Source organism: Rana temporaria, chromosome 8, assembly GCF_905171775.1.
Source record: "Rana temporaria chromosome 8, aRanTem1.1, whole genome shotgun sequence".
Lineage (NCBI taxonomy): Eukaryota > Metazoa > Chordata > Amphibia > Anura > Ranidae > Rana > Rana temporaria.
The window spans coordinates 32730438-32783982 of record NC_053496.1 but is presented as its reverse complement, the minus strand read 5'-3'; the positions used below and the strand labels follow the sequence as shown (position 1 = coordinate 32783982).

At 44.1% G+C, this 53545-nt stretch overlaps 1 protein-coding gene and 1 pseudogene across 1 annotated transcript; both read left to right on the top strand.

The window, feature by feature from the left end:
* Positions 1–572: 572 nt before the first annotated feature.
* LOC120946809 (pancreatic triacylglycerol lipase-like) lies at positions 573–32104 on the top strand. Its single transcript, XM_040361526.1, has 13 exons — positions 573–637; positions 4187–4232; positions 6332–6486; positions 8805–8930; positions 12393–12527; positions 13739–13847; positions 15113–15232; positions 17587–17706; positions 20149–20267; positions 22321–22450; positions 25137–25245; positions 29128–29295; positions 32002–32104. The coding sequence occupies exons 2-13, from the start codon at positions 4187–4189 to the stop codon at positions 32063–32065; spliced, it is 1401 nt and encodes a 466-aa protein (XP_040217460.1). The 5' UTR covers positions 573–637; the 3' UTR covers positions 32066–32104.
* A 7625-nt stretch (positions 32105–39729) lies between these two features.
* Positions 39730–53545, top strand: part of LOC120946808 — a 17496-nt pseudogene continuing 3680 nt past the window's right edge.

The window sequence follows — 53545 nt, the reverse complement described above, 5'->3', positions numbered from 1 at the left end:
CTGCATTGCTAAAGAAGCTGAAGGTAAAGGTGATGGACTGGCCAAGCATGTCTCCAGACCTAAACCCGATTGAGCATCTGTGGGGCATCCTCAAACGGTAGGTGGAGGAGCGCAAGGTCTCTAACATCCACCAGCTCTGTGATGTTGTCATGGAGGAGTGGAAGAGGAATCCAGTGCCAACCTGTGAAGCTCTGGTGAACTTCATGCCCAAGAGGGTTAAGGCAGTGCTGGAAAAAAATGGTGGGCCCAATTTGGACATTTTCACTTCGGGGTGTACTCACTTTTGTTGCCAGCAGTTTAGACAATAATGGCTGTGTGTTGAGTTATTTTGAGGGGACAGCAAATGTACACTGTTATACAAGCTGCACACTCACTACTTTACATTGTAGCAAAGTGTCATTTCTTCAGTGTTGTCACATGAAAAGATAGAATAAAATATTTACAAAAATGTGAGGGGCGTACTCACTTTTGTGAGATCCTGTACGTCTGTTGTAGTCAAACATTTGGTGTTCTGTTTTTTTTTTTTATGTTTATCTCTCTGATGTAACATTTCTCCTCCCCCCCATGGACGTATATATAGTTTCAGAGACATCTGTTGAGTGCCATTTCCAGAGCAGCAGCTGTGGAATTGTACAAGGTAAGTGCTGATCACCAATATCGGAATAATGAAAGTGCCGATGTACAATTACCTCTGAGAGAAGCTGAAATATCAATTGTGATTCTCTGCACTGGAGCACAAATGTGCCCATGGAAGACTGATAGGGATGAGCACCTGATTTGGTGAAATTGATTTAGCTGCAACGTTTACAATGTTTCTGTTGTGAAAATGTAGCCAAATTAGCTTCCCTTAATTTCACTCATTGAACTGCTTAGGAAAAATGTGTTTAATAAAAAAGATTTAGGGTAGTTTATTATATTAGTGTAATTTGTGTTTTTTTTATCTTATACAATACAAAAATAGCTGTTTTTTTTTTTATTGGATGTGGTTCATGGGGGGCATATTTAGGATAGTTATTATTTTGTTTTTGTATTTTTGTGTGTATTTTTTCACTATTTTCCTATGGTCACTTTTATTCATTTTTTTTTTTTTGATTTGTATATTTATTTGACTTTTATGAGCTGTCTGTTTTTTACTTTTTGCAAAAAGCAAACTATTTAGGCTAATGAGGAGCACTTTTTTTTGCCACCTTTAACCACTTAAGCCCCGGACCAATATGCAGCTAAATGCCCAGAGGTGTTTTTACCATTTGGCACTGTGCTGCTTTAACTGGTAATTGCGCGGTCATGCAATGTTGTACCGAAACAAAATTTGCGTCCTTTTCTTCCCACAAATATAGCTTTCATTTGGTGGTATTTGATCACCTCTGTGGTTTGTATTTTTTGTGCTATAAACAAAAAAAAGAGCGACAATTTTGAAAAAAAGCAGTGGGGTGGATTCAGTAAGCAATTGCGTCTGCGTATCCATAGTTACGCAGCGCAATTACTTAGTTGCGCCGGCGTATCGACTTTTCTGTATTCAGAAAGCTTGATACGCCGACTGCAGCCTAAGGCCTAGTACACACGAGAGGATTTATCCGCGGATACGGTCCACCGGACCGCTTCCGCGGATAAATCCTCTCGAGGATTTCCGAGGATTTTGATCCGATGGAGTGTACTCACCATGGGATCGAAATCCGTGCCGAAATCCCATCGCGATGACGTGTCGCGCCGTCGCCGCGATGATGACGCGGCGACATGCGCGACGCTGTCATATAAGGAATTCCACGCATGCGTCGAATCATTACGACGCATGCGGGGGATTCATTCGGACAGATTGATCCGGTGAGTCTGTACAGACCAGCGGATCAATCCGTTGGGATGGATTCAAGCGGATAGATTTTAAAGCATGTCTTAAAATTTTTATCCGCTGGAAATCCATCCCAGGGGATAAAAATCCACGGAAACAGATCTGCTGGATTGTACACACCAGGGGATCTATCCGCTGGAGCCGGTCCGCGGATCAATTCCAGCGGATGGATCCTCTCGTGTGTACGGGGCCTTAGATATGACTGGCATAAGGCTCTTATGCCGTCGTATCGTAGGCTGCATTCTTACGATGGCCGCTAGGTGGCGTTCCCGTAGGGGTCAGCGTAGAGTATGCAAATTGCATACTCACGCCGATTCACAACTGTATGCGCGCCCTGCGTTCGCATTTTACGTCGTTTGCGTTCGTCGGTTTTTGCGTAAGGCTGCTCCTGCTATTAGCAGGGGCAGCCAATGCTAAGTATACCCGTCGTTCCCGCTTCGCGATTTTTAAACATTACGTCGTTTGCGTAAGTGAATCGTGAATGGCGCTGGACGCCATTTACGTTCACGTTGAAGCAAATGACGTCCTTGCAACGTCAATTACCGCAATGCACGTCGGGAAAGTTTCCCGACGGAGCATTCTAACTACGTTATGCGCGGGAACGCGCCTAATTTAAATGATCCACGCCCCCAAGGGATCATTTAAATTACGCATGCTTACGCTGGGCAGTTTTCCGGAGCGCACACGCTAATTTCGGAGCTACTGCTTCGTGAATGAAGCGTAGCGCAGGTAATTTACGGAGGCGTAGCGTAAAAACGGTACGCTGCGCCTCCGTAGTAGTGCGCGCCCCTACCTGAATCCATCCCAATATTTTTTACTTTTTTGCTATAATAAAAACTCCCCCCCCCCAAAAAACAAAAAACATCTTCCTCATATTAGGCTGATACTTGTTCTACATACCGTGTTTCCCCCAAAATAAGACCTACCCCAAAAATAAGACCTAGCAATATTTTCCAGGAGAGCTGCAATATAAGCCCTACCCCGAAAATAAGCCCTAGTTTAAAATACTTGTAAAATCCTATAATCCACTCTATTTCTGGAGTATATAATGTACAATGTGTGTGTTTCTGTAATATAATTTTGCCAAATACCTTCGGTACGGCTCCCCCTCTGCAGTGCTCGGAGTGGGGAAAAGAGCTCCGGCACGTCACAGAAGTACAGATTGGCGCTATAATGAAGGTATTTGGCACGTTTATATTACAGAAACACACACATTGTACATTATATAATACTGTAATAGAGTAGATCATATGATTTTACAAGCCTTTTAACTTGACTCACACTGGGGATTCCTGACAGGCAGGGAGGGAGAGTGGGAGAGAAGACATCACATTATATGGTAAGACCTACCCCGAAAATAAGCCCTACTGTGTCTTTTGTTGCCAAAATTAATATAAGACCCGGGCTTATTTTCGGGGAAACACGGTATTTTTGGTAAATAAAATAGCAATAAGTGTATATTAATTGGTTTGTGCAAAAGTTATAGCGTACAAAATGGAGAATAGATTTATGGCATTTTTATTCTTTTTTAAAAAAAATTTTTTACTAGCAATGGCAGTGATCTGCGATTTTTTTTTACTTTTTGCTATAATAAATTTCCCATAAGAAAAACCCCCCAAAAAATTCTTCCTCAGTTTAAGCTAATATGTATTCTTCTACATATTTTTGGTTGGTAAAAAAAAAAAATAAGTGTATATTGATTGGTTTGCGCAAAAGTTATAGCGTTTACAAAATAGGGGATAGTTTTATGGCATTTTTATTGTTATTTTTTTTACTAGTAATGGCGGCGATCTGCGATTTTTATCATGCCTGTGACATTTTGGCGGACACATCGCACACTTTTGACACATTTTTGGGACCGTTCACATTTATACAGCGATCCGTGCTATAAAAATGCACTGATTGCTGTGTAAATGTCACTGGCAGGGAAGTGGGTTAACACTAGGGGTCGATCAAGGGTTTGAATTTGTATCCTAGGGAGTGATTCTAGCCGTAGGGGGAGGGGACCCACAAGGGGAGGAGACCGATTGGTGTTCCTCTGCACTGGGAACACACCATCAGTCTCCTCTCCCTGACAGGACGTGGATCTGTTTACACACACAGATCCACATCCCTGCTGTGTGACAGGCAATTGCGGGTGCCAGGCGGACATCGCGGCCTCTGGGCACGCGCATTGGCTCCCGAGTGATGCAGCGGGCGAGCGCCCCCTAGAGGCTCGGGGAGCCAAAGACGTCATATGACGGCGGCACGGAGGGACAAAGGTTTTTTATTTATGTATTTTTTTGCTTGGGTTTTACAGCAACAAGTAAATCTATATTTTTATTTTGTATTTACTTTTAGATGATCGGAATACTACCCATCCTGTTCCTGGTGGGAGCCGTCAAAGGTAAGAAATGCTGGTGGGCAGTGAGAGGAGATATCTATCACTGGAGTGTTCATTTATGATTATAGCTCTGACATATTTAATAGTGTGGTACAGAGAACACTGAGCCAGTCACGTCATCCTCTTCACCAAAAGAGTCACCCTACTATTGTTATACATGATATACATATACTATATTGTCAAAAAGTATTAGGACGCCTGCCTTTACACGCACATGAACTTCCCAGTCATCCCAGTCTTAGTCTGTAGGGTTCAATATTGAGTTGGCCCACCCTTTGCAGCTATAACAGCTTCATCTCTTCTAGGAAGGCTGTCCACAAGTTTAGGAGTGTGTCTATGGGAATGTTTGATCATTCTTCCAGAAGAACATTTGTGAGGTCAAGCACTGATGTTAGAGGAGAAGGCCTGGCTTGTAGTCTCCGCTCTAATTAATCCAAAAGGTGTTCTAGTGGGTTGAGGTCAGGACCACTCGTTACAAGGGATCAAATGCACTGTCACTGTACTAAAGACTCTTGCAGGGAAGGGGTTAACATCAGGGAGCGATCAAAATGTTAAATGTGTTCCTATTGTGGTGGGATGTGCTTTATGCTAATCGTGGTGGGATGTGCTTTAACTGGGGGTAGATAAAGATCTGTGTTCCTGCTTAGCAGAAACACAGGATTAGCACATTCCCCTCTCTCGGACCTCCGTTCTGCTTGTGTCCCAAATGATCGGTGGGTCCTGGCGGACATCGTTACCGCCGTACCCGCTGATTGTCTCCCTCTGTGTCCGATCACAACGGGAGCGGGTTGCCGGCGATGCGCTCGTTAGTGTTGCCACCTTTTCCTCAAGCCAAACATGAACAGTTTAGTGACACATGGCCATTTTATTTTTTCAGTGACTTGACTATAGGATTATAAAATACACCTTTGGATGTGGCCAAATTGCTTTTGCTGACATCATCGCCCCCCCCCCCCCTACCCTAGTGTTGACGAACCTGCCCCCAGACAGCCACCCGCAGCTCCAGACAGATTTTCTTGTGACTATCTTGGTTACTTGGGGAGCCATAGCCTGGTCTGAATAATGTGTCTGGGTTTCAGGCAGACTGAAACCTAGACACTGATGAAGATGAGACCCCTGACACAATTCTCAGGGTGAACCCCATTCTGCCGTTTGACCCAAATCATGAAAGCCTGCAGAAAACAGAACTGCTTCTTTCGGTGTTCCAGCCAGAGAGACTGGGTGGAGCCTGTACTGCTCCTTTTATTAACAACATGACATCACACACATGCACATACTGATAGGTCAGTTCATATAAGGGTTGTTTCTTCTTACACGCCCCTGTGACGTCTGTTCTTGGCATACTGCACACGTTTCAAAGTCTTTAATTAACACAAACAGCCTCTTGTAAAGTTCCTTATGAAATGTCCAGAAACAGGGTCCCATTCTCAATCGTCCAGGGTTTTTCTCTTCAAAGTCATATTAGACATAGGTGAAACAAGGAGGAGGAGGGGTGGTTTGGAAGTGACGAGCTTGAGGAAGAATGACATCTGTTTTTGATTTTAATAGTTTAAGATGTACTTGTAACTTTAAAACATTATATCTGTCATTTCACTAAGGATAAAAATACTATTGTAATATATATCTTCACACATGCATATGTATATATCTTATATAGATAAAGAAATAAAAATAAATAAAAACAATAGAAGAATATAAAAGAAATAGAAGAATATAAGAAAAGAAAAACAACATTTCAGTGGTTCTAATCATAACACAAAATATTAATTTTAGTACTTCCATCACAACACATGTTTCAAAACCCGGACAATCCGGGTGAATCCTGAACAGGTGGGAACCCTAGCACACGTGTGCCCAAGACCCGGAAGTGCCAGATCACGTACTAGGCAATTAACATTTCTAGATGTTCCTATACCAAAGCAAATATTCACTTTATGACTTCATCCCTATTTTATGTGGCAGACAGCAACCAATGGTGAGCACTGTCAGGGCAATGAAATATAGAAATGATTGGTTGCACATTGCTTTACATAATAATCCTGTATGATGCCCCAGACATTAGACTTATTTGGCTCTTTGGTGATGACATTCCTTGTTTGCAGGTGGAGAGGTCTGTTACTCCAGAATCGGATGTTTTACGGACAATGTCCCCTGGTCTGGCACAGTGGAGAGATTGTCTGCCCAGTTACCCTGGTCTCCAGAGAAGATTAATCCCCGATTTCTGCTTTATACCAAGGCCAACAACAACAACTTTCAGGTGAGGACAGACGGGGCACATCTGGGATTAGCATGGGTTGTATATCGGTGTGCTGTAGATGTGTTGGTTGGCAGCTTTGCGGAAAAAAGTCAAATGTGCCCTACCTCTAGTTTGTGTGGTCCTACCACCTCTCTGACCACCTCTCTGACCTGCAAGTCCTGCTCATCTTTTACAACCTTAGGGTGCAGCACTTCTACATGTTTCACGTGAGTCCTTTATCTCTTTGTAGCACTTTTTGGGAGAAGAATGGAATGTTTAGCATTTACTATCACAATAGGGGGTGAATGTGGTGCTTCACAATGCCCACAAGCAAAATGGAAACTGCTAGGAAGGGAAAATATAAGTTGTTCTTTAACACGCAAACGGACAGGTTTTATTAACCACTTAACCCCCTAACCATATTGCTGGTCAAAGACCAGAGCACTTTTTGCGATTTGGCACTGCGTCGCTTTAACTGACAATTGCACGGTCGTGCGACGTGGTTCCCAAACAAAATTGGCATCCTTTTTTCCCCACAAATAGAGCTTTCTTTTGGTGGTATTTGATCACCACTGCGGCTTTTAGTTTTTGTGCTATAAACAAAAATAGAGCGACAATTTTGAAAATAAATAATATTTTTTACTTTTTGCTATAATAAATATCCCCCAAAAATGTATAAAAAAACAGTTTTTTTCCTCAGTTTAGGCCGATACGTATTCTTCTACATATTTTTCGTAAAAAAAAATCGCAATAAGCGTTTATTGATTGGTTTTCGCAAAAGTTATAGCGTTTACAAAATAGGGAGTATTTTTATGGCATTTTTATTAATATTTTTTTTACTAGTAATTTTTTCGGTACTGCGACATTATGGCGGACACTTCGGACACTTTTAACACATTTTTGGGACCATTGGCATTTTTATAGCGATCAGTGCTATAAAAATGCATTGGATTACTATAAAAATGCCACTGGCAGTGAAGGGGTTAACACTAGGGGGCGGGGAAGGGGTTAAGTATGTTCCCTGGGTGGACTCACTAGGGGAAATGACTGATCGCTGTTCATACATTGTATGAACAGAAGATCAGCATTTCTCCCCCTGACAGGACCGGGAGCTGTGTGTTTACACACACAGCTCCCGGTCCTCGCTCTGTAACGAGCGATCGCGTGTGCCCGGCGGTGATCGCACCCGCCAGGCACGCGCACGGGAGTCGGGGCGAGCACGCACGCGCCCCTAGTGTCCTGTGTGAGAGCCGACGTATAGCTATGGGCTCTCGCGCAGGGGAGCCGACGGCTGGTCGGCAAGCAATTAAAAGACACCGAAAACGTGAGTATACATTTGTATTGCAAAACCCCATGGAATACACACAAAAAAAAAACGATCGGCCGTGGAACCCCCGCTTTAATTGCAATTCATCTGATTACTATTCATAACATTCTGGTGTATATACAAATTGCCATCTCAAAAACGGAGGCAGCAGACTTTGTGAAAATGAATATGATGTGAATGTACAATGTATATGTAAAGTGCTGCAAAAAACTGAAGGTGATATAGAAGTACCTACAATAAATAAATAAATAAATAAATAAATAAATTAGTGTCATTCTAAAAACTTTTGGCCAGGGCTGTAGGGTGGGATCCTTGGATGGGCATGCAGGCCTTTGGCACCAGCTCCATGAGAAGCAACCTGCAGCTTTATGCCAACACCTTACACTGTTATGCCGCGTACAAACGATTGGAATTTCCGACAAGAAAAGTGCAATGTGAGCTTTTTGACTTTTTCTGTCGGAATTTCCAACAGCAAAAATTTGAGAGCTGGTTCTCAAATTTTCGGACGGGAAAAGTTCTTGTCGTAAATTCCGGTCGTCTGTATGCAATTCCGACGCGCAAAAAAAACACGCATGTATGGAAGCATTGAACTTCATTTTTTTCGGCTCGTCGTAGTGTTTTACGTCATCGCGTTCTTGACGGTCGGAAATTTGTGTGACTGTGTGTATGCAACACAAGTTTGAGCCAATGTTCCATCGGAAAAAAATCCATGGTTTTCTTGTTGGAATAATATAACAAATACATAAACATTATGTGCACATTCATTTACTAGAATATATATACAAATTATATATACAAAATATACAAAGTATTGGAATCTAACTGTGTCCAAAACTTTTGTGGTCATTAGAAAAAAATGTTCATGGCTCAGTTGCATGTCACATGGGTCCTCACTTGGCAGTGTGCAGCTACCAGTATCGGTGGACCTGCTCTATAACCCATCTGCAATGCTAAAATAAAAATTCTGTTTCTCAACAGTTAAAATTCACTGTCAGTTTTTTTTTGTTAACAGGAAATTAGCGCAGTGAACCCTTCCACTATTTCTGCCTCAAACTTTAGGACAAACAGGAAGACCCGATTCATCATTCATGGCTTCATCGATAAAGGAGAAGAGAGCTGGCTGAGTAACATGTGCAAGGTGAGTGGATGGTATCAGTAGAGCAGTGGATGGTATCAGTAGAGCAGTGGATGGTATCAGTAGATGGTGTCAGTAGAGCAGTGGATGGTATCAGTAGATGGTGTCAGTAGGGCAGTGGATGGTATCAGTAGAGCAGTGGATGGTGTCAGTAGGGCAGTGGATGGTATCAGTAGAGCAGTGGATGGTGTCAGTAGAGCAGTGGATGGTGTCAGTAGGGCAGTGGATGGTGTCAGTAGAGCAGTGGATGGTGTCAGTAGAGCAGTGGATGGTGTCAGTAGAGCAGTGGATGGTATCAGTAGAGCAGTGGATGGTGTCAGTAGAGCAGTGGATGGTATCAGTAGACCAGTGGATTGTGTCAGTAGAGCAGTGGATGGTATCAGTAGAGCAGGGAATGGTGTCAGTAGAGCAGTGGATGGTGTCAGTAGAGCAGTGGATGGTATCAGTAGAGCAGTGGATGGTGTCAGTAGAGCAGTGGATGGTGTCAGTAGAGCAGTGGGTGGTGTCAGTAGAGCAGTGGATGGTGTCAGTAGAGCAGTGGATGGTGTCAGTAGGGCAGTGGATGGTGTCAGTAGAGCAGTGGATGGTGTCAGTAGAGCAGTGGATGGTGTCAGTAGAGCAGTGGATGGTGTCAGTAGAGCAGTGGATGGTATCAGTAGAGCAGTGGATGGTGTCAGTAGAGCAGTGGATGGTATCAGTAGACCAGTGGATTGTGTCAGTAGAGCAGTGGATGGTATCAGTAGAGCAGGGAATGGTGTCAGTAGAGCAGTGGATGGTGTCAGTAGAGCAGTGGATGGTATCAGTAGAGCAGTGGCTGGTGTCAGTAGAGCAGTGGATGGTGTCAGTAGAGCAGTGGGTGGTGTCAGTAGAGCAGTGGATGGTGTCAGTAGAGCAGTGGATGGTGTCAGTAAAGCGGTGGATGGTGTCAGTAGAGCGGTGGATGGTGTCAGTAGAGTGGTGGATGGTGTCAGTAGAGTGGTGGATGGCATCAGTAGAGCAGTGGATGGTATCAGTAGAGCAGTGGATGGTATCAGTAGATGGTGTCAGTAGAGCAGTGGATGGTATCAATAGAGCAGTGGATGGTATCAGTAGAGCAGTGGATGGTGTCAGTAGAGCAGTGGATGGTGTCAGTAGAGCAGTGGATGTATCAGTAGAGCAGTGGATGGTGTCAGTAGAGCAGTGGATGGTATCAGTAGAGCAGTGGATGGTGTCAGTAGAGCAGTGGATGGTGTCAGTAGGGCAGTGGATGGTGTCAGTAGAGCAGTGGATGGTGTCAGTAGAGCAGTGGATGGTGTCAGTAGAGCAGTGGATGGTATCAGTAGAGCAGTGGATGGTGTCAGTAGAGCAGTGGATGGTATCAGTAGAGCAGTGGATTGTGTCAGTAGAGCAGTGGATGGTATCAGTAGAGCAGGGAATGGTGTCAGTAGAGCAGTGGATGGTGTCAGTAGAGCAGTGGATGGTATCAGTAGAGCAGTGGCTGGTGTCAGTAGAGCAGTGGATGGTGTCAGTAGAGCAGTGGGTGGTGTCAGTAGAGCAGTGGATGGTGTCAGTAGAGCAGTGGATGGTGTCAGTAGAGCAGTGGATGGTATCAGTAGACCAGTGGATTGTGTCAGTAGAGCAGTGGATGGTATCAGTAGAGCAGGGAATGGTGTCAGTAGAGCAGTGGATGGTGTCAGTAGAGCAGTGGATGGTATCAGTAGAGCAGTGGCTGGTGTCAGTAGAGCAGTGGATGGTGTCAGTAGAGCAGTGGGTGGTGTCAGTAGAGCAGTGGATGGTGTCAGTAGAGCAGTGGATGGTGTCAGTAGGGCAGTGGATGGTGTCAGTAGAGCAGTGGATGGTGTCAGTAGAGCAGTGGATGGTGTCAGTAGAGCAGTGGATGGTGTCAGTAGAGCAGTGGATGGTATCAGTAGAGCAGTGGATGGTGTCAGTAGAGCAGTGGATGGTATCAGTAGACCAGTGGATTGTGTCAGTAGAGCAGTGGATGGTATCAGTAGAGCAGGGAATGGTGTCAGTAGAGCAGTGGATGGTGTCAGTAGAGCAGTGGATGGTATCAGTAGAGCAGTGGCTGGTGTCAGTAGAGCAGTGGATGGTGTCAGTAGAGCAGTGGATGGTGTCAGTAAAGCGGTGGATGGTGTCAGTAGAGCGGTGGATGGTGTCAGTAGAGTGGTGGATGGTGTCAGTAGAGTGGTGGATGGCATCAGTAGAGCAGTGGATGGTATCAGTAGAGCAGTGGATGGTATCAGTAGATGGTGTCAGTAGAGCAGTGGATGGTATCAATAGAGCAGTGGATGGTATCAGTAGAGCAGTGGATGGTGTCAGTAGAGCAGTGGATGGTGTCAGTAGAGCAGTGGATGTATCAGTAGAGCAGTGGATGGTGTCAGTAGAGCAGTGGATGGTATCAGTAGAGCAGTGGATGGTGTCAGTAGAGCAGTGGATGGTATCAATAGAGCAGTGGATGGTGTCAGTAGAGCAGTGGATGGTATCAGTAGAGCAGTGGATGGTGTCAGTAGAGCAGTGGATGGTATCAGTAGAGCAGTGGATGGTGTCAGTAGAGCAGTGGATGGTGTCAGTAGAGCGGTGGATGGTGTCAGTAGAGTGGTGGATGGCATCAGTAGAGCAGTGGATGGTATCAGTAGAGCAGTGGATGGTATCAGTAGATGGTGTCAGTAGAGCAGTGGATGGTATCAGTAGAGCAGTGGATGGTATCAGTAGAGCAGTGGATGGTATCAGTAGACCAGTGGATTGTGTCAGTAGAGCAGTGGATGGTATCAGTAGATGGTGTCAGTAGAGCAGTGGATGGTATCAGTAGAGCAGTGGATGGTATCAGTAGAGCAGTGGATGGTGTCAGTAGAGCAGTGGATGGTGTCAGTAGAGCAGTGGATGGTGTCAGTAGAGCAGTGGATGGTGTCAGTAGAGCAGTGGATGGTGTCAGTAGAGCGGTGGATGGTGTCAGTAGAGTGGTGGATGGTATCAGTAGATGGTGTCAGTAGAGCAGTGGATGGTGTCAGTAGAGCAGTGGATGGTGTCAGTAGAGCAGTGGATGTATCAGTAGAGCAGTGGATGGTGTCCGTAGGGATGAAATTGATGTCAGTAGTTTTTTGTTATTCTTTTATTTTGTTATTATTTTTTACATTTTTTTATATATAATATTAAAAAAATACAAAGCAGATAAAACTTAGTAGAATGATTAGCTTCCTTCTGAGCCCACCTCACTAGCATCATTAGCCTTTTCCTCCCCAGCCTGACTGTCCCTGGCCCACCCCTTTCATACATTGGATTCCAGTTCTTTCAATCCCTTTCCACTGTCTACTACGATCAACAGTCCTCCGCTACTAACATTGCAAATAAAGTACACATGAATTCCAAATCAATAAAAATATTACCTGATTCTATAGTAACTACTTCTAATCTCCCATTTATCAATGTTCATGACAATCTGACGTCTCTTATCATTATTGTCTCCAGACAATGCTGCAAGTGGAAGATGTGAATTGTATCTGTGTGGATTGGGTGGGAGGATCCCGCACCCTCTACAGCATAGCAGCTAATAATATCCGAGTTGTGGGGGCCGAAGTGGCCTATTTTGTGGACATTCTCCAGGTAGGTAAAAATTAAGGACATGACTGCAAACAAGTATTAAAATAGAAAGATGAATACATTTCATGAATGTTAATATGTTGTTTTCATAATGCTGATTTAATTGATTTCACATATCGCAGATTATTATTACAGTGCTGTAATTTCCCCATAGTAGTTTGTGTCTCTGCCCCTCCCACAATGGTGAGATTTCCCTGCAGTAGTTTGTGTCTCTGCCCCTCCCACAATGCAGAGATTTTCCAGAAGAAATTTGTGTCTCTGCTCCTCCCACAATGGTGAGATTTCCTGCAGTAGTTTGTGTCTCTGCCCCTCCCACAATGGCCTGCAGTAGTTTGTGTCTCTGCCCCTCCCAGAATGGTGAGATTCCCCTGCAGTAATTTGTGTCTCTGCCCCTCCCACAATGGTGAGACTTCCCTGCAGTAGTATGTGTCTCTGCCCCTCCCACAAAAGTGAGATTTCCTGCAGTAGTTTGTGTCTCTGCCCCTCCCACAATGGTGAAATTTCCTGCAGTAGTATGTGTCTCTGTCCCTCCCACAATGGGGAGATTTCGCTGCAGTAGTTTGTGTCTCTGCCCCTCCCAGAATGGTGAGATTCCTCTGCAGTAATTTGTGTCTCTGCCCCTCCCACAATGGTGAGATTACCCTGCAGTAGTTTGTTTCTCTGCCCCTCCCACAAAAGTGAGATTTCCTGCAGTAGTTTGTGTCTCTGCCCCTCCCACAATAGTGAGATTTCCCTGCAGTAGTTTGCGTCTCTGCCCCTCCCACAAAAGTGAGATTTCCTGCAGTAGTTTGTGTCTCTGCCCCTCCCACAATGGTGAAATTTCCTGCAGCAGTTTGTGTCTTCCCCTCCCACAATGATGAGATTACCCTGCAGTAGTTTGTTTCTCTGCCCCTCCCACAATGATGAAATTTCCTGCAGTAGTTTGTGTCTCTGCCCCTCCCACAATGGTGAGATTTCCCTGCAGTAGTTGTGTGAAGTTTCATTGAAGAATATCAAGGAACAGGAGGTGAGTGGAGGTGGGTCAGAGCCCAAAGTTGTATGTTCTCTATAAGATTTTCATATTAAAGTTTCGAAAAGGATTAAGGCTCAAAGAGTTCTTAGGCAGCAGCCTATGGCCTCCTGCACACGTTCCATTACAAAGACATAGCTGATCTTCTTTTTTACCTCTCATACTGTCAAATGTATAATTCTCGCCATTGTGTATCGGTCTATAGAAAAACTTTGGCTACGCTCCCGCAAACGTGCACGTCATCGGACACAGTCTGGGCTCCCATGCTGCAGGAGAAGCTGGCAAGAGGAAGAGAGGAATCGGCAGGATTACTGGTGGGTGTCAACCAATGAAAGACCTTCGATTTAGTGCAGTTCAATGACCAAGTGCCATACAATCCCAGCACTCAGCCAGCAGGGTGTGCTCTAAATTACAACCATTATGGTGACACGTGGTACCCCTAAACTGCTCCAAGGCACCTCTCCCTGGCAATGCTGGCATCATCGTCTTCACTCACTCTGCACTGTTCAGTCACTCACTGCGGACACTGAGTGAGTGACTGAACAGAGCAGAGTGAGTGAAGACGATGATGCCGAAGACATAGGGCTGGATTCAGATACAATGGTGTATCTATCCGCCCGGCGTAACGTATCTCAGATACGTTACTCCGCTGTAACTTTGGGCCAAGTTCTGTATTCAGAAAGAACTTGCGCCCTTAGTTACAGCTTAACGTATGTGTTGTGACGTAAGCCCGCCTAATTCAAATGTGGATGTTGGGGGCGTGTTGTATTTAAATTTGACTTACCCCTGCGTTTTTTTACATTTTTTTTTAACGGCGCATGCGCCGTCCGTAAAATATTCCAGTGTGCATTGCGCCAAAGTACGCCGCAAGGACGTATTGGAATCGACGTGAACGTAAATGACGTCCAGCCCTATTCGCGAACGACTTACGCAAACGACGTAAAATTTTCAAAATTTGACGCGGGAACGACGCCCATACTTAACATAGGATACGCCACACATACCCCTCATATAGCTGGGGTAACTTTACGCCGGAAAAAGCCTAACGCAAACGGCGTAAAAAAAAATCGCCGGGCGGTCGTTCGTTTCTGAATCGGCGTAAATACTAATTTGCATATTCCTTGCGTAACTATACGGAAGCGCCACCTAGCGGCCAGCGATAATATGCAGCCTAAGATACGACGGTGTAAGACACTTACACCTGTCGGATCTTAGGGATATCTATGCGTAACTGATTCTCTGAATCAGGCGCATAGATACGACCTCCCGCACTCAGAGATACGACGGCGAATCAGGAGATACGCCGTCGTATCTTGTTTCTGAATCTGGCCCAAAGTGTTCAGTGTTACCGTGGCACTGGAGCCTAAGCCGCACCGCAACTGTTTTTTTATAGCGAACAGCTGCTCACAGTCTCCTAAACGAATCTCCCGCCTGTCACTGCGCCCCTCCAAATGTTGCGCCTGGGGCAACTATTCCCCTGCCCCCCCCCCCACGCTATGCCACTGCATAAGATATAATGCGCTAGTAAGTAGACAATTTTCTCTCTTATTATTTCTAACAAAATGATGTGTTCATACAGGTCTGGATCCAGCTGAACCCTATTTCCAGGGAACCCCAAGCGAGGTCAGACTGGACATTACAGATGGAAATTTTGTTGATGTAATCCACACAGATGCTGGTCCGGTGATCCCCAATCTCGGTTTGTATATTATCCATTCTTGTTGTCTTATACAATGTTTGTATTTTCCTTTTTTTAACTGCCGACCAGTGCACGACGATATACGTCGACAGCATGGCACGGACAGGCAGAAGGACGTATATATACACATCCCCTTTACGATTGCGGTATTGTGCGCACACATCCCCCGCGAGCTCCGTGACTCTGACAGCGGGTCCTGCGGACTCGATGTCCGCGGGCATACCTGCGATCGTGTCACGGTGAGGAAGAAGGGGGAAATGCTGACGTAAACAAGCATTTCCCCAGTCTTCCTAGTGACAGGACAGTTCCTGTATTCGGAAGCTGTGATCAGTGTCATGTCACAGTAAGCCCATCCCCCTTACAGTTAGAACACATCCTTGCGAACACTTAACCCCTTCACTGCCAGTGTCATTTTCACAGTAATCAGAGCATTTTTATAGCACTGATCGCTGTAAAAATGACAATGGTCCCAAAAATGTGTCAAAAGTGTCTGCCATAATGTCGCAGATCACTGCCATTAGTAGTAAAATAAATAATAATAAAAATGCCATAATTCTATCCCCTATTTTCTAGATGCTATAACTTTTGCGCAAACCAATCAATATACACTTATTGCAATTTTTTTTTTACCAAAAATATGTAGAATACGTATCGGCCTAAACTGAGGAAAATAAAAAACATTATATATATTTTTTGGAGATATTTATTATAGCAAAAAGTAAAAAATATTGAATTTTTTTCAAAGTTTTCGCTATTTTTGTTTATAGCGCAAAAAATAAAAATCGCAGAAGTGATCAAATACCACCAAAAGAAAGCTCTATATGTGGGGGAAAGAGGACGCCAATTTTGTTTGGGAGCCACGTCGCACAACCCCGCAATTGTCAGCAAAATGGTCCGGGGCTTAAGTGGTTAACTAGTTATGATGTATATCCAAGAATTCAAATATTACCCTTGCTGGACAACTGCTGAGATGCAATAATTTTGCTGTCCAGAGATTGCATTGCTTTATAGACATGTGCAATTAGTTTAGTCCCAAATTCTTTTTTTAACTAATTTTTACAAATTCGTTAATTCCGAAATTTCCGAATTTTTTCATTTCCGAATCTTCGGATTTCCAAATTTCCAAATTTCCGAAATATCAAATTTCCGAAATATCAAATTTCCGAAATATCAAATTTCAAAAATTTCAAATTTCCGAATATCGAAATGTACGAAATTCTGAAATTAACGAAATTTTAAAATTTACGAAATTAAAAAATTTACGAAATTTGAAAAATGTGAAAATTTGAAAATTCAGAATTTGAAAATTTGAAAATTCGGAAGGACGTATATTGATTGATTTGCACAAAAGTTATAGCGTCTACAAACTATGGGAAAGATTTATGGAATTTTTATTATCATTTTTTTTTTTACTAGTCTTGGCGGTGATCTGCGATATTTAGCGGTACTGCGCTTTTGCGACGGGCAGATCGGACACTTTTGAGACATTTTTGGGACCATTGGCATTTATACAGCTATCAGTGCTATAAAAAATGCACTGATTACTGTGTAAATGTCACTGGCAGTGAAGGGGTTAACACTAGGGGGGATCAAGGGGTTACATATGTGTGTTTTAACTGTATAGGGATGTGAATGACTAGGAGAGGAGACATATTGTCCCTACTTACTAGGAACAAACAATATGCTTCCTTTCCCCGGACAGCACAGGGATTTGTGTGTTTACACACACAATTCTCCACGTTGGCGCTCGTGCACTCGATTGCGTGTGGCCGGCAGCAATGGTGCCCGCCTGCCACTCTCATCGTGTCCCCCCAACGTGCAGCAGACACGCGCATCTCTGGAAGCACGCAGGCGCCCCCTGGAGGCCTAAAAAATAAAGGAAGTATCCATACGGGATTTCGCCCAGGGAGCCATTCTGCTGCAGTAAATCTGCGTGAACTGCTCGGGAACCGCATGTAACATACTGAGTTCCCCGTGTCCATATCTCATTACAAGCCATGCTACAGAAAGAGAAAGGGGTTGATTTACTAAAGGAAAATAGACTGAGCACGTTGCATAGTGCAGTTGCCCTCTGCAGGTGCAGTTGCTCCAGAGCTTAGTAAATGAGGTAGGGCTTCATTGAGCAAAGAATACCCAAAGTCAGAGCTTCATTTACTAAGCTCTGGAGCAACTGCACAGTCTGATTTGCCTTTAATAAATCAACCCCAAAGTATTTTACAAATTAATACATTCACATCTGTATTTACGGTGAGCCTGTTGATTCCCTTTAATATAAAATGATGTAAGCGACACCTAGCAAGGTTTTTGCCATAATGGTGAGTAATAATTACGTTTGCTGTGTCTTTGTTTTGCAGGTCTTGGGATGAGTCAGGTAGCCGGACATTTGGACTTTTTCCCGAATGGAGGAGAGCAAATGCCTGGATGTTCCAAGAACGCCCTCTCTCAGATTATTGACCTCGATGGTATCTGGCAAGGTAATGTAGATGGTCCTCGGCACACTGAATACGTAATACACTCTGTAAGCAGGGCTGGATATTGGAATAGCCAACATAGATTTGGCCTAGGATAGCAGAGCAGGGCCTGTCTTGAGGTCTGGGGTGGGATGTGTGGCCCTTGGGTTCCTTCCTTCCTTGTCTCTCTTTGGGAAGTCCCTAACCTAGTACTCAATGGTCGACTTTGACTGGCCACAAGAAGAACGGTCTGCCAGAGTTGCCCTCGCCAGGAGTCTTCCGCCCCAGGGGGTTAGGGGGTCCTTTCCCTTGGGGATCTGTCCAGTGCAGGGCCGGACTGACAACTAATGGGGCCCTGGGCAATAGGAGATTATGGGGCGGGGCAGCTATAATCTTAAGGAATTTTTTTAAAACACAGATTTTTACATACTGGGCCAGATTCACATAGAACTGCGGCGGCGTAACATATCGTAGATACATTACACCGCCGCAAGTTTTCATCGCAAGTGCCTGATTCACCAAGCACTTGCATGAAAACTTACGCCGGCGGCCTCCGGCGTAAGCCCGCGTAATTCAAAGGGGCGTGTGCCATTTAAATTAGGCGCGCTCCCGCACCGGACCTACTGCGCATGCTCCGTTTTGAAATTCCCGCCGTGCTTTGCGCGAAGTGACGTCATATTTTTGAACGGCAACGTGAGTAGCGTACTTTCGTATTCCCGGACGTCTTACGCAAGAATTTTTTTTTTTAAATTTCGACGCGGGAACGACGGCCATACTTTAAACAGCCCATACGTGGGCTGTGTAAAGTTAGGGCAGGTAAAACTACGACTAAAATTGCGACGGGAAACTAGACTAGCGACGACGTACCGAACGCGAAAAACCGGCGTGGATCGCCGTAAAACCTAATTTGCATACCTGACGCTGGAATACGACGCAAACTCCACCCAGCGGCGGCCGCGGTATTGCATCCTAAGATCCGACAGTGTAAAACAATTACACCTGTCGGATCTAAGGGCTATCTATGCGTAACTGATTCTATGAATCAGTCGCATAGATAGAAACAGAGATACGATGGAGTATCTGAGATACTCCGTCGTATCTCTGCTGTGAATCTGGCCCACTGTCCCTGGTTTTACTAAGGCTGGCAACCATGATGGGGCCCCCTAGTGGCATGGGGCCCTTGGGCAGTGCCCGGGTGCCCGAATGGTCAGTCCGCCCCTGGACCAGTGCACACCCTGTACATTTTTTTGTGTGTTCACATGCACTTTTTTTGGTCCACAACGCATTTAGTTTTTGTATGGAAAAGTATAACAAACATTCAACTTTATAATGATAGGAAATCAACTTCTAATGCTACAGTATTTATGAACATACAGTATACACAATATACTATGATAATAATAATAAATGTCTTGTGTTCATATAACTGACAACACTCAAAACCTCCATAAATAAGGCAGAGAAGCTTGCACTTTATTCTCCCACCACAGTCACACATTATTACCAGGTCAAAGGAAGAGCTGCGCTGTTGTAAGCTAAAATGTGACACTAGTGATAATGAAGTGCTAGATAAATATCAATTAAAATTATGAAACACTGACTGAGTGAATTTTTTTTTATATCTGTAAATAGGTCTGTGAGACCTCAATAGGATAACAAGAAGGGGTTAATTCGTAAATTAGGTAGAAACCTGAGAATTATCAAGTGAATAAATAGCATTCCGTGTGAACAAACCAAAAAAAACCACTTAAGAATACCATTAACAAAGCGTCAAAGGTAAAAAATGTGAATATAATAAAAATGAATGCAGAGTGTCCATATAAACTTAAATATCCCCAGTGTTCAACAAATCCAATAGTCCAGGAAAAAGTGCTGCCAGGATAGTGCCTCCACCAAACAATAACACTGCCGCTTACCAGATGGACGTGATCTCTAATTATAGGAGATCAATATGCGCATTTGGTTGATATCCCAGCCTGGGGTCTCTATTGTGGTTCAATATTGCATAGAAGATGTCTCAAACAACGTAACAATCCAGGATGCACCACATAGAAAAAAAAGGAAGGGACTAGCATAGCGTAAAATCCTTAAAAATGTAATAAGTAACATAAAAATGCACACTTACATCGAACAAGTGAAATAAGGCATATAAAATACAATCGATCCGGCCAGCTCTTCGATTCAGCAGCCCGTATCTTCCGGGTCTGGCGCACAACGCGGTGACGTCAGAACGTCGTTCCTCCCTATTTCATTATTAATACCAGAACTATAAATTTCTGCACGTATTTGTACTTTTTTGTGTGCATACGTTTCCGAAACAGGCAGACGGGGGAAAAAAGTGTCACTTTGAGAATTGAACTAGGATTTAAATTCTGTCCTTCACTATTGCTTGTGTAAAGTTCTTGATACATTCCCCCAGGTGTGTGATTTTTTCAGATGACATTATCCAGATTTGTTCCCCTCCAGGTACCCGGGATTTCGTAGCTTGCAATCACCTAAGAAGCTATAAGTACTACACAGAGAGCATTCTGAAACGTGATGGCTTTGCAGGATACCCCGCCTCCAACTACAACACTTTCACCTCTGTGAGTTATTGACATAATGGCCTTTTGTTCACATGCCGACAAAATGTATTCTTCCCAAATCTTGCAAGCTAATTTAATTTCTAACCATGGGGGTCACATCAGCATACCTCCCAACTTTGTGAGATGGGAAGGTGGGACACATTATAGCACAAAAATAGCGACGCTTTACCGCCGGCGCACCCAGTGTGAAAGTAGCCTAAGGCCGCGTACACACGATCGGTTAAACCGATGAGAACGGTCTGATGGACCGTTTTCATCGGTCCAAACCGATCGTGTGTGGGCGCCATCGGTTATTTAACCATCGGTTAAAAAAAAGCCAACTTGTTTTAAATTTAACCGATGGATTCCTAACCGATAGAAAAAAAACGATCTTTAGTAGGCACGACCATCGGTTAAAAATCCACGCATGCTCAGACTAAATTAGGGGACGGGAGCGCTCGTTCTGGTAAAACTAGCGTTCGTTATGGAGATAGCACATTCATCACGCTGTAACATACAGAAAAGCGCGAAATGTCTTTTACTAACACAAAATTAGCTAAAGCAGCCCCAAGGGTGGTGCCATTGGATTTGAACTTCCCCTTTATAGTGCCGTTGTACGTGGTTTACGTGTCCGTGTTCTGACACGATCGTTTTTTTAACCAATGGTGTGTAGGTGCGACTGACCATCAGTCAGCTTCATCGGTTAACCCTGGCACATGGGGTGATTAGAGTGTGCCCAGGCACATCTGGCACACCTTGTCTGCACATCTATGGATAAAATGTTTATAGTACAGTAAGACACTTTTGATAACTGAAGCAGAACTTAAAGCGGGGGTTCACCTGAAAGTCAGCAGCTACAAATACAGCAGGTGCTGACTTTTAAAAAACTAACACTTACCTGTCCAAGTCGCCCGCCAAAGCCAAGCGGTAGCTCGGCTCTCGGCTTCCCCGCTGCCATCCTCTGTAAGGGAATCAGGAAGTGAATCGCTGCGGCTTCACTGCCCGGTTCCCAACTGCACATGTGTGAGTCGCGCTGTGCAGTTCCCAATGGTTCCTGTTGTGTTCTGGGAGCCGAGTGTTTCCCAGATTACAACGGGGTGGGGGGGGGTTTAGAGGCGGAGGGGCCGGACTCCCGCGGGAGTCTATACCCAGAAGTGGTGCAAATACCTGTTTTATAAAGGTATTTGCACCCCCCTGAAAGGTGTCAAATGTGACACCGGAGGGGGGGAGGGTTCCGAAAGCGGAGGTTCACTTTTGGGTGAACCTCCGCTTTAAAGGGGAACTGTAGTCTGCTCACATACAGTAACTTGTAGTAAAAACATCTGAAGCTTCCCTCTAATCACTTTGCATATTATTTGATATATACTATATATACTGTGATTCTGTACTTGCCAAATATGCAGCAGAAATCTCTCTCCCACTAAGTATGGCTGCTGCCATTTTAAGTGTGGGCAGCTGAAGTTGCTGCCTGTTCACTTCCTGGATTTACACCGACACACAGAGTCACACCTCCAGCCCTGCAGCACTCATTGGCCCTCTTATGACTCATCCCCCTCCCTTCCTGGCAAACTATCATGAGAGTGAGAAAGCTGTGCACAATATCATAAGCCTAGGCATTTTACCAGAGAGGAAATAGGGGCCGTGTAAGGTAGTGGGCTGTATAAGGTATTTACTGGCAGAAAAAAAATGGCAGAGCATTTAATAGATGGAAAATTGAAAAAATTACTGAAGGTCCGTTTTAAAGCAAGAAATACCCACCTATGGTCCACTGGTCGAAAGAGAGAAAGGGTTGGGACTTTAAATGAGATGCGTGTTGATGCAAACAGTATGTATAAGTAAATAACTAAAGTTGTATAGCGTAATAACCAGGCTCAAACTTACCAACCAAATTACAAGCCGAATTCAACTGTCTAACTTAGTATGTTAAAAGCAGAGCCGTCGTATCTCTTCTGAGAATCTGGGCCTCTGTATTTAAAGTTCTCAAAATCTGCACTAAGGTGGGACTTCTCTGTGTTACTGAACAGATATATTTCAGGACTGTATTTTAATTATATGGCTGTGTCTTTTTCTTCAGGGCACCGGGTTCCCATGTGCTAGTAGTGGATGCGCCTTGATGGGTCACTATGCTGATTCCTACACCAAGGTCACTTCTTCAAGCCAGAGGTTCTACTCCAACACTGGAGACCAGAACAATGCCTTTTCACGTATGTAGTGCCTACATAGATAACATAACAGAGCTTATTAGTTTTTTAATGTTTAATGTTTTTTTGTAATATGCACACAATGGGCTGAAAAAAAAAAAACCTTGCTTCTGCAATGGAAATGGCCCACCATTTCTTTTTGGATATGGGGTTGAATATAGACAACGTTCTACAATAGTACCTCTATTTCCACGCTTCTTCTGCTGAGGAAAAGAATTCCAAATACTGGCTTAAAGGGGTTGTAAAGGTACAATTGTTTTTCCTAAATAGCTTCCTTTACCTTAGTGCAGTCCTCCTTCACTTACCTCATCCTTCCATTTTGCTTTTAATGTCCTTATTTCTTCTGAGAAATCCTCACTTCCTGTTCTTTTGTCTGTAACTACACCGTAATGCAAGGCTTTCTCCCTGGTGTGGAGTGTCGTGCTCGCCCCCTCCCTTGGACTACTGGAGAGTCGGGACGCTCTCTACGTTGAAGATAGAGAAAGGAGCTGTGTGTTAGTGGGCATCCTGACTCTCCTGTAGTTCAAGGGAGGGGGCGAGTACGACACTCCACACCAGGGAGAAAGCCTTGCATTACTGTGTGGAATCATAGACAGAAGAACAGGAAGTGAGGATTTTTTGAAGAAATAAGGACATTTAAAAGAAAAATCGAAGGATGAGGTAAGTGAAGGAGGACTGCACTAAGATAAAGGAAGCTATTTAGGGAAAAAAATGTGTACCTTTACAACCCCTTTAATCAGGGCTGGACTGGGACAAAAATTTGGCCCTGGACTTCATCCAGACTGGCCCACTTTGAAAGGTCTCTCCAATGGCGGTCAGACAACTCCCGCACCCCCCCCCCCGGCCACCCAAGCCCCCTCTCCCCATTCACTAGCCACTAGCCGTTCTACTTTATTAGAGTAGAACGGTTGGTACTGGTTCTCCTATAGGCAGTACCAGTGGGGAAGCTAAACATTATTTCACCTGGGGCAAGGAATCAGTTTGGTGCCCCCCCCCCCATGGGACAAGATTAGGCAGAAGTGAGAAACTCCCAGGCCATAGCTGTTGAGTCAGCTGTCTGTCCCCTCTCCCATGCTCCTCTGTCGTCCCCCCTGCTCCTCTGGTCCTCCCCCTGCTTCTTTGTCCTCCCAGGTGAGTGCTGCGGTGTGGGAGAGGAGGTGAGCGCTGCGGGAAGGGAGAGACAGAGGAGCGGAGGGGGGGCGGTCCGCTGTCACTGAAGCCGGCCCACTGAGCCATCGGCCCACCGGGAAACTCCCTGTAGTCCCAATGGCCAGTCCATCCCTGCCTTTAATGCTGAATTCCATATTTTGATATGCTTAGTTAGTTTGGGCCAGCTTGGCCCAAACTAACTATGTCCCTCACTAACATGTGAGGCCGATGGATGTGCGGTATAAACTATATGTAGCTGAGGTTACATACAACATACTGCACTATGTTGGGGATTCGAGCCGAGACTTCCTGTCTCATACCTGTAACACAGTAGAGTAAAGAAAGAATTCATACCCCTTGACATTTTCCACATTTTGTCAAGTTACATGATGTTGATAAACCAACACAAAGTGGGACATAATTGTGAAGTGGAAAGAAAATGATAAATAGTTTTCTCCAAAATGTTTTGCAAATAAATATCTGAAAAGACTCGTACACACGATACGAAAATCGGATTGGAAAATTTTGCACGACGAGCTGTCTGACCATTTTTCGGATTGTTAGTATGGTGCTTTCGACAGCTGATTTAGCATTTTCGGTAGACAAAAGCTGGATGTGCAGACTATACATTTTTGTCAGATGTGAACATAACATCCGATTTTGGTTTCATTAGTACGATTACGTACGAAAAAAAATAATCATAAGACAAGGCCCAAAGATGTTGCTGTGCAATGGCAACCAGCAAAGGTGAACAGCATAATCAAGGTGTTCCCGGGCCTTTAATGTAGACAGGGTAGGGTAAAGGTGCCTGCATGCAGTGTCTCTGAATGTAATACTTAGGGTGGGCTTCTGCCCACTCACCAATTCTGAGGATACCAAAGCTTGTGTGGAGATACGGTGTCCCGGAAAAAAGGGTCTTGAAGGGCCTGCAATCAGTTGGAGATCCAGTGATTCAGCAGCGTCTTTGTGGGCGTAGGTGAGAGTGGCCTCGGATAGCTACTCTGCTAATGAGAAGTCGATGACTAAGGATATGTTTCCGAAAATAGAGCTCACGTGCCTTCCAGGCCATGGCGCTCACTCACACTAACCATGGAAGCCTCTCACTCATGTAGCTGCAGGCCTTGTGTCCAAAGAGAGTGAGCCCCTCCCTAGACCGTTCTATTTATCTGCTCAACCAGCATCCCTCCTCTCTCCAGCCAGCTGGAACTTGTAGTTTGCAGGAATAATAGATCCATTAAAATTCCAGATTTCTGGACTACATGTCCCATGATCCCCTGCTTTCAGTATTGGCCTCTCTCGCTCTCTGCAGTAAGGAAATTATGTCACAATCCCCAGGCTGAGCACTAGAGGGAATAAAGCTCAATGCAATCTTCGTTAAAGAATGTCCCCTGATGGCAAAAGCGATATAGCCAGAACTTAGCTACATGTGTATTATATTATATTTGTATTATATTATATATTTATTTATTATATTCTGTCTGTTTGTTCTGCAGTACACTATCTCGCAGTCATTTCAATTGAATTAATGTCATTCCCATAGGTTGGCGTTACAAGGTGAGCGTGCAGACTACCGGAGCCAGCGTGCAGGGATACTTTCACGTTTCTCTCTTTGGCCCCAATGGAAACACTCGTCAGTATCAGGTCTACAAGTAAGTACACATTTGGCACAGACATTTGACAATGAATTTAAAGCTGAACTCCGGCCTTCCCTTTCAGTCTTGCATAGTTGTACAGGCTCCTCTCCTGTCTTGAAATTGTTTACTCACTGCATCATCTAGCTCAGGGGTCTCAAACTGGCAGCCCTCCAGCTGTTGTGAAACTACAAGTCCTATGAGGTATTGCAAGGCTGACAGTTACAAGTGTAGCGCCTAGTTACTTCCATGTACCGGTGCTAGTTAAATTTAGAGAGGGATCAGAGTGTTAACTGACTCTGATCCAATTGATATGTTCAAATTTGGGTCTCTGTCTCAGCTTGGCTGTGCTGTGGGCTCATTCTATTACTTCTGGGGAGGTTTTCCCACTCCAGGACAATAGGTGGCAACATTGGAGTAGAGGTTTGGGTGCTCTTTCCCAGCAGCCAATCAGGAGGGAGTTTCCTCGCTGTGCATGCTGGGGGAGGGTATTTATGGGACAGACGCCATTGGTCTGGGTTCTTCTTCAAGTGCGGCACCCACCTTTAGGGTGACTGCACCACGGCGCCCCAGCGGAATGGCCTTCCAGGTCGGGGTGCGCATGCCACGCGGTGTTCCTGGTGTCGGGACCATGTTGGCCCGGAACATTTGAGCTGTGGCGGGGAGCCTAGTAGTCGACTGGGTTCCCAATTCTGAAGATCCCAAGCGAGGAAGCTGTTCGGTGGGGAGTCCGTCTGAGGAGAGCCAATGAGAGGCTGGCGATCCAATAGGGTTTTGACAAACCACCGGGGATGAAGGTAACCGGACACTGAGAGGCTGGTCACCTATCAGTCAGTAACCTGTAAGCTATTGAAGGAGTTCCAGGCTAATTCTATTAAGGAGAATCACCTCCGTTATCTAAATACTAAGAAGGGTCTGTGGCAGAGACTTTTCCTCTACGTTCTGAGTGATACTCTGGCTGCCAGGTCAGTGAGAGAGGCCTGTTCAGGTACACTAAGTCCACTCAGGCAGGAGTGGCGCAAGAAGTGTTACACGCGGGAGCAGGACTGTTTCCCTATTATTACGCCTGGATCTGCTGTTCTCCTACTTTCAACTCTACCTTTCACCACAAGTTTTACTGTTTTTATCCAGCTGGGTAACAAAGAGCACAGAAAAGACACCTGTCGTGGGCATTCCGTTACTGCTACATTCACCATACACCCTTAGATGGCAGAGGAGCCATGAGGTAACATGCCACCCAAAACAAACCAGCAACTCCTTCGGGGGTAGTGCTAAACGACCATGACTCCCACAGGCAGAGGCATAATGGGACCTATCGTTTCGCAACAGCTGGAGGGCTGGCAATTTGAGACCCCTGAAATTTATAGCTCTTTCCAGTCTTAGGGGTCTATGTATAAAGCAGCAAATGTGACTTTGATCAAACTAGTGGAGATGCAATCACCATACCCCCCAACTTTTTGAGATGGGAACGAGTGAAACCTATTAGTAAAAGTATGTAGGCATAGGACACACCCCCTTAAAGGAGAATTATGTATAAAAAGTGATTAGTTAAATCCACAAGTGTGTTTTTTACTGGTTTTTGAAATGTACAAATGCAATAATTTAGAAATTGGATGAAAGGTTTAGCACTGGGAAACACTTTTTGAAAGATAAATAGTGCATTTTATATACAAAGTATATAGATCAGACCAAAATGAAGGACAAATGAGGAGGAAAGAGGGACAGATGGACATTGTTCCAAATCAGGGACAGTTGGGAGCTATGCAATCACTGTCAATTAAAACACATGGACCTAGAAGATTCACCTGCAAAGAAGATTTTCTGAATGTCAGACTCTCTGCTGTATATGTGTGAGTGTATATATATATTAGGGCCAAAACATCTAATCGATTAATTGACAACTAATCGATTATGAAATTAATCGATTACCATTTTCGTAATCGATTAATCGGCTAGTAACATAATGGGGTTAAAAAAACTAAAATTAGCCTTTTATAGTACAAAAAGAGTAAATCGCTACTGTAAATATTACTTTCACTGTCCAACAGTAAAAAATGAACCCCTTATGGGCCGTACAGACGACCAAACATGTCTGCTGAAACTGGTCCGCGAACCAGTTTCAGCAGACATGTTCGGTCGTGTGTAGGCCCGAGCGTGCAGGATTCCAGCAAACATTTGCCCGCCGGGCCTTTTCCCAGCAGGCAAATATTTCTGGACTTGTTTTAAAACAGTCCGCTGGAATCCTGCCTGCTCGGACATGTTCCGTCGTCTGTACAGACCTACCGTACATGTCCGAGCGCCCGCCATCCCTCGCATGCGTCGAATGACTTTGACGCATGCGTGGAAGCATTTAACTGGCAGGGCCGCCCACGTCGCCGCGTGATCGTCGCGGCGACGCCGCGGACACGCCCCGCGTATTGTTTACGCGTGGATTTCTGTACGATGGTTAGTACAGCCATCGTACAGAAATCCCCGGGCAGACATGTACGGTGAAAACGGTCCGGCGGACCGGTTTCATCGTACATGTTTGCCCGTGTGTACGCGGCCTTACAGTAGCGATTATTTGCTCTTTTTGTACTAATTTTAGTTTTTTTTAACCCCCATTATGTTACTAAACATCTCAGAACTGGGTAACACCTCTGTGTTTTTTGGTGCTTTTTGCAGAAACACACTACAGTTCACTAAGGCCCCGTACACACGAGGGGATCTCCGCTGGAAACGGTCCGCCGGACCGTTTCCAGCGGAGATTCCTCCTCCGGATTTGGATCCGATGGCTTGTACTCACGATCGGATCAAAATCCGCGCGGAATTCATCCGCGGTGACGTGTCGCGCCGTCGCCGCGACGATGACGCGGCGACGTGCGCGACGCTGGAAGGTAAGTACTTCCACGCATGCGTCGAATCATTACGACGCATGCGAGGGAGGGGAGCGGACGGATTGATCCGGTGAGTCTGTACAGACCACCGGATCAATCCGCTGGACCCGATTCAAGCGGATAGATTTCTTAGCACGCTAAGAAATTTATATCCGCTTGAAATCGATCGGCCTGAGAAATCTCCGCGGATAAATATCTGCTAGGCTGTACAGACGACCAGATTTGTCCGCTGGAACTGATCCGCGGATCAATCCCAGCGGATAGATCCGTTCGTGTGTACAAGGCCTTAGATGGTTTCCTATGGGACACGTTCACATCCATGATTTTTTTCAGCTGCTAATTTTTTGGAAAGGGCAAGGACTTTTTTAATGCAAAACTGTGCTATTTTGTTTTTTTGGTTCAATATACTTCAATGGAGAAGCTGCAGAAAAGTATGTAATGCGTTTTTGCGGCAATTTGTGTTTTTTAATCTGCCCAACAACAAATTGGCCAAAAAAATGCAAATCGGTGCAAAATTACTTTTTTTTTATTTTATTTTTTAGGTTATTAACCGATTAGCTGAAACAATAATCGGCCAACTAATCGATTATGAAAATAATCGTTAGTTGCAGCCCTAATATATATATATATATGCCTCTGCCTGACTGCTATGTGTCCCTCCTGGCATTTTGGTGAGCCCGGCAGGAACAAGTGAGGTTTCCTTCCCCACTGCCTACAGCTTGTCAAAGTCTATGGCAGGCTGTGGCTGGACTGGGCCGAATGCTCTATTGAGTGGTGCCTGCGTTTAAGGCCTTATGGATGCACAGATTGTAGGGCTTCTGCCTTCTGGGCATTCATCTCTGATTGCATAGGGCTCTCATCATACAACCTCCATTGACCATGGATGCATATGTGTGGGGGTTGGCCTGTTAAACTTCACCTTTCTTGCCATAGCATACTGTATATACGTTACCATGTTGCCAAGACTTAACTATTTAGCAACTGTACTACAACAGACAGCCCATCTTTCTTTTACTATCCATAGGGGAAGCATTAGCTCATCCAATACCTATTCAGGCTTCATTGACGTGGAGATGGATCCAGGAGCTCTGAACAGAGTAAAGTTTGTCTGGAACAACAATGTTATTAATCCTCTATTTCCCTCAATTGGAGCCTCCTCTATAACGGTACTGGATGGCAGAAATGGCAGATCGTGAGTATAATGGACTGTAGAGATACAGACCTATACAATCTATACCTTTACAACTAGAGCTATACAATCTACATCTATACAATCTATACCTATACAACTAGAGCTATACAAACTATACCTATACAACTAGAGCTATACAATCTACATCTATACAATCTATACCTATACAAACTATACCTATACAACTAGAGCTATACAATCTACATCTATACAAATAGAGCTATACAATCTACACCTATACAACTAGAGCTATACAAACTATACCTATACAACTAGAGCTATACAAACTATACCTATACAACTAGAGCTATACAATCTACACCTATACAACTAGAGCTATACAAACCATACCTATACAACTAGAGCTATACAATCTACATCTATACAATTAGAGCTATACGAACTATACCTATACAATCTATACTTACTGGGCCAGATTCATCAAGAGATACGACGGCGGATCTCCTGATCCGCCGTCGTATCTGTGAGAGCCGACGGTCGGTTCTGTGAGAGCCGACGGTCGGATCTGTGAGAGCCGACGGTCGGATCTGTGAGATCCCACGGTCGGATCTATGCGACTGATTCATAAGAATCAGTTCCGCATAGATCTCCCTTTAGATCCGACTGGTGTAAGTGACTTACACCAGTCGAATCTTAGGCTACAATCTCCCGCCGGCCGCTAGGTGTCGTCGCTTTTTTTTACGCGTTGCATATGCAAATGAGGAGAACCGCCGATTCAAGTCCGTACGCCCGTCCTTTTTTTTAACGTCGTTTGCCTTCGGCTTTTTCCGGCGGATAGCTACCCCTGCTATATGAGGGGTAGCTAATGTTAAGTATGGCCGTCGTTCCCGCGCCGAGATTCAAATTTTTACGTCATTTGCGTAAGTCGATCGGGAATACCGATGGGCGCAATTGACGTACCCGCCGCTAACAATGATGTCCTAGCGACGTCATTTGGAGCATGCGCACTGGGATATTTTGCCGGCGGCGCATGCGCAGTTAAATCGGCGCGGGAACGCGCCTGATTTAAATTGTACACTCCCCCTAGCCGCGGAATTTGCATTCCGCCGGGGGGAGTTACGATCCGACGGTGCAATTTGCGAGGTAAGTGCTTTGTGAATACTGCACTAGCCTCGCTAAATTGCACCAGCGGATCGTAAAACACGTAGATCGAGCGGATCTAAAGATCCGCTGATCTACATTAATCTGGCCCACTGTATCCAACCAGACCTATACAACTAGACCTATTCAACCTATACAACTTATATGTATACAACAAAACCTACTATATACAACCTATACTTGTATAATTAGATCTATACAACCTATACCAACACAACCACACCTATACAACCTATGCTTATACACATAGACCTATACAACCTATACTTTTTCAACCAGACCTATACAGCCTACACAACTAGATCTATAAGTATCCAACCTATACCTATACAGCCTATACATGTACAGTACGACCAAAGTTATACAAGCTATACCTATGCAACTCGATCTATACAACATATACCTATACAACAAGGCCTATACAACCTATAATTATACATCCAGACCTATACAATCTATACCTAAACAACTAGACCTAAAAAAAAAATCTATACCCATATAACCTAGACCTATACTACCAAAAATATACAACATATACCTATACAACTAGGCCTATATATCTAGACTTATACCTATATCTATACAACTAGACCTAAAAAATCCTACCTATAGAACATGTAACTATACAACTAGGCCCATACAATCTATACCTAAACAACTAGACCTAAAAAAATATCTATACCAATATAACCAGACCTACACAAAATGTACCTATACAACTAGGCCGATACTACTAAAAATATACAACATATACCTATACAACTAGGCTTCAACAACATATACCTATACAACATATACTTATACATCCAGATCTATACAACTAGACCTAAAAAATCATACTCATACAACCAGACATATACAACATGTACCTATACAACCTATACAACTAGGCATATAAAACCTATACCTATACATCCAGACCTATACATCCAGACCTAAAAAATATGTACCAATATAAACAGACCTATACAACATACCTATACAACCTACACCTATATATTCAGACCTACAGTGTATACAATCTATACCTATATAACTAGACCTAAAACATCTATATCCATACAACTAGACCTATACTGTACAAAATATATCTATACAACTAGATTTATACAACCTCTATACCTATATAGGTATATATACCAGGCACATACAATCTCTAAAACAAGCTGATTTATAATACCACCCACCACACAGGGCAGCTGCATAGTGCACATAGCAAATTATTGGGTTGATTAATTAAAATTAAACAACGAATCTATTTTATTCTCTTTCTCCACTATTGATTGCAAACCAAAACTAATATTCAGTCAAAATCTCCATTTTAAATGCTGAATCAAAAATTAGTCAATCTGCCTACAGATATTCATGAGCTGCAGAAACCCTGCAAATGGAGTATAATCTGAATTGTTAGTGTTTATCTGGTCGTTTTTACCTTTTGGTGTACAAATGCATATAAATCTTGAAAATATTTGGTTTGTAGAGCACATATTGTAGATGGCTTGTTGGTTCAGTGAGGATTCTGGGCACAGGCATGCTGTCATATACCTCATATACATATATATTAAAGTTTTTTTTGCTTTCCAGGTACCGTTTCTGTGGCAGTGGAACAGTGAGAGAAGAGGTCCTCCAGACTCTGAACCCCTGTTAAAATGTAATTTGTTTCTACAATAAAGATTTGTTCTGAAAACTGTCTCTGTTCTCAAAAGCACAACAAAACCTCAGCGCTTGCTGTATGCCACAACCAACGGTGCACGTGCACTGCCCAGAGCGATGCTGCTCTAACCAAGTGGAGAAACTTAACGTACACTGCAGAAAGATACAGGAGCATACAAACGCCTAGTGCATTATCACCATCACCATAAAAAGAAATAAATATATAATAAAAATGCAAAAAACATGCTCACAAACACGAGAAGATACAAGCTTCTCAAATCACAGCTCCAGCATAGGTGATGTCCAAAAACGCTGTGGCTGAAACGCTGATGTGTTTCAAGGGACATGCCCCTTTCTTCAGAGCTAATGGAAGGGGGCTTGTCCCCTGAAACGCGTCAGTTTTCTAGCCACATGATTTTTTGGACATCATCTATGCTGGAGTTGTGATTTGAGAAGCTTGTATCTTCTCACGTTTGTGAGTATATTCTTTTATCATTGTTGATGATTAATAATGCACCAGGTGTTTGTGCCCTCCTGTGTCTTTCTACAGTGTATGTGTCTGTTCTCAGTGAAAAGAGAAAACATTGTCAATCCAAAAGACTGCTTTCACACTGGCAGCTGAGGGTAGGGCGGTAATTACAGAAAGACGAGCTGCAGTTTTACTGTCCCCGGCAACTCACATAAAGGCTAAGCAACACCCAGAGAAGGATGTTTGCATATTGCGGCTGTGATGCTGTGCTTTCGCCACAGCAAATTTAACTTAACATGCCAAGTTCACAGGCAACACTGCTTGTTAAACCTGGGAATTCAAGTCAATAAAATAAAGAATGCCTGACAGAGGCTGCTTAGTAATGCTCTGAAAAGCAATTCACTTAGGATCGCTTTTCAGAGTATTGGCTAGTGTGAACCTAAGCTAAAGCCCACTTTTAACCCCACAAATTGTAGATTACATGGAAATGTGTGTAGCTCTTCTTTCCCTAGTTAGTGTACTAGCAGTTAGGCACAGTCGCAGTCACCTTCTGACTCATTAAACAGTCTAGGGGTATGCTTTTTCTGATGCTTTATTAAACTTGAACTTGGATAGGTGCATGGTACTGTAACTGTGAGATACTCCTGTAGGACAAAGTAACAACTTGAGGACACCTCTCACTTCCTCAAACTTCATAGTACAGTCCTTGCAGCAACAAATGATGAACTGGGCTACACAGGGACTAGGGTTGCCACCTGTCCGGGATTCACTGGGTTTTGAATCATGTGTCCGGGTTTCAGTCCACCTGAAACTCGGACACCATATTCAGATAGGAATGTGGCTCAGAACAGGGCCTGATAGAAGGGTGAAGGGGCACTATGCACACCACATTTCTATTCTCTTTGGAGCACCCAACGGTGTCCCAGGTCTTTTACAATCCTATAGAGCAGGGGTCTCAAAACTTTTCAAACAAAGGGCCACTTTATTGTTGTTCAGACTTTAGGAGGGCAGAATTGTGGCCAGCAGGGGCAGAAAATGTCACAGGCCCAGCACCAGTGAGAATAAACTTGGCCTCAGGGTTGGTGGTCAATAGGAGGAGGAGTATTCCCCCTATTAGTAGGAGGAATAGTATCCCATCATTGGTATCGGTGGAAGATATAGTGCCCCATTGTTGGTGTCAGTGGGAGTAATAGTGCCTCATATCAGTGGAAGGAATTATGCCCCAAGGGCCGGCTAAAGGCTAGAAAAGGGCCACATATGGCCCTCGGGCCGCAGTTTGGAGACCCCTGCTATAGAACATGCTAAAAAAATAATTTTTTGCTGTGCGCCACTAAAGTGTTCGGGTTTGGCTTAAAGAAAAAGTGGCAACCCTAACAGGGACACCATAAGGAATGTTCGCTCTGAAGTATAGGCTGACACTAGTTCACAGAGAAATATCAGCAGCATACAGTCACTGGGATCTCACACACTGGTCTGTACTCACAAATGTCCTTGGATATTTGGATGCTTATTTTCATTATCAACCAGACATGTCTCCCGTGAACTCTCTAGACCAGATCCCCTAGAAGAAATCCCTTGATGAGCTTCAGCAAAGTTCAGTGGAATAGGCCCTGCAGCTTATCCAGCTGGGACCTCGATGAGCAAATGAAGAAGCACACCTAGACTTCCCAGAAGGGCAGCAGCCCTTCAAGCTGGGATCTTCTCCTCCTAGACAAGAACACCTCTTCTCCAGGTCTCCAAATATTTATGCACTTCCCAACCACCTACTGGGCACCCTCTCCCAGGGATTGGCTGGGATCACATAAATATTCAGGCTGCCTATTTGACTCTCCCAGCCCACTACATTACAGAACTCACCAGAAGGCATGGAGAAGCGGTCAAACCTGCAACCAATGAGACACAGAGCAGCCCAAAATAATCACAAGCTGCTCAACTGATTACAGTAGAGCTACAGGACTAAATGTACCTAGCTTTACCTAGTGAGTTGCTACATGTGAATAACTTCTATATAATTTACTGCACAAAACTAAAAACACAGTCCTAATAAGCTATTACAGCTATTATTGTGGGGCTAATTTTTCTGCCAGTCAAGCCACCCAAAAAAGCCTTTATTTTTAGTTGATATCAATCGAAAGTAGATTGGGGTGCTGCTGTTGCTGTCTATAATTCCTTAGTCAAAAATATGTTGCCTAAGTACGCTGACTGAAATTTCCCTTAAAAACTTGCTGGTTTCGAAGCACCACATACAGGTTTAATGCATCTCTACAACTGTTGTTGAAACATTTGTGTATTTTCCATATTGCCCTCAAAGTAGAATTTAAAGGATCCTGTTTAAGCTACACAGTATTCTTATAAACTCATTTTTACATTGGTACACATATTAAGTTACCCTGCAGTGTGTCTAGGGGTGATAGCAGTGAGCCAAAACAGAGAGCGAATGTCCAGTCATCAAATGGATTTTCTGAATGCTTTATTCCAAGGCCCAACACGGCCAACATCAACATGAGGTAGGATAGGAAAGGTTGATGAAGCATAAGAAGAGCGGAAGTATCAGGCCTTAGATATGAAGAGAGCAATCCTGCTCTCAGTAACAGTGAAATCAGTTCGTCGCCACTCTAGCCAGAGTGGGTGAAGTGCCCCCGGACAGACCTCTGCCACAAGCCTGGGAGCCGAAGTGTCACTTCTAGATCGCTGGGAGGAAACAGGCCTCTGCCACAGGCTTAGAAATTCAATGAGCGATGGTTGGATTGAGCGAATCCTCCCAGTAAATTCAGTTAGAGTCACCGGTAGACAGCTGCACTGTACCTGTCAGTATCTCGGTAACCAGACTCCCGATGGTTCGTTCAGAACTCCTGGATAACCTCTCTCTGAGTTCTCCCTGAGCCGATCCCCCGCCGCGCAGCCTTCAGCCTAGGATCTTCCTAGTAATGTTCGGGACCCAGCAAGTCGCTGGGGCCCCTTTCAACATCAGGATGGAGCTCCGCATGGTGCGCAACTCTGGCCAGGTAGGCCATGGTGGCGGGGTTCATGGATGCGCGCACCCCAAAGGTGGATGCCGCACCTGGAACTCGGACCCTGCGGAGAGAACCAGAATGGCGTCTGCCACAGATATACCCCTCCCCAGCATGCCCAGCGAGGGAAAACTCCTCTAATTGGCTGCTGGGGAAAGTTGCTCTGCCAGAACCTCTCTAGCGCCAACTGTCGCCAAGGGGTGGGATCGCACCCCTGGAATGCAGACTGACGCATGGACAGTTCCTGAATGACAGCAGCCCAAATTTAACAAATCATGAATGGGAGCAAAAATTAACTCTCCCATTCCCCACTAACTTTAGTGTAGTGCCCGTACTGAAAGTAAGGGGGCGCTACACTGGATTCGCTGAACACAAAAATAAAACCTGGTTAATTCACTCATCCCTACACAGCATACAAAGGGCATCAATAAGCAGTATGTAATGTACAGCCCAGCAGGGTGCAGGGTGTAAATGATATAATGTACAGCTCTGCAGACAGAATGCCGGGGTCAGAAGTATGTATGGAACATCACACATGATGGTGCATGGAAAATTCTCTAGCATTAGTGGTCAGTTGGAAGAAGATGACTTTAGTGGTCAATGGGAGGAGAACATGTCTCTATGTTGGTGGTCATTGGGTGGAAGAATGTCCCAGTGTTGGTGTCAAAGGGTGCAAAATGCCCCATCATTGGTTTCAGTGAGAGTAAAAATATGCCTGATCTTTGGTGCCAGTGGCAAATTATTCAGGCACCTTTGGACATGAGATCACTCCTCGCAACATTGTTGGCCTAGATCCAGTGCTAGGCTCTGCAATGCTGCAGCACCTGCTGTCACTCAAGTCGCAACAATGTTATGTTGGGCAGTCTGTGGGCATACATAGATATGGAAGGAACACTTGAAAACTATGCAACTAATTGCTATTGGTTAAAGTGGTTTGTGCTATAACATTGCTATTGGTACTATGATAATATATCAACCAATACTTGATTGTTCCTTATGACAAACCCCTTCTCCTGATAGTAGTGTAGCACCCTCCCAGATAGTCTGCTAAGTTAGGTTAGGCAAGTTTAGTTCTGTGGCTCTCCTGTACTCAGCAAAGCAGCATGTGATTGCTTTTGGCTGCTCTGGGCTCTGCAGACTGCAGGTTTGATTGCTTCCCCCTGTCTTCTGGAGATATCCAGAATGTAGTCGGTAGGAGGGTCAAATGAGCAGCCTAAATATTTATGCAGCTCCAGCCAATCCCTGCTCTGATGGTGGTTGGGGTGTGCATAAATAGTTTAGAGCCTCAAATAGCAGGGTTCTTTTCCCTGAAGGAGAGGGGCTATTCTGTTGAAAATTCTTTGGGTGTCACGTACCTGGTAGGAGTCTGATATGACGAGGTTGGCCTCCCTTTTATCTCCTACCCATTCATGAAGGTGGAACAGATGGTGGCTAGGGACAGGAGGAGCACGAGTGCCAGGGAATGTTGCTTGCAGAACTTGTGATGGGAGTAGTAGGCTCTGTGGTACAAGCGGGACAGCAGGTAAGGAGCTAGGATGAAGCTCAGAAGATCCGCTGGTGTTAAAGAGGAACTCATACCCACTCGCAGATTCAGGCCTGGTGGCTTGTCAGTAATTCCTGTGGTCAGGAGACAGGTGATTACTGGACTCAGAAGAGCTGGGTTGATAGGAAGCCAGCACAAGTTCCCAGAGGCAGTGTCAGAGCTGGAAAGCTGGAAAGTAGTTTCTATATATATATATATATATATATATATATATATATACTACAGCAGCTGACACAATATTGTTGGATACAATGGAAAATAATGAAAGTTGTGGTGTAGCGCTAAAATAATAATACAAAAATAATAATAAAAAATAAAAATAAAAAGTTCATATGTAACATTCCAATAAATGACAATTGAAATGTGGATCCAATCCAAAGTTCATATGTATCACTCCAATAGATGACAATCTGAAATATGGATCCAATCCAAAAGAAATCCAGAAGAGACTAGGAATCAAGTGCAAGGATAATAGCCGAGCCTCCACCAACACCCAAACACACTGACCCTTAGACCGCATTCACACCTGAGCGACAAAACGCCCGACGCCGCACGCTTCTGCCGCTAGAGGGGAGAATTCCCATTGCTGTCTATGGAGATGGTTCACATCTCATAGACGCCGAACGCCTGTCGCCTGAAAAAAAGTCCCGGACCCTTTTTTTCAGGCGACATTGGCGTTTGCCCATTGACAGCAATGGGAAGACTTTTAAAAAAAAAAAAAAAATTGAAAGTTTCACACCCGCGGCAAAATACGCCGCTACCGCCGAACGCGGCTGTCGCTCAGGTGTGAATGGAGTCTTACCGTCAGTACATATAAAATGCACATGTAGGATATTCCAACCCAAAGATGGAACTCTTGATTCCCAGGATAATAGATCATTCAAAGAAAAAACATCCATCACTCCTCCTTCTATGGACTTGTAATTTTAAAGTGAGCTTGGAGATCAGCAAGGCTCCAATAGCATGAATACATGTGTAGGAAATGAAAACAAAAACACAACTCATTGCGCAGACATCCCATTAAACAAAGGTTTATTTTAAATGGTGTAAGGATGCACTCACATGTAAAATATAAAAAGCTGGCATGTAGTTCTGAAAGCGACCTGCGCTTCCTACCAGTAAGATGGCGCTCTTCTGTTCAGCCCTCCAATAGCAAAATAGCGTTAGCCTTCCTCCACTGGCCCGACGTTTCTCCACCAACGTGTGTCATCAGGGGCCCTGTTGGATAGAGTGCATGTCCCTCCGAGTAGCCTTGAAAATAGCCAGAACAGACTTTTAAGATTCACCTCCTATTTATTTCAATTTGGGGTTTGCATTAAAGTTCACAAATTGCAGACTTTACAATGAGCTTGTTGAACAGCAGTGGCGGCTGGTGCTCAACATTTTTGGGGGAGCGCAAACAAATGAAAAAAACAAAAACAATTGCAGCCTCACTGTGCCCATCAAACGCAGCTACTGTGCCCATCAATTGCAACCACTGTGCCCATCAAAGGCAGCCACTGTGCCCATCAAATGCAGCCACTGTGCCCATCAAATGCAGCCACTGTGCCCATCAATTGTCACCACTGTGCCATCAATTGTCGCCACTGTGCCATCATTTGTCGCCACTCTGCCATCAATTGTCGCCACTGTGCCATGCCATCAAACGCAGCCGCTGTGCCATCATTTATCGCCACTGTGCCCATCAATTGTCACCAGTGTGCCATGCCATCAAACGCAGCCACTGTGCCATCAATTGTCGCCACTGTGCCCATTGTCACCACTGTGCCATCAATTGTCGCCACTGTGCCATCAATTGTCGCCACTGTGCCCATCAATTGTCACCACTGTGCCCATCAATTGTCACCACTGTGCCATAAAAAACGCAGCCACTGTGCCATCAAACGCAGCCACTGTGCCATGCTATCAAACGCAGCCACTGTGCCATCAAACGCAGCCACTGTGCCATCAATTGTTACCACTGTGCCATCAATTGTTACCACTGTGCCATCAATTGTTACCACTGTGCCATCAATTGTCACCACTGTGCCCAGCAATTGTCACCACTATGCCATTCCATCAAACGCAGCCACTGTGCCATCAATTGTCACCACTGTGCCATCAATTGTCGCCACTGTGCCCATCAATTGTCGCTACTGTGCCCAGCAATTGTCGCCACTGTGCCCAGCAATTGCACAATGTGGTTGGAAAAAACACCTGGCAATGAGAGCCGCAGAGGGACCCGAGAACAGCAGGATCGGGGCCACTCTGTGCAAAACAATTTGCACAGTGGAGGTAATTATAACATGTTTGTTAGTTTAAAATAAAGAAAAACTAACCCATACAATCACTTTAAAGCCAGAAAAACATGTTGCTGCCTCCAAGATATTTTCTCACTTCCTTTTCTGGTGACCACACATGAAGTGAGGGGAAACTAACCCAACAGATTTGACAATACAAACCTGGTGGGAATTTGTCTTTCCACCCTCCATTAAAAAACACATTTTGTCTGGAGTTCCACTTTAAAATTAGCTTGGGGTGGGGCAAAGAACTGGTAAATGATGGGCGGGGAAAACAGGATGGTGATAATCTCAGCTGGTCACCATTATCCTAACAGAGCTAATCAGGCTCAGCTGATGGGTGCTTTAAATACAACTTCCCCAGGTGGGGAAATGTTTTTCACGTGCACCTCAGAGGTGAGTGTGCCGCTATTGGGGTGGTAATGGGTTGAGTCCTATGTTGTTTATTATTATTATGCTTACTTTGCTTTTTGGAAAGTTTGTATGAGTCCAGCTTAGTGATATCTGCTGTGTTGGGTATGGGGGGTCATATTGATTGGTCCTTAATAGTAATTGCACTGATCTGGATCTGTGGTGAATTCTCCAGTCTATGGGCTATAAGGTCAGTGTAAATGTTGCATCAAGTTGAATTGTATTTTCCCTGACCCATTGTTTGGTTCTTTTAAAGTATGTTTGTTTGAGTTCTGAGTACTTCTTCAAGATCCTGGTATCCTTGTGGCACTCTTAAAGGAAACCATGTGTGTAAATGGCAGAAATTCACTGCAATAAGCCTGCTGTTTGTTGGGTGTAGTGTTCCTATAGGAAAGTTGTTGGGGCAAATGGCATTAATGGGTACCTAGTACTACTAGTGCCCTCATATTGTGGGGGCTCTTCTGGAACCTGATCTGTTGGATGTGGTGCACCCTGAGGATGTTGGCGCAGCCCTATACATTTTATTGAATTTGTCCTGCATTTCTGTTAGGCTCCATTCACTCTTGTGGGCCTATAATCTACACTCTGGCACTGTTGTATCAAAAGTAATGCAGGCACCTTTTCAACGTTGCACTGATCTGAGAGATGGTAAGTGACATTCCTCAGTGGGGACATCTGCCCTTATTGGTGGCCATCGTTGAAGAGGGGCGAAACTGCATATCTGCAACATTGGAGAACCCCAGTGGTGACTAAATACCACCAAAAGAAAGGTGTGTGTCTTTGCACCTGTCATTTGCAGTGCGACAGCACTGAAAACTTGACCTGGGCAGGAAGGGGATGAAACATTGTGCTGCCTGGGTCCTAAAAATTTAAATGCTGGGCCCACATCTGTTATTTTATATCCTAATTGAAACTTATCAGGAAGTTGGATTTGCTTGTAACAGCACCTTGATTATGACATACCATTGTAATCAATTCCAGGTGATGGGCTAGGACCGTGTGTTATGCAGGTGTCGTCATGACACATGACTGTCAGGAAATAAAATCTTGGCTGTCAATTTGCTGGGTAAATAGGAGAGGTGACCATGGTTCAATGTGCTGCCTGAGTCCAATGGACCCATGATAGGGCTGGCCCTGCCTAATGTATACTGATGTGGGGCTCCTGAACGGGCCTATGCCAAGCAGAGTTTGACGTGCCTCTTTTATCTGAAAATGCCTTACAAGCTGACATAGCTTGGTGCTGGGAAAGTGCCAAGCGTTTGTGTGCTCACATCAAACCACAATTGTTTCAGTGTTTCGATCAGTTCTGTCTAAATGGCAGGACAGATCTGGTGTGGAGGACACGTGTCAACGCCTCCTGTAAAAATTGTGTTTTGCCAGCGCCTGTGGTTTGTTTTAGAGAGCTACTTAAGCTACACTTTCAATGGACTTATCTCTTAAGTCATTGGATGTGGTGTTTGCATTCTCCTGGTGCTTTTGCCCACTAACGCGCCTCCCTGTATAAGACCCCATGCGCGCTATAAAACTTTTTGTCTGATTTACCAAAACCATGTAGTGCAAGGGTATGCCTGATTGCATACAAACTGACACTCTTGGCCCTGGTTCACACTGAGCTGCAGGAATGAAGCTGCACACGTTCATCCAAAATCTCACAATGTCAGTCCCAATTTTGGTGGCAAATTCATACATCTGTATGGGTTTCTGCACAGATGTCAATGGAAATCGCAAAAATGATTTGACATGTTAAAATGCACCAATGTGAACCATTGTCTAAGGTTTGACCTCGTATAATATGGTTTTGGAAAATCTACAAAAAATTCTAGCTTGTATCTAGCTTAAAGCGGCGGTTCACCCAAAAAAACTATTTTTAACATTACATTCAGCCGAGTTGTCCTAACGACAATCGGCTTCTTTTTTTTTTTTTTTTTGTACATACCGTATTTTCACTGCCGCTTCCGGGTATGTCTTCTGTGGGACTGGGCGTTCCTAATCGATTGACAGGCTTCCGACCGTCGCATACTGCGCATCACAAGTCGCCGAAAGCCGAACGTCGGTGCGCAGGCGCCGTATAGAGCCACACCGACGTTCGGCTTCTTTCGGCAACTCGTGACGCGCTGTATGCGACGGTCGGAAGCCTGTCAATCAATTGGGAACGCCCAGTCCCGCAGAAGACATACCTGGAAGCGGCGGTGAAAATACGGTATGTACGGGGGGGAAAAACAGCTGAATGTAATGTTAAATTTTAGTTTTTTGGGTGAACCCCTGCTTTAAGGCTCCATGCACCCTAGCGGGTGGGGTGCTTTTATTTTTTTGCTCCAGTCACACCTAGGCATTTCTGATTGTAGGCGGAATTGCTGCAGGGCACAGTTTCAATGGCACCCCCTATCGTGGCGCAACTTTTTTTTTTTTTTTTTTGCCTCGCTTGTTGCCCTACAAATTGTGGAAAAATCACAGGGAGAGAGACTTTCCAAGAGACTCCTCTAACTTTTTTTTTTTCCTGCTTTTAGATGCTAATGGCATAATGTAGTGTACATGGACACAGGATATGATTTAGCTTCTAGGAGCAGGAAAGGAGCTTAAGAATACACTAGTATGCATGGAGCCTTAGAGCGTCACCACTCTGAAGGAGCAACAGAAACCCCTTGGACAGCAGCATTGTCTGTGTGAGGGGAGGACATATTTGGGGCGCAAGTAGTTTTTAAAGGCTCTAAAAAAAAATAATAAAAAAACCTCACCTAACCCTTTCTAAGCAGTTACAGCAAACTTTAGGATATATAAGTTGATCATCGTAAGCACCCCCTGTCGGCAGTGGCATTTCATCCTTGTGTGCTGTGCCCTGAAGGGGCTCACTGTGTCCTCACACTGCATCCATGGAGAAGCTGCTGCTACTCCACCTGTCCTTGTGTGCCCCCACCGGTCAAGCAGCAGACACTGAAGCCAGCTGCCTGCGTCCTTAACCATGGGTCATCTGTCAGAGTGCCTACCCCTCCCCCCACAGACAGCTAAAGATAAAGAATTCCAGCAATGGAAAAATACTAAATTCGTAGGGTCCATACCAGGCCCTTCAGGTCTGATATGCATTTTGATTGGGACCCCATGCCAAAAAAATTAAAATGCGTAGTGTCCCCTCTAAAATCCATACCAGACCGTTATCTGAGCATCCAGGTCTGAGCCACCCTAAAGCACCTTGTGTCCATGTTGGTCAAGGGCATCTTCCCAACGACCCTGGGCTTTTTTATTTTTTTGGGGGGGGCGGGGTCTATGGGGGGCTTATTGGAATCTGTGCCAGATCCTGCCCTCCTCCTTATGGTATCCGGTACCCATTCACCAAAAGTGTTCAAAAATAACCGCCAGGTGTGTGTGTGTTTTTTTTTTTTTTGTTTTTTTTTCCGATCCAGGTTCTGAAAAGTTGGAATTCATTAAACAAAATGGATTTCAACAAAATTGGTTACCATTTAATTCGGATACATCCGAATAACCAAAAAATGTGCCCAAATTTTATTTTGACTGAAACTAATTGCACATGGCAACAATGACATCAATAGTTGCCTATGCATCCCTAGCTGATGTTTCAGCTCAGTGATATTGGGGGGGGGGGGGGGGGCGTTGGTGTGATAACCAGGCGATTTGGCATTTTTAGGTCATTTTATATGTTGGCACAGATCTTTGTTTTATTTTTCCAGATGTTTATCAAACTGGTTCTGGTGCTGTCCATATCAGCTGCTATTGAAGGTATGTTATTACTCCATTTATAGATGCTGTCTTATCTGAAAGATTTGGGGGAGGGCACACCTTGATTACATTTGGTACTTTTTAATTGCCATAAGCCCAACACCAGACAAACTTCTCCTTTTGGACAGCAGGAAAGGATTATTCTGTCTGGGTTTTATTGCCATCTTTGTCACTACTGGGGAGTTGAGTAGTAGGGCAGTAGCTTAAAGGGTAACTCTTTTTATGGCATAGAAGCAAGTAATATAGAATATGCAATTGCTACACAATTCATACTGTTGTTGAATGTTAATCTTTCACCATTCAAGCTGCTCATTTAAAGTCCCAAAACCTCCCCACCTTTCTATCAATTTACAGGGATGGAGGCCTGTGGTAGTTCTATCATATGCCTCATGTAAAGTCCCAACCCTATCCTTCACTTTTTTTTTTTTTTTTTTTAATATCTATATCAGTTTTTTGCCTGAAATTCTATTTTAGGCTTTGACAACAAAATATGGATTATTTTTTGCAAGTCCAGTTTTTGGTAATCTGCCCATTGTATTGTGACGGTAGGACTGCTCCCATGCCATGAGAATATACTGATCAACAGCTACAGTATTGGACAAGTTTTCCAACATTCCTGTTCAGCATCAGTTTGATCTTGGGATTGTCTTCTGTTGTATCTTGGTGGTGTCTTGTACCTGTATGAAGGTAGCCGCTTGCACAGTTCGCCCTCCCAAGTATCCTTGGAAATTCCACTAGGGAGTGGCAACTTGGGGCATCTGATGCCAGATAAGATGGTGACCCAGACCAGCAGATAGCGCTGGCTTACAAGCAGTGTTTGGTAAGTAGGGCAGGAAGGCATCAAGTCACAAGCAGGATTAAGGTCGGAGAAGCGGAGGCTGGCAACATGAAGACAATGTACAGAATGGTTATGCAAAGTCTTTGGTCAACAGTCCCGACCGCAGTTGATAACCTAGATGTGCAGCAGGGATAAACCAGAGGCAAGTCAGATGGCTGTGGGGTCTGTAAGCAGGCTACAATTATTCCTGTTAGGTGCTGCCCTAGACATGAGGGAACAGGTTAATGCCTTTCCTGGTTCTTTGGATTTGTGTGGTTTATTTTCTTTGGGTCTGACCCACCAATCCTTCATGGAAAGGCAGTGGTCTGGAGTAGAGCCCTGTAAGGGAGAGGATTGGAGAGCTGCCCTCAGCAGTAGCAGGCAACTTGCCATCACTCTTATGTAGAAGGGTATCAAGGCCAGGGGCTCATCCCTGAAAGATTGTGCCACTGGAAAATGCCCTGCATGTCAGTCTGACTTTGGGGCAATTTTAGTGACATCTGCAAGTTGCTGCACAGATGTTCATACAAATCTCACCAGACGTCGCCAAAAGTGGTAAAGGAACTACTTTTGGGAATCGGTATTTCGCTGCAAAAGTCAGCATTGTGCCGGTGCAATACCTGCCATTTGACATGTCAAATCGCATCAATGTGAACCTAGGCTAAAACCATGTTCTCACGTGGCCTGAAGTTGCTAAAGGGGTGTGATGCAAGTAACTAACACGTTTTCTACAGTTCAGGTCACTGAAGTACTTTGAAGAAATTATAACGAGTTATTCAGTGTGAAGATGCTAGTGGTTGCTTGGTGAACTCCTTTTTCCCTAGGTAACTTGTCGACTGTGGCAGGTGGGATGGCCTCTAGCAGGAGAAAGTTGCCTGAACTTTCTCCGTGAGCAGTCTGCCTCCCATAGCAGTGAGCAGACTTGTGCCGCAAAGGTCACTAGCCTGTATACAGGTATGGAAGAGTTAAGTGGAGTCCACACTGGGTGCACGGCGGGACCCCATACAGTTACTGGAAGTGAGGTAGTGGTAATACACTGGGTCCCTCCTAAATGCAAGCTAGTGTGCACTGTCACAGGGACACAAGAGTTAACTGGAGAACAGTTAATGGTGCAAGAGAATGCTGTATGTTTGTCTCTAAAAACGGAGGCCCACCTTAAGGTTGAGTAATTCTTCCGTTAGATTTTGCTCAAAATGTTGCAGTGAAAGAATAATCCATAATTTTATCCTTGTTTTGTCTAGCTGCTGATGTCTGCTATGATAGGCTGGGATGTTTCACAGATGACCCTCCCTATTCTGGAACACTGGCCAGACCCATCAGGCGCTTGCCATGGGCCCCAGAGGTGATCAACACTCAATTCCTGCTATTTACTAGAAGGAATCCTGATCAGTACCAAGTAAGTCTGCTTCAAGTTGGCTGTTCAGAGAAATGTCCACCACTAAAGTAAAAAATTACATTGCTACACAGGGCCAATCCTAGGGTCACAGGCGCCTGGGTGCAGAAATATTTCTGGCGCCCCACATGGGCGTTGTAATTTTACTAACTCCTCCCCTTTACAAATGTTTCTATGGCAATGACTCAACCAGAGATGCTCCCCCACAAAGTCTTTATTAACCTGGGATCCTTACATGATCTCTTAACAATAAACAAAATACAGGAAGAGAAGCAGAGTACTTATTATGACCTGGAGGGGGGCCTCTGTGATGGACACAGAGGGCTTCTGTTAGAGAATCTGTTAGCTGTTTGGCGCCCCCACCTCTGAAGGCGCCTGGGTGCAATGCACCCTGCCTAGGATCGCCCCTGTTGCTATAAGAGCAATTTCTGTAAAATGCAATCTGGAGGCCTACTGTACATTCAGCTATTTTTGGAACTCAGTTCATGCCTGCTCAGTACAGGGGCGGCATCCTTTTCCGCCAGGGGAACTTATTTGTCAGAACACCAGCCCCGGCATCCACCTTTGCCACAAAATGCATAATGTTGAGGCTGCGCACATGCGTGATGTCCAGCAATCGCAGAACACTGCCGGCACAGTGTAGGTCCCCTCCACACCCCCTTTTTGGTTGAAGCCTGAACTGCCGGGACACAATTGTATAACATGTGTCTCCCCACCATGCTGGGAAACTGAGCAAAAGCAAGGGTTCGTCCCTTGAAGCAAGACCAGGGGAGGCATCATGTCGGTCCATTGCAGGATCTAGCGAACGCATACGTTTAGAACAATTGTATAGAAAAATAGTAATACCACTTTCCATCTATAATTGATTATATATATATATATATCTATCTCTATATATATATATATATCTCTATATATATCTCTATATATATATATATATATATATATATATATCTCTCTATCTATCTATCTATCTATCTATCTATCTATCTATCTATCTATCTATCTATCTATCTATCTATCTATCTATCTATCTATCTATCTATCTATCTATCTATCTCTCTCTCTATATATATATATATATATATATATATATATATATATATATATATATATATATATATATATATATATATATATATATATATATATATATATATATATATATATATATATATATATATATATATATATATAACCCTCGCAAAACCCTTGCACAGAACTGGCAGAAACCAGTGAGACTTGGTATACTTTCTACTGTCTGCCCAGAAGTGCTCTTCAAGAAAGAATTGTGGCCCAAAAGCCATACCTCCAATGAGGAAACAAGGTTAAGTGGCTCAACTATGCACAAAGAACAGAACGGAGTTCAGAAAAATGGTGACAGGTGCTTGGCATTGAGTCCTAATTTGAAATATTATATCACATGCCATCAGGGAGGTGTGTGATTGGCCCCAAATTTATTCTACAGCAGGACCACAAAGTAGCATCTGGAAGCTTTGGTTTGCAGTGTGACTAGGTTGGGACAGAGTGCCTCACGTAGGGAGAGGATTCTGTGGTGAGAAAGTAGTACTATTGTCTCAGCTGGTACACCTTCCCAACCCCCCCCCCCCAAAAGTTGCATGTCATTACTGGTCTGCCTTCCCGCCATCTCCTCTATCAACAATGGCTGGGTACCTCTGCACCATTCTGTTTCTCTCCCCTCCGTGTACTGAGAATTAAATTCATCTCACTATATGAGGAGCCTGGGGTCCACCCAGGGTTTCTCAAATGCACAAGAGGTCAGTCTCACTACTGTGGCCAGAAATTTAGGGATGGGCTGGAAAAATGCAGGCTGTTGTACTGCAGACTAATTGGGCTCCCTATGTATGCCTAGAATGTTCAAAGAACATGGCACCCTCTTAACAAAGATTTACTTTATTAAAAAAAGTCTATTGCATCCTGAAAGTGTGTGTGTGTGTGTGTGTGTGTGTGTGTAATAAACCATGCATTTTACCAAATATAATTTGGGCACAGTCCAAACTTTGTTTAGCTTGTCACTAGTAGCAGAGTACTACATTGTAACAACTGAGCATATCTCTTCCAGGTGATCAGTGCACTCAATGTCTCGTCACTCACTGGTACCAACTTTAAACCCAGCCTAAAATCCACATTCATCATCCATGGCTTTGCAGAGACTGGGAACAAGCTGTGGCTGGTGGAGATGTGTTAGGTCAGTGTGGCTGAAGGCAAGGGGTCCTGGCCACCTGTATTATAAATTGACCTTTCATTAATTTGTCTGTTTTGTAGACTCTCCTAGAGGTGTCGGATATGAATTGTTTCTGTGTAGACTGGAGCGGAGGATCATTTGCCCTCTACACACAAGCATCCAATAATATCCGTGTGGTTGGGGCTGAAACTGCCTATTTCTTGCGCTTTCTACAGGTATGTACCATGTCAGCAAGTTAAACTTGAGCTTAGGCTTTGTTGCATGCTACCTTTTCTACTGCATCATTTAAAAAAAATTACCTTAATGGTAAGCTAGGAAAAATGGGGTGGTGGTGAAGGCATTATTCCCACTTCAGAGCATGGCAGCTAAAATTGTTCCTCTCTCTCAGGCAGTGCATGACTATCAAATGCATGAAGTTCACTTGATTGGGCACAGCCTGGGAGCACACGTTGCTGGTGAAGCTGGAAAGAGACAGGGGTATTGGAAGAATTTCTGGTAGGTGGAATGGAGTTCTGGTGCTATAAAAAAAAAAACGTTCAGTTATTGAAGCATCTGAGGAAGTGACCAGCTGTTGCGTGATGGTTTTGTTTACTTTGGGGGGGGGGGGGGGTTGTATTTGGAGTCTTTTGTTGAAAGTAATGACAGATCTAAAGAGAATATGAGTACTGAACTAAAGATGCTGTTTCCACCTTGGTTCCCTCCAATTTATAATTGGCATGGGGCACAGGTGACCAAATGCATGATTAACCACATCAGACCCAAGGTACATCCTGGACTTTTAGTGGGGAAATTTGAATGCCTACATGTATCTTTTTCGGCTGGCAATTCCCTGCACTGCAAGTACAATCATAGCGGCAGTTCAGCTGCTTGATTGTTCTTACAGGTAGTGGGAGGGGACGTCATTCTGGCACTTCTAATGGTTCGCCTGTGTGATCGGCAAGCCAGGGAAGGAATTCACCGGTGCCAGATCTTGAGCATGGAGCTTTCCAAGGGACAGATGCCAGCAATATCTGACCTTTTGGAGGCCCAGTGGAAGTCAACCTTGCCAGTGACTCAGCTGAAGGGCAGGTGTGTTCCCAACCCCCCCCCCCTTCTCTGATCTTGGTCTTTCCTGCCTGGAGGACCCGTCGCACACTATTCCCATTACAAGGGATGTCTACGCTACTTGTAACAGTGTGTGTGTGGTATGTGTATGTGTGTGTGTATATATATGTATGTGTATATATATATATATATATATATATATATATATATATATATATATATATATATATATATATATATATATATATATGTATATATATATATATATATATATATATATATATATATATATATAATTTATAATGGGGGGTATGGAAAAGTGCCATGATTGCCCCGGATGGGAAGTGTGTGTAGGAAATGGTCAAGCCCCCTGAAAGCAATATGGCCTTTAAGGACTAGGTCAGTTTGCAATCGCACATTGCTATCCCATCAGTCAATTAAAGTGACAATCCTTGTCTTGTATAGCCCCTTAACCAAGAAGTGTAGGCTTGGAATTCATTAGCAGGCCACATTTTTAAATGTAATATGCAAATTTCTGCAGGTGTACACCTAAATTGGCCATATGCTGTTTGGAAGCCGGCTGAAATTTTGCTTGGTGGAGGGTGCGATCAAGATTCCCACCCAGCACCGAGCTGGGTGAAGCTAGAGGGGCAGGTGCCAGGGAGGCTGGTCCTGGGCTGGAACATCCCAATAAGTATGCCCTGTTTGGTGAAACCAGTCAGGGACCAGTATGGCTGGAGTGATGTCCCTAGCTGCCAGGGGGAATAACTCCTCCAGTGAGGGTGGGAGGAAAGACAGATTCTTGTGGTAGGGGACTCAATTCTTAGAAGAACAGAGGGCAATCTGTCAAAGATCTGAATGACACAGTTGGAAGCTGGAGTGCCTAAACTATTTTGGGGACTTGGGAGCTAAACTGAGGAAAAGGACCTCCAAGGTGGTGATCTCAAATACTACTGGTACCTTGAGCCACACCAGAAAGGCAGTGTAAGATTAGGGAAGTGAACAAGTGGCTGGGGAGCTGGTATAGAAAGGAGGGGTTTTCGAGTTCATGGAGAACTGAAGACCTCTCAGTTGGTTAACCGCTCTTTAGCAGAGACTGCACCTAAATGAGGAAGGTGAAGATGGCCTACAAGTTAGAGGGGGCTTTTAAACTAGGCAATGGGGGGGCGCATTAGTGGTTGACTAGAGCATCTAAACCTGAGGTAAGCACAGTAAGAAGTCCTCTTTGCAACCTCAGAACACCCAATAAGGGGATGGTATGCTTCCGGTCTAAACTGCATGTCCACCAGTCTGGCAGACAAGATGGGGGGGGGGGGGGGACTAGCGCTACAGTTCGGGGGGGGGGGGGGGGTTGCAGACATTTCAGACGTTTAGGAAATGTCGAACAATTTCATGGGGTCAGATGGTAGATGCACCAAGAAACAAAGCATTACTAGACCTACTGATTACCAACAATACAGACCTGATCACGGATGTGGAAATATGGGGCATTTTAGTTAATGACAATCACAGGTCAATTGGTTTTTGTATAAATTGCACAAATGGGGAAACTTAAGGGGAATACAAAGACACTGAATTTCAAAAGGGCCAACTTCCCTAAACTACAATCCTTGCTAGAAGATATTAAATGAGAAAATCTTAAACAAAGAACATGGAGGGGGAAAAAAAATGTGTATTAGCCAGTGCATCCCAATTGGAAATTTTAAAAGGTCTTAGTCCTAGGTGGCCTAACGCCAATGTAAAAATGCATATAAAAGCAAATTAGAAGGCCTTTAAAAATTCAAGGCTGAGGGATCATTAGCATTCCAACTTTACAAAGAATTCAACAAATGTAGGGCCCCAGTCAGGGTGGTTAAGAGCACAGTGGGGTGGGTAGGAAAAATAAACTTTGTATATAAACTCGGAAGAAAGGGAGGTCAGATAATTGCCCTATAAAGAATGATGAAGGGGATTTGACAAAGTTATGGAGAATTTAGTAACCGAAACTGCAGAGTTTATCCTCATGGCTAACAGAGGTTAGGATTAGACATGGACTTGAAAAACGTAACCTTAAGTTGCAGGGACCAGTTGGCTTGCACAAGGGTCCTTTGAACTCTGTCAAGTAATTGCCACACAATTGTTCTTAACTTTTACAAACGGTCTGACTGGAATGGTACCAGCAGATTGGAGAAAAGCCAATGTAGCTCCAATGGAGCTCCAATATTTTAAAAAGACAAATGAATCCATGGGAATTGCAGACCAGTTGGCCAAACATCTAAAGTGGGCAAGGAGGGGCTATATACAAGGTTTTAGTAATGAAAATCATTGGCATGGATTCATAGGTCAATTTGGCAGGAATATTTCTGAGGAGGTGAGCTGTCATCTAGATAAAGGCCCGTAGACACGGTGTATCTGTATTTTGTGAAGGCATTTGATACAGTTCCCCATAAATGTTTACTGGACCATAGTGAGCATATGGATTGAAAACTGACTACAGGGGTGAGTTCAGAGGGTAGTGATGAACAGGGAGTACTTGGATTGGGCCAGTGTGTAAAGTGGGGATGTCTTCCCCGCCCCAGGGTTCTGTCCTTAGACCAATGCAATTTTAATCCTAGTTAATTTCATGAACAACCTGGATAAATGGCTCAATCTCAGTATTTGCGTACAATGCTAAGCAGGGCAATAGTTTCTCTGCAGGATGTGAAAACCTTGCAAGAATTGAACAAATTAATGTGGTGGACAACTACATGGTAAAATGATGATGCAATCCACTCACTAGGGGGACAATCTCCTGTGGGGGTCCTAGTGAATGATGGGCTCAGCAGTGGCATGCAAACAGAATATCGGCATGCATTAAAAAGGATTAACTCCCGAGATAGAATGATGATTCTACAAAACTCTGGTCTGGAGTGTGCCATCCAGTTCTGGTCACCAGTCCTCAGGAAGGTTGAACTGAGAGTCCAGAGGCAACTAAGCGGCTGGAGGAAAGGTTATGAGCACTAGACATGTGCACACTGAAATATTTTGTTTCGTTTTGGTCCGAAAAATTATTTAGTTACTCCTGAAATTCGATTATTTTTTCGTTGAGAAAAAAAAAAAAATATATAATGCGTTGGTCTGAAAATCCAAATGAATTAAGGTCAAATCTGTCATTGAAGGCTAATGGTGTCTGTCGCATGTTCTAAGAAGATTTGCTGGAATCTTAAAAACATTTGACGGAGCAACGAAACTGTATGATGCCGCAATCGTACATTTCCGGTCCAATGTTCCGCCTACAATTTATAGAATAATTCTAATGTATGACTAATAATTATTACTAGTCAACCAACATTAGAATTCTTCTATGGGCAGAGCATTTCACCATAAATGTCCGCGTGCTGCGATCGTATGTCTTTAGCTACTTCGTCAAATCTTTTCTCTTTGTCGACTCTTCTTCGTGTCACTATGATGTTGAATCTTTTCTCTTATGTAGAATAATATTGGACTAATTAAGGTTGGGCACATTTGACCGCAACGAAAATAAAGCATTTGTTTATGTCGGATCTTTCGGTTTTCTGTGCTTTCGTTATCATTTGTCCCAATTCCGGGTATTTGTTTTAACAAACAAATGCACATGTCTAATGAACACTGAATTTATTTTCTCTGCCAAACGCTTGAGGGGACGTGATTACAAATTCCATACTGGTGAACCCACAATATGGATAACATTTCAGAAAGGAATTTAAGACGTGGCCATTCACTAAAATTAGAAAAGTGGTTTAACCTTAAACTGCGTAGAGGGTTCTTTACTGGAAGAGCGGTAATGATGTGGAATTTTCTTCCACAGGCAGTGGTTTCAAAATGTTTTAACTATTAGCTAGGCACCTAAGCGACCCCAATGTAATACTAACCGAAAAGTACACAGGTTGCACTCTTGCGTCTTTATTCAAACCTCATACTATAACTACGCCTGCCTACAAGCTTTTATGTTTTGGGACCTGCTACTGTAACTAGCCATAACGTGCATCCATACTTTTTTACAAATGTCCAAGGAGCCCTGCAAACATCCTAGAATTTTTACTTGATGCATGCAACTTTTTTTTTTTTTTATTTCCTTAAGGCTGTCTCATTGCAAGAAATCGCAATAAATGTATAACCAGTCTTTTTTTTTTTTTTTTTTTTCCCACTTGAATACCTAGGTTTGGATGCAGCTGGGCCTTACTTTGAAAACACCCCACTTGAAGTGAGACTGGACCCTACAGATGCAGATTTTGTTGATGCTATTCACACAGATGGGTCATTTGATGCAGTTCATCTTGGTAGGTTTTTGTTTCTGCACTTTGAACATTCTCATTTCCCATTTTCTGCTAGATGAAGGATTTTTGTTTTTGGCAAAATGTGTTGTCCATATGGAAGGCAAAATTAACGTGTGTGTGTGTGTGAGAAAATTAAACCCCAGTTTTTCTAATGAACCTGCTCAACCCTAATGAGAAACCACATTTTAAGTCGCAAGACTTAAATTTGAACATCTTCTGGCTTGCCTTCATTACTGTGGTGAGGTACAGAACCATAATATTTGCAGCTGTATTGTTCTGATTGTATCTGACTTGCA

Coding starts and splice junctions, on each gene's coding strand:
- LOC120946809 (XM_040361526.1), top strand. CDS start 4,187: ATGATCGGAATACTACCCATCCTGTTCCTGGTGGGAGCCGTCAAAG. Junction 12,528..13,738: donor ATTTTGTGGACATTCTCCAG/GTAGGTAAAAAT, acceptor ATCGGTCTATAG/AAAAACTTTGGCTACGCTCC. Junction 17,707..20,148: donor CCTCGATGGTATCTGGCAAG/GTAATGTAGATG, acceptor GTTCCCCTCCAG/GTACCCGGGATTTCGTAGCT.